Genomic DNA, 72,089 nt, shown 5'->3' with positions numbered 1-72,089 from the left:
GGCTGAAAGGGCGAGTATGTTTGGTGTGATGGGATTCGAACCCGCGGCCCTCGGATTACGCGTCAAGTGCCTTAACTACCTGGCCATGCCGGGCCAGAAAGAATGACAAAAGGAATCCGAACTTTCAATTATACAATATATAATTGAAATCGAACTTTAGGACAGCAGTAAGTCTTTGGATTTAGATCGATAAATTATGGGGTTCGATTCACCTCGGTGAACACAGCAGATAGCCTGATGTGGCTTTGATGTAGAAAAACATGCACATGCACACAAATACGCAAAAATCTCTAATCTAAATATACAAATAAATGCAGCAGAAATGAATTCTTTGCGAAATACGTAAATTTATAAGTTAAGAAAATAATTTTGTGTAAATGAAATATTATTGAAAAAATAATTGGTACTTTGTTGAACGCTACGTAAATTATTTGATTTTTTGCTTTTATATGACTAATTATAGTTATTGGTCACTACAACAAATTATTTTTATGTTGTTTAGTTTATAAACGAATTCGTTTGACAGATATGTTTAAAGGGTTTTTGTTACTGTATGGAGAATACTTTAATCCTATCAGAAGCATCTGTGCAAAGAAATCGAATACCTGATATTAGACTTGTGTAAAATTCTTGTAGGAGATTGTGTAATAACTATATATCAGTTCATAGTTAAAAATGAAGTACGTAGGCTGCTCCTGTATTTAGTGGGTATTTTTGTATGTCAGTTGCCAGCGTAGCCAACCGGGATCAACAATAAGATCATTGACAATTCAACTCCAAGGTATCTACTGAAATAAAATCGACTGACTTACAACACGTATTGGAATGTGATCAATCCAAGTTTGGTACGCTAGCTCATATTGCAGCTTAATAAAGAAATGACATAAAGGATCAAAGATATTCTTCTATTCGTCTCTATAAACCACTGTTCAACATCAATAAGTTTTCACTCCATACGTGTGTTTGATTTTGGAAAATACGTTTATTTTTTATGCAGTCTCAAACTGTCATTCAAAGAAAGAAATGTAAATCATTTGTAAATCGTCTGTTATTTATTAAGCTTTATAGCGCCTCATTTTTTATAGCAATAATCCAAATAATGGTAACTTTCATGCTTTGTGATTTCAATGGCAATACATAATCGGGTTTGAAATAAACCAAATAGTAGATAATGAAGTAATTATTGACTTGTTTAATGGCACGGAGGTAATTTGAACACTGCAAGAAAATTCACTTTTATAAATATTACAATATGAAATTAAGAAATAATTGTAAAAGTGATGAGTTGCAAATTAGTATCCTTGTGACAGTATAGTTAACAAATTAGTATCCTTGTGACAGTATAGTTAACAAATTAGTATCCTTGTGACAGTATAGTTAACAAATTAGTATTCTTGTGACAGTATAGTTAACAAATTAGTATCCTTGTGACAGTATAGTTAACAAATATACTAAATGCTGAGCATTGAGTGTAATTTAAAGATTTAATTACCTGTTCGTATCTTGAACTTACATACATCAAGAACCTAATTCTGAATAATAGTATAGAGTAATATTGCACGCTGCTTACACTTACCTGTAGTAATTTCTGTAACTAATAAGAAAATAAGCTTATATTAAAAATTCTTTAAAGCAAATAAAAAACTAAAAAAATGATTTTTATGATATGCGTTGCATTCTTTGGGATATAAAATCTTTTTCATCTTATAAAGTGAATAAATGTATCAGCTAATTTGTATTATTTTCACTGAATGTTCCAAAGCATCCCTAAGCATCTTACAGATGGATGATCTCTTTTCATGTGTTTTACTAGATGGATTATCTCTTTTTGTACGTTTCATTACAGGATAATCTACTTTCTTTACGTCTTACTAGATAGATGACTGCTTTTAGAAATATCTCACTGGAAGAATAACGAGTAAGGGGAATGAAAAGCTTGTTCATAAATCATATGTCGCTAGTCACGTGGTACTTTATAATTTACTCATATTTTACAACAGTGAGATGAAAGATTTTCACTGTCAGTAAATAAGTTATTTATTTAAGAAAATGGATAATTTGCTGAGTTTCCACTTCTATTTGATTTTTTTGTCTTCTTTTGAAAACATGATAAGAAATAGGATACTTTTTCCTAGTGCATTGTCTGAAATATATACTGATTATATCTGTTGTAAGAATATTTATATACACATATGTAAATGCATACGTGCATAAGTGTGAATATGTATATCGAGGGGTTTTATGACACTTCAAGAAACAACAACTTTCACAAAATAATTCTCCACACAAAACATTCTTAGTAGAAGCATTCTATAGATGACAATTCAATAAGCAATATCTCTTTTGATACTAACTTCTTAGAATTGTTTTGTATGGAAAAAAACATCTCATAAAATACTTTTTTCTCGAACATTCACTTTTAGAAACTTTGACAAACATATCTCATAAAATACTTTTTTCTTGAACACTCACTTTTAGACACTTTGACAAACATATCTCATAAAATACTTTTTTTCAACAATAGCTCGTAAGAAAACAACGTTCTAAATGATAACTATTCAGAAAAAACAACCTGATCAGAAATTGTTAGAAAGGAGATTTATAGATGATAATTTTGTTAAGTAACAACTTTTTGAACAACAGCTGCTTTTCAAGTGTTTGCCCCCTAGTGACACAGCGACATGTCTACAGACATGAATCCGGGTTTCGATATCCCTGCTGGACAGAGCTCACATACCCCATTTTGTAGCTTTCTGCTTAGTTACAAAGAAACGAGGCAAGAAATGTGTATGTGAAAAATAACTTCTTGGAAAATCTCTGTGGAAAAGAAGAAAACAAACTCCATGAAGAGGAAATTTTTGAAAACGCGATGCTTTTATTTTAAAGGAGGTTAAGGTAGGCAGCTTTTAGTTGCCCAGTTATTGTTGTAATCGGCAACATTCTTTCATTCATATGGATGTAAATTAATATGTATGTAAATTCTTTGTAAAAATATATCTTCCTACAGGTATCTTCCCATACAGCAGTTTATATCGATGTAAAAAATATTTCTTGCCTGACCAAAGAACTGGTTTTTCCTTAATCTAGTTTACAAAAATCACTTATAAATACCATCGCCTTTTCAATTTCCATTTAACATTCAAAATAATGAATAAAAAACAAACTAGCGTAGTTAGTTTGCGAATAATGAAGGTCATTTTAACTGACAAAAAGGAAAAAAACTTTCTCTAACCTGAACCAGTTTTATTGTAAGTAATTCCTGTACTTTATTCTAACGAACTCTACATACCGATTGCCTATAAATAAAATATTCTTATAATTACAAAAAACACGACGTGTTTTAAATATATTTTTGTATGCCCCTTGTGAATTACGTAAATTACGATGTTAACTAAGCTTGAAACAGATTCTGGTGCTTTGCCCATACTTATATAAAGTCAAATTTATTCAGTAAAGATGTAAATCTTCTGTCTCTTAGAAAAATAAAATATCACACCTTTGTTTGGAGATGATAACGATGGTGCTTTTAGTATGATACAGATTTACATTTTCTATTGTAGAAAACTAACAGACAGTGAGAAACACTTCTTATTTCACAAAACATTTTCATTTATTTGAAATACAAACGATTAAAAAGAACATTTTTAAATATAGTATATTGTATTATTTGATCTAAGAACTACACAATGGGCTGTATGTGTTGTGCAAGCCACACGTATCGAAACCCGGTTTCAGTTGTCTCAGAAGAAATCGATAGTAAAAGACATGCTATCTATCAGATCTTAGAAAATATAATAACTGCCAAATAAACCATCCCAGTATCTTAGTATTTCGCAAGCTAAGTATCTACATTTATAAATATAAACAGTTCCTTCAAACCCTGTTTCTCAATAATATAGTTTTGCAAAATCTTTTATTACGCTAATTAGTTCTCTTTATATTGACCAGCATCATGATAACTAGAATAAAATTATCTGGTTATTTACAACTTATCGTCCCACTAAAGAGAAATGGACGCTGTGGACCATTTATTTGTCCTATAGTCAACTATACTTATTGATGAGAATGGTAGGACTACGGGACACAAATATAAGTTTTGATAAAACAGAAGTCATCTTCACCTAAGATCTGTTTTATTTTTTAAACAGAGTCGTTGACTTTCAGAGCTGATTGTCTGCGATGGTTGTGGAGTCAGTAAATTTAAGTTAGTTTAAGATAAAGCTTGATAACTATATGAATAATAAGAGTTGGCTTTAAGATTCTTTTAATAGTTTTAGTTCAGTTTAGATGGTTGAATTCCTTAGATGAACCAGTTAGTTCCTTGTTTGTGTTGAACATTATATTGGATTATGTTAAAGTCTTCATGTAACTTTGTCGGAAATCCGATTAAACATACAAACAAATTAACTATTTATAAACAAAAATGTACTTTATTGCAAATAGCAAGAGGTTAAAGCGTTACCATCCGATAAAGAATATTTTAACTTTTATCATTTAGTTTATGCATCTGTTATGAATATATATCATACACAAGAAGTTGACGAACTAAATCATGATACGTATTTAAAGCTAGTAATCAGTTTTTATCAAATAAGTTTGGGTTATCAGATATTTTTTCTGAATCTTATTTCAGGGTTGAGCTTTCTTTTCTGTTACATAAAACGAACCAGTTTAAAAGTAATTTAGAACATACATGTTTTTCCCTTTTATACATGTTCCGTTGGCTGCTAGTAAATCAGAAGTTTTGTAATCGTAAGTTCTATAGAAATGTCTAAAGTACCTCATTACTAAATGACCCAACACTACCACTTGAAACATTTCAACTATATTAATCTCAGAGGGTTTGTTATATTACCTATAAATTATACATAAGTGATACTATAAGCAACAATCTAAATGGGTTGGAAATTAGCAATCTGCCATAATGACGTTTAAGTTGATATCTTAAAAATATTCTTTTTTATGGTTCGTCGTTTCCTAGTAATTCAAGTAAACTTGTTTCTATGTTATACTTGGAACACATAGCTAATGATGTATCTGTGTTATGCGTCAAGCGTCTTTTGTATTGATAGTTTTTGTAATATGACGAGTCATCGTTGCTTTAATATCACAAACTAAGCATTTATGGAATCCAGGTAAAAAAGGGGTCAATCTATCATAAAATTTTCTAACTAAAGTTTCATTAGTCAAATGTATTAACATATGAAATAAAATAGATGGTTCGAAAAATTTAATTATACTGAAATAGAACGAAAATCATATACAATGTTAAAATCAGAAATGATCACTAAATAAAAATGTTAAATTAAAATAAGCTGTGTATATTAAGCTGCTTCATCTCAAAGGTTTCAGTTTCCAGAAACTGAAAATAAAAATTAAAAAGCACTGAAAAACTGCGCAGAATCTGAGACCCAATGAAGTTCGTTGCTCGTAAGAATGAGCAATTTTTTTTCTTTTGCACTTTGCTAATAACACAATTGTCTAGTTTATATAGTCAACCACATTGTGATACATACACATGATCTCAAAAACTAATTTGAATGTATATAGAATTAATATAGAGTAAACAATAAATAAATTATTTACCTTGGTAAGAGGTTTTCATTCGTGTATTGTTAAGCTTTACTTTAAAGTTAATTAGTACAGATATTTCGACGCGTAATATGGAGGAAAAATTTTTACAGAGCATTTAGAAACACAACTATCAAAGAGCTAGTACTTTTAGGTAGGAGTACACTTTATTTTCATGTTTATATATGGTATTAATTAATTATTGTAAATTGTTTCTCTAGATGTTCCGCATTTTCTCCTACAATTCAGCCAAGTTGTTTGTTTGCCTTTTGACTTTCTCAATTTTTATATACGTTTGTGAAAACTTAATATTATTGATAACGAGACTTATCAGGTTAAATCATAGTTGTAAGTATTCCTTCTGTTTAATTCTAATTCCGGTTACTGTTTCACCAGATTTGTTGCATACTTGGAATAACTGTCCTGATAAAAGATGTATCCTAATTATTTAACTTCTGTAGTATATTTGAAGTTTTATACTGTTAATTTGGATTTGTGTTGTAGTAAACGCTCCCAAAGAAGCTGTAAAACAAACGTTATGTCTCTAATTTGATAAAAACAACATTTTTATTTTACAAGATAGTTTATTTCTAGTATTAAAAGATATATTCCTTCTCAATGAGTCGTTTTCCTGTATGATTTCATTGATGGGGCAAAATAATTTGTTGTACTTGTTAACAAAATTGCGCAACCAATTCTGTGTAAATCTTCATGATTATTGGATCAGATCCACCCCACACTTGTATTTCTTGACATAGAAACCATCATTGATATAACTAGCTATCCCCTCACCACTAGTGGATCAGATATAGCATTCATTTTTACTTCTTGACATAGAAACCGTCATTGAAAATAACAAGCTGTCCATTCACCACAACTGGATCAGATCCAGCTAACACTTGTATTTCTTGACATAGAAACCGTCATTGAAAATAACAAGGAGTCTACTCACCACTAATGGATCAGATCCAGCTCACACTCGTATTTCTTGATATAAAAACCATCACTGGGAATAATAAGTTGTCCATCAGTTTTCATTATAAACATACAAACGGATTCTCATCCTTACTTGCGTTTTGGTTCGTCTCATCCTTTCACCACTTTAAGTTCAAAAATCCCTTATCCACAGTTCTTGCTTTTACGTTACATCCAAGACTGAAGAAATAACTGACTTCTTTTTCTCTCGGGGCTATCATAAACGAACCTTAAAAAGGCTTCCTTAAAAGCTAGTCGTAAACATTGTAATAAAACTTTTGAGATATTATTACAAAAGATAGAATGTAAGAAACCTGTGTTAATTATTCCTAAGAAGCCTGTGTTAATTATTCCTTATCATCCAATTGTGTTCTCTCAAATCACCACCATTATCATGGACAATTTTTACATTTTTTGAACTAATATTGACAGTAATGGTATTTTCATTGAACAACCTGTTAGTTGTTTTAGACACAATCAACTCTTTAGGGATACTCTTGCTTATGCTAACCTCACTAACCATACACTTCTGGTTTCTGTCTCATATAACCGACCTCGTTCTGTAACTTGCCAAATTATTAACAATCACATTTTAATGAGATTTTCAAAAAACCGTTTTATCTGTTGTTTAGAATCCATTACACACTGCATTGTATGTGGACTTTTGTTACTCGTTGTTCATTTGTGAGACTGGCCGCAAATTTAGTCACAGATTTCGAGAACACAGACTGCACGTATTAAATCGTCATCTTGACATATAAAATCTGAAGACACTTCCAGAAGAAAAATACGACTTATCACACATCAGAGTAGTTGTTCTAAAATCTGCACCAACAGACCACTATTTATACACTATGTACGCTTTCTCTACTTGGTTTAATCGAGACATTTTTTCATGTAACATTACTTTTGATATGTACCGACAACTTTCCAGGCATGGCCAAGCGTGTTAAAGCGTGCGACTCGTAATCTGAGGGTCGCGGGTTCGCATCCCCGTCGTGACGTTATAATGTGATGGTCAATCCCACTATTCGTTGGTAAAAGTGTAGCCTGAAAGTTGGCGGTGGGTGGTGATGACTAGCTGCCTTCCCTCTAGTCTTACACTGCTAAATTAGGGACGGCTAACACAGATAGCCCTCGAGTAGCTTTGTGCGAAATTAAAAACAAACAAACCGACAACTTTCCACTATTACTCCTCAGATGTCAGCTTTATATTTCTTTACACCTTTCAATTATGTCATTTATTTACAACGCTAAAATCAGAGGTTCGATTCTCTTCAGTAAACACAGCAGATAGCTCGATTTTCTATAAGAAAACAACAAGACAATACAAGAAATAATTTGCCAGTATTGTTACATCACACTTTTAATCACGTTTCGCACGTTTTTCTAATGTTAACCTTTTTTACTGATATTCTTATGTGGTCTGTATATACGACCTTAGCATAATCACATGAAGAAGAGCTTAGGCCCGATATATTGTATGAAATTACAGTTTTCCTAGATTTTACTATCATTGTACTTAGTTTTTCGTTTAAAAATATTGTCTTGCTTAGTTTGTGCAGTATTTTTATATATTATTGTATCTGAAAGTCATGAATATAATCCTCACACTACTGCTGGGAATAGTATGCCTGCTTGTACGTGTATAGACATTATGCTTTATGACGCTGTAATATCGATTTGATAACAGCTAATCACAGTGTAAACTAAAAACACGAGAATGTACTTTGGTGGAGCTTATTTACATACAGCTGAGAGGAAATAGATTCTTAGTATTTAGTTCGGTTCCCCTCGGTGGGCTGAGCAGATAGCCCTTTGTGGCTTTGCTATAAGAAAAACACCCAACACCCATCTTAGTATTTACATTTTGTGCCATTTTATCCTTTATTTTCTTAATTATTTCACATATTATACACTTTTTATAGTTTAAATAGATCAAAGTTAAACATAACAAGATTTAGTATAAAATAGGTGAATATTACCACTTCTTTAATTTTACATACATTCTGTTTGATCTTTACCATAGTAGAATGGCCTATCATCTTAAAAAGGCCGGAAGAGAATATAATATAAACAAATACAAAACGTTACAGGTTTTTGTGAATTTAAACACATCTTTCAAGTCTGTCAACATTTGTTGCTGTGAGTTTTATTGTTATTCTACAGCAGTTTCGCACAATACTATTATTTATTAATAATTCTGGGTAGAGGTTAAAATTTTAATAATATTAAATTTTTGTTGTATTTCAGTATTAATATATATATATATATATATATATATAATCAAACGTTTGTACATATATTACCTTAAAAAATTCACAAGTATAAACATTTTTTGCTGTGAGTTTTGTTGTTATTCTACAGCAGTTTCGCACAATACTATTATTCATTAATAATTCTGGGTAGAGGTTAAAATTTTAATAATATTAAATTTTTGTTGTATTTCAGTATTAATATATATATATATATATATATAATCAAACGTTTGTACATATATTACCTTAAAAAATTCACAAGTATATAAAACACGAATTCATAAATTATACTTCCAGAAGAAAACAACCTCTCGATACTTGTATCGCTGCCTCTCTTAAAATTCAATTTGATATAGCATGATATCACTGATAAGGAATACATTAAAGGAATTCTTCATAAGTCGCATCCAATTACCATAGAAAAAATATAATAAAATTATGCGTTGGAGATAACTACCAAATGAAATGTCTTTCCAGGTTCGTGGATTGAGGATAAGAAAATTCAGTTGCTAAAGGTTTTTTGTTTGTTTTAAAATCAATCCTTATGATTTAAATTAAGTATATTAAAATTTTTATTCATGGTTAATTATCAACCAAGTTCATATTTAATGAGATTAACGTAAATTCAGCTGCGTAAGCAGGTTTTAATGAACCGAAGTCACAAGAATAGATGTTACTTTTTCGCCTCATTTAAGTTTATAACTTTTACATCGAACTTGATAACAAACGCCTGGTCACTATGGTCACTACATTTTTGTATAATAAAGGCAAATAAAAATGTATTTCTACATTAAATTAAAATTATTTTGTTTGTTTATTTGAAGTTAAGCACAAAGCTACGAAATAGGCTGTGTTCTGCCCATCACACTAAAATGACACCAACATATATTTCTTAAACTATAAAAATACATAATCTACGTAGAGAATTATTTAAGACTTAAACTTTATTACCCTCACACACTACGGTTTCTAGGAAAAAATTTTTTGAATACGTTCGTATTTGTCTAGTATTTAATCCCATAAAATAATTTATTATGCCTAACGTTCTTATGTAAGTTCATTGAAGTTAATTTTATTCGGCAGGCCAATGCACTAAACATTTCAATTCCCTTTATTGTATCAATATGTTATTAGGTTGCTGTAACATGTGCAGGTGGCGAGTATCTTATTCAGAGACTGCATGATATTGTTTGTCTTAGAATGATTCATTGCAGTACCTTCAAAGGAAGAAGTGAGGATGGGGATATTATATGATTTATCTGTAATACTTTTTCGTGGCTTTATTGGTCTGAAAAGCTTATCATCAATAGAGTTTTCTTTAAATGAGTTTCCATTTGATGAGTGCTTATCCTGGTCTACAGTGCGTAAAATATACTTAAGAATAGGCTAGTTGAGAGATGGCTTTTGATCTTAGTTTAATCATTTTTTTCCACCACAGATTTTTTTTTCTAAAGGTAAAATCATTTGGTAACAAACGACTAATACTGGCAAAAATTCAAAATGTTGGAAAAGACAAAATTCGAACTTTATTTCATATATTTTACACAAATGTTTTTCATCTACAGTGAATGAATTACTTTGGTTAGATGAAAAGAGAATTTAAATAAATTGGTTACGATTATGAAAACCAGCTTGTAGCTATTTTTGTTTTTTAAACTTTTGTAAATCTAGAAAAAATTGCTCTCATTATTGTAATGATAGTCGCTTTTCCCCCCTTCCAATTGCATTGAAAGAAACTGTGAATCATTTTATCTTAATTAGAAATTCCGAAAGTACGATCAATACTAAGTTTCGCCAAACAGCAGGTTTCGAGGCACCTTTTTCATATATATATATACTTTAAGAATTTCTTTGTGAATTTCTTCTAATTACAAGCTCATGAAGAGAACGAAACATTCATTGTGTTTCTTTAATCTTTGGCTTATTAAGTAAAATTTTATTTATTTTATTCTTTTTAAGGGAACTTTGTTTCTCATCACATCTTTAATTACAACGAAATAAATTGCTTCAGCAAGTACCACGTTAATATGTAAAATTCATAAGTGTATAGAGCTTACGTTTAATTAAGGTCTACGTAAAATAAAGGTGCTATTTTACTCTCTACAGATATACGACATATAAAATTATAACCTCGTGTTAACTGTAACTTCAGTAATAGCTCTCTTCCAGCTTCTTTTTTTTATATTAATATATTTAAAGTTTCAAATGGATAAACCCTAATAAATTTAAACTATGTATATTAATGATAATCCCCGAATGTTTAGGTGAGTAACCTGTATCAACGTAAAAATGAAATCATAGTCTATATATATTTCATCACATTATGTTATAGTTTCTACTGTGCTATTCGACAACTACATTGACTTTGGAAGAACTCTGCTTTGTTATTGATGTATGTTTCTGCGTATAAGTTCTTTCAAAAGGACATTGAATTTTAGTGACGTAAATATGTATACAAAATAGTACACTACATTATAGCCTATCCGCGGTCCCACGATAAATCTAAATTTTCATAAAGCATATATTCAACGAAATATTTATATGGAACACCACTTCTGGAACTTTCATTGAATGAGAGAAGTAATATATATGTATTGTTCGTTTAGAGTTTTACATACCTTACAGTCCTCATATTTCCAAATTTAATCTTGCATATCTTATAATTCTTTATTTAAAATTATGCATTAGTTACAAACTACATATTCCTACATTTCGAGCTTTTTATATATTTTAATTCCTAAACTTTTTCCTTTGTAGTCATGTTTACTTTATAGCAATTATATTTTTGTATTTATGTTCCCCTGGAAGTTAACGACAATCTTCGGACTTACAAAGGTAAAATACAAGGTTTAATTCCTCGCGGTGAACATAATGGAGACAGTTCATCGTGTAGGTTTGCTTTAACAAAACAATAACTTAGGGTTATATTTCAAAGAAAAACTATTTTAAGATAGACTTAACGATACTTGAGTGACACAAAATGACCTACGTTGACTAGATAGTACATAAAACTTTACTTGCTTATTACCAAAGTACAATTTATTTAGTAGCAAAGATACAAAGTCAAATATTATATTGTTATAGAGATACAAGAACAACCGTATATTGGAATTTACTGTCGAAAATATTTCATTCCATTGGAATGTGTCTGAATAATTTATAGTCTTTACATGTCGTAGAATAGTAGATAAAATTTTCTCTTAAACGTGATATAATAAGTATAAAATACTTTAGTTTTACTTATGGTATTTTTAAACATTTCTCTGTCGTAAAACGTTGGTGGTTTAAGAAAGGAATTATATCTTTTACTAAGAACTGCCAGAAAAGATTTGTCAGACGAACGTTTATTTGCTATTACGAAAATGTATTAATTCAGTCACATAGTGGTTATTTATAACAATCAAATGTCTGTTGCTATTCATCTTTACGCTAGAAATAAACGATCTTGTAACACCTAGTTCTCCTTTTTATTTAATTGAACACTCAACGTTTCGCTTCACGGATTCTTTATGGTCTCTCACTAAAACACAAACTGTTTAATTCTAGTATTCTATACACTAATATGCATTACAGATATTAAATAACGAGATATTATTCTTTGTTCTGGAGAAATACGTATTGATTTTATTTATACTTAAAGAAATGTTTCATAATGTTGCGTTAAATAAAGTTAACAATACTTCATGCATTTCGCTCCACACATAATAATGTTTTAACATCTTAAACATTTCGAATACTTCTCACATTCCTTTATTTACTCTCCTGTAGACGGATATATTCATCGCTATAAGCAGTTTCTATTAGAAACCAGAGTGTTGAGTGAGCCTCCGACACAGTTATAATGTATTCCATTTTTAAAGATGAACAGACCGAAACCTTCTTTTCGTTTTTATTAGTGTGGTAAATTTGTCAAAGAACACCGAAATAAAGCATATAAACATTAAAAAATAATTTTAATTAATATCTAAATATTAATTGAAATTAGAGACACAAGTGGATAGGACGACGTTTCGGAAGTTTTCCGCCTTTGAAGACGAAAGACGGAATCCTTTTAAAACGTCGTGTCTCCACAACAGGCAGTTGCCGTCCATTTTACAAAGTTTTATCATGAATACTCTGCCTAAACAATCTATCAAAGAGTAATTAGAAGTACTTTTGACGAACCTGCAGAAAATGGCATTCATCCTGAAACCTCAAATCTTTATATACTATTCTAAAACCGATGAATGAATAAATATTTACAATTCGTCATGCACTAGATTTACACAAACTAGTCCCTTGGATTTAGCTTTAATATAAACTAAAATAACAAGTGTGTGTGTTTTTTCTTATAGCAAAGCCACATTGAGCAATCTGATGAGCCCACCGAGGGGAATCGAACCGTTGATTTTAGCGTTGTAAATCCGTAGACATACCGCTGTACTAGCGGGGGGTAAATAACAAGTCATGATTGACTTGAGCTTAAATTTTAGCATTTATGATTAAAAATCTATACGTTTTTTTTACTTTATAGGACCGTCTTTCAACGTTAAATATGAATTGTTATACTTGATCTTTAATTTGGATAAAGTCCATAATATTGACTAAGAAAGGCTTATATTTATATTTTTGACAAAAAATATGTCATTCATGCATAAATAATACTGTTCTGAAGAGCAAGCTCAGGAATGTGTTTCCAAAAAGCTCATCAATGACTTAGTAGTAAGTTTAACGGCTAATAGCGCTAAACATTGGATCCTAATAACTGTGGTGGGCAATATAGAGATAGTCCATTGTATAGCTATGTACATGTACAACAAACAACCAGGCCAGTTTTAAAAAAATTCATTCCCCCTTTAATTTTAATAATTATTGCCCGAACCTTCAGTTAGCAAACGTGAGTATACGTATTTATGTTTGCTTATTATTGGAGAACCGTTTGATCGATTGTTACCAATCCTGTAATAAGTCCTTAGTACCCCTAAGGAGTGGCATAGTCCTCAAACGGACATGAACACTCGCCCCATAGCACCTCTCTAGTTTCAACCAAGTTTGTTTCGTTTGTTTCTCGAATTTCGCGCACTACTACACGAAAACTATCTGTGCTAGCCGTCCCTAATTTAGCAGTGTAAGTCTAGAGTGAAGTCTCATCACCACCCACTGCCAACTCATGGACTACTCTTTTACCAACGAATAGTGGGATTGATCGACACATTTATCCCCCCCCCCATGGCTGAAAGAGTGAGCATGTTTGGTGTAAGGGGTATTTGGACCCGCGACCCTCCGATTACGAGTCGAGTGCCTTAATCACTTGGCCATGCCGAGCCCAGGTGCAGATTTATTTGTAAATAACTATTCTAAATTGAAACAGCTTATAGTTATCAATATCTTAAGTTTATACAGGTATTATGTTAAGCCTTGTAATGAAAATCGAAGCAGTAAAAAAATTTAAAAAATCTATTTTTAACTCACAATATTTCTTATAATCATTTTAAAAGTATTTTTAATACTATTTATGTCAAACCTCACCTACAGAGTATGAGGCTATATTTTTTCTTACAGTTTTAATATCTGTCAAATATATACCTAATCAATAAATGCATTCTGGTTTTGTTTAATAAAATCTTCAAAATCTACTACTAATACCTTTTCTGCAATTAAAAATATTAATAACATTAGTAGACTCGGCATAGCCAAGCGTGTTAAGGCGTGCGACTTGTAATCTGAGGGTCGCGGGTTCGCATCCCCATCGCGCTCAACATGCTCGCATTTTCAGCCGTCGCGGCGTTATAATGTGACGGTCAATCCCACTATTCGCTGGTAAAAGAATAGCCGAAGAGTTGGCGGTGGGTAGTGATGACTAGTTGCCTTTCCTCTAGTCTTATACTGCTAAATTAGGGACGGCTAGCACAGATAGCTCTCGAGTAGCTTTGGGCGAAATTAAAAAAACAAACAAAAAACAATAACATTAGTAAAAGGAAACGTCCCTAAAAGTAAATTAAATACTATGACCGCTACAACAAAGAGGTTGTATTAATTACCGTTTTAAATTGAGCTAATGTTTGCTGTTAAACATACGTCACTCTCGCCAAAATTGCTGAATAAGCGAACTGGTAAAGAAAATTATAAATATTTTTCTGTGTTCATTTCGTTAAACAAAAATGTTCTAAATGTTGGAGTTGTATTTTTCCAAATAACGTGAGACAAATTTATTTTCACCATAATTACTGTTTTAAATTGGTGTGTTTTGCTCTTTCTGCACATTTATATTTCGAAAATAATTTAACTAAAAGTTCTTATATTTGTTGTAAAATCTTGCGTCTGTTATCCACATATGTCATTCTGTACTACCTCTAATAATTTTAGATATAATAATGTCCTAACTGTTTTGGATTGGTTATAAAATGCGGTGTGCTTTTTCTTGAAGCATCGTCTAGAGTGTGAAAAGATGACCTGATGGTCATTTCCTGGAAAAAAATATTATTTCACTGAATAGAGCGCTCGACTCGTAATCTGACGGACGCGGGTTCAAACCCGTCACACCAAAACATACTCGCTTTTTAGCCATGAGGGAGTTATAATGTTGCGGTGAGTCCCACTATTTGTTGATAAAAGAGTAGTCCAAAAGTTGGCGGTGGGTTGTAATGACTAGTTACCTTCCTTCTAGTCTTATACTGCTAAATTAGGGACGGCTAGCGTAGATGGTTCTTGTGCAGTTTTGTTCAGCAAGCGTGCAGTTTGGTAAATATCAAGTTGATGTCTTCTCGGAATCTTCATACTCCACACAAGAGTGACTGCAGAAATAAATAATTTGTGTAACTACACCATATGTCGAGTTTTATGGAATAATGTTCCCCCCGTGAATATTCAGCGGACCAGATGACACAATTATGAATGTGTATTTGACATTGAAAAGTGAAGCTGGTCACACACGTCCGTGGAATGCAGTATAATAGAAAACAAATAACCAAAAGAAATAAGTCGCTAACAGCGACGAGACATAACTCATGATTTAAGGTAGAATTGTAGTATGTTTTATTGTATGCTGCTCATATATTTTAAGCAAAACACCACTAACTGTATTTGGAACCTTGATCTATTAAGATACTAAAATGTTAATCCAGCCACACTTGAGATATGATATGAAAGTAGATTGATTGGACGTTCCTCACCCTACTTTGAATGATACCCTACTTTACACGTTTCGATTTATTTTCTTTCCCCTTTTATCTTTTACTAAGTATCTGGATGCATCACTTGATGAAGAGCAAATTTATTTTTTTGCAAATATTAACCACATTTATCTGCATGATCTTTATTCTCAGTGAATATAATAATCTTAGGTAATAAAATATCTAAATACACGTATATACAAAACATATCTGAACCATATCCGTTTCAAACATAGCACAAAGCTACGCGAGAGCTATCAGCACTAGCCGTCCCTAATTGAGCAGTGTGAAACAAAAGGGAAGGCAGCTAGTCATCGCTATCCAAGGCCAACTCTTGGGCTGCTCTTTTACCAACGAATAGTGAGATTGACCGTAACATTATAACGCCCCACGGCTGACAGAGCGAGCTTGTTTGGTGTGATAGGGATTCGAACCCGCGAGTCTCAGATTACGATTTGAACACCTTAACCCTCCTGGCCATGCCTGGCTGCGTAATATGGAATGAAGAATCTCTTCCAAAACAATTGTTCCGTGGCATCGCGTCTCGAACCCATAACTCTTCATATTTAGCTCGACAAGCGGTAATCGTTAGGCCACGCCTGAACAACAGTTAAGTTGGCTTAACTCCTGGTAACCTTAATTTTGTTCTCGTTGATGCAAGTCTTATGTGAAACACTCATATAAAAATCGTTCTTTAATATTTAACAATGATTTGTTATCTGCTAAATAATATATAAATCTTTAGCAAAGCTGGAAAGAAACTAGACCAACCTAGTTGAAAAATATTTGACATAACTTAATGAATCGCATAATTTGCAATATGTTAATAAAAAGCACTGTGAGAAATGATTGGGTGTTTGTTTCAGAATTTCACACAAATACACTGTTGTTCGTCGTTTATCCATTTTAATTACGTATTTATTATATATATTACGTGGAAGCATATTATTGTGTAACACAGTGTGTATTTCTACCTTTCCAATAAACTAATAATTAATCGTCGACTTTTAAAGGACTCTGTTGTTCTTGAATGCAGCAACATTTTTATTTCAATTTGTACATAAAAGTAACTTTTAACCCAGTATTACCAGATATTTTAACAATATTTTAATGCAATTTTTGCTTGTTATTATAACTTTTAGTAATTTTTGTTGGGGAGAGGTTTCTACAATGCTCTAAACTGTTAGTTTCTTATATTCGTTCAGAGCTACACAAGAGCTATCTGCACTTGTTTCTCCTTAATTTTGAACATATATTCTAGATAAAAGGAAATTGATCAATAGCATTTAGTGCAAACGTTTGAGCCTCTCTTATTTGACTGAATAGCAGGATTTGACTGTCACTTTTATAGCGCTCACATAAGGCCCCAAAGCGTGAAAAACATTTTTTGTTGGTAGTAGTATGTGAGCCGCTCGTCCTGGAATTCACAGTCCAAGTAAACTAACAATTAGGCTTAGACCAAACAAATATAATTAAGATTTAATAAATATGTTTTGTGTGAACATAAGCCTTTTATGTTACTGAAATTTTCGCGTAATCAATATTATTTGAACATACTTTATTTTTTTCGTTACAAATTATTCTACTCTGGTATTCTTCAGGTTTATCCGTAAAAGGAGTATGAGTAGTAGAAACATACCAAACCTTTTTCCCGCCAAATTTTTTTCGTGATGTTTTTCTTTAACTTCATCCTTTTCTTCTAATTTCTCACTTAAACTTAGCCGTAATTCAGTTCTTTTTTAGTGTCTTTTATTTCACATTTTAGTCATTAATAGACAAGTTTCTAAGTGGATGTATACGTTCAATGACAGTTTAGTTTAATTTTTCTTTTACCTTTCCTTACTGAAAAGTTAGTTTTTGCTATGAGGCACTCTTTTCCTGAAGACGTTATAAAACTTTCTTTTGTGCGTCTGGTTTATTTACTACTCTTATTCAGTGGAATATTGATTTTATTTTTTGATTGCTCTTTATCTCTAAGCATTAAAAACTCATCAATATTTTGTTAGTTACGTTTCAGGAGTATTCATTGGAAAATTCGCTTTCTTTTGTTGAGACTATTTTACTGTAGGTAATTAAACTTTTATTTTTATCACGTATGGTATAAAATGTCATTCTGAGTGTGGGGTATTTCGTTACAAACACCTTGTGACATGGACTTTATACTACGAGAAACATTTTGTTACGACATGCAAATTACCGTCGGATCGTTATAAAAGGTTTCGTTACAAATGTTTTATGCGATTGGTAAATTTTCTCATCAATGACTCTCTTTGAAATTTTTAGAAATAAAATGTTTCATTCTTAATAAATATTACTAGTATTTCTTTTTGGTGATCAAATATATACCGCACTTAGAATACATTAATGTCTGACTAAAAAAATTATGTTAAAATTATACATATCTTATGTTTGCAAATGTTGAAGTTGTTACTGTGTTTTTAATTCAGCTGAAAGTATGTTAAATTACTATAAATGCTTTTGTAGACCTAAATCATTTTTACTGTAATTTGTATCTTTTGTAACACTGTTCATTGCACCCGTACCCCCTGTAACACATCGTAATACAGTTTTAGACACTCTTCCACACCCAAAGCGTTATATAATTTTTGAACGATCCCCAGATGCTTGTACAGTTTATGATCTGTTATTGCCACAATTTTATGTTTAAAAAATGGTACCTGTCACAAGATCAGTATTCGTAACAAGAATTGTCATGTCACTAAATCGATGTAACCAGAATGCACCTGTCACAAGTTGTCCTTGTAACAATGTTGCGGTAACAAAGTGTCAGGACCAACGTTGCGGTAACAAAGTATCAGGATTCCATATCATTTTAATTCTGTTTTCTGTTCTTGTCAGTAGTATAATTTCGACATCATATATCAAGTTTTATTTTTGAGAGGTCTCTGACTTACATTAACCTATTTTTGTTTTTAAAGAAGATTCATTTCCTTTAGATTTTTGTTTCACGCTTATTTGAACCTTTTTACTAACAAAGTTTATTCATTAAAAATGTGGTTTAATTTTTCTTCTTCTCCTATTTATTCTGTATTTTACACTTTTAACGTTAAAAAGTAACGTTTCATTTTCTCGAGAGTTCAAAGATTTCATTTTTACCATTAATAAAACGTTTGAAAAGGAATTATAATTTCAATAAATTTTACTCCAATCGTTTGTGTGTACAAATAAATGATCTATTTTCGATAATGTTTAATTCAGATGGAAGTGGTACCCAACAAACAACCAAATACTATTAAAATTGAAGCTCTATCCAAAGCATCTTATGAAAATAGACACTAGACACCTCCAAGTGAGATGCAAATTTTTTTAAAACCAATATTTTAATTAAAACTGAACCTTTAAGGACGTTCAATAATAACCTTCTGGAGGTGCTCCTGGTCAGGTGTAACATTTGGTCTACTTTCGACTCAGAGTTATTGATTAAAGAAGTAACGAATACCTACAGAATTTAGTGAAAATATCCTTTCGTCAAAATAATAAAGTAAAAATTAAAATATTTATGATCAAACATAATGTGCTGTCTTCACTATTTCTTCGCGAGTTTAGAGTCGTAAAGGAACAAAGCACTGCGCGATCTGGACAAACGATCCTATGTAGAGTTGTATTTTGTGAATACAAAAATAATTGTACCGATGTTACTGAAAATAGTCTGCTACTACTTATTCCAGTTACAATTAAAGTTCCTAATTTTTAGTTTGCCGTTATTTCCGAAACGTGTTTGATTATAAATATGGAAAATATTAAAAGCAATATTTTGATTTTCTGACACATTTTCTTATGGTAGGTTAGATACAACAGGAACATAACGAATAAAGAAAAATAGGTTTATCTACTGTTGATTATAAACGCCTCCTAAAATCAGTGCAAACAAAAATATTGGACCTATTGTTGTCTTTGTGTTGACTAAAATATCTTCGAGTATACTTCCATTTTTAACAAATTTAACTTAATTATTGTTTTATGTAAGTATTAATTTCCTTGTTTCATCCTTACTAAAGTCGTCTAAACTATTTTGTTTCTTGTGGCCTATTGTTTATTATGGAAAAAAATTCACAACTGTGTTTTAGACATTTTCGTAAAGGTTTAGTATAAAGTTATACCTCATGAAATTATTTTTATATTATCAAGTTTATGTCACAGTATTTCTGGGATATCACACAGCGCACGAAATGCTCCTATTGTCATTCTGCTTTAACAAATGTATTCTATATTTTTGATGATAGAATGTTGAACACAAATTTGATGCAACAGTAATCAATGAAAACAGTTCGCTGGAAAACTGGAAATCGCTAGATTGCAAATAAAGTCCGTTTGAAAAGCAAAACATACAACGTACGTTTTTTGTTTTTTTTGTTCCTATGCTAGATTGTTATATTTGTAATCTTTTTGAAATTACTTAGGATAATACGTTTCTGCGAGAAGTTGAAAAAGATAGAAATTTCGAAAGTGGAGTCGAATTTCAGAGATTAGTTTAACCTAAAACAACATATAAGAGAGGAAATCTATGATAAATTGGATTTTGAAATACAGCACTGACATTTGAATTTAATTCAATTAAAAGTATACTAAAAACATTATTTATAAAATGACGCAGACTTCCATTGTAATAATGTAATGAGAGTAATTTACTGCAATTTAAAAGTGATTACAGACCATTAAAATTTCTTTTGATCTCATTAAAATTTAATCTGACACAAAGTATCGACTTCTTCCTGATAAAAATTGACAGGATAAAACAAATACACGATGATCTGAAAATGACAAAACTTTAAAGCATTACAAAGGTTTAAAAAACATTACAAAGCAAAACATTACAAGGTTTTCAGAATTATGGTAATCATAAGTTCATGCATAATTAACCATTTATTTCAAATAACGTGTGCACATCCAAAGACGCCTTAAACAATTTGATTGGATAATAAAACTTTTGTAATTTTATGGCTCTAGACCTAGAAAGAAGTAGTTGTTCAAGTGAAAAGCTGTAGGTGCACCTGAATGACTAGATATAACATCTGCATAATTCTTAATTCTACATTTTGTTTGGTTCTGAAACACATAAACAAATATTATAAGAAGCTTTACTTATTACTACCGATTGTGTGCAATATAGTGTAACATAAAAAATATAGTATATGTGCCTGGTATCCTTTATGAAAACTATCTATGTATAGTAGGATATGCTCAGCTACATTTTTATTGATTTAGTACTTTGAATAATTATTAAATAAATGCTTTTTAATTCTATAAAATTAGGCGTTTGGTAGGCAAATCACAAATAACTCATTATGTATCTTTGTGCTTTGCAACATACAAATTTAAATAAATACTTATTATGTATACAAGAAATTATTTAAAGTATTGATTAGGATGTATTTATGCCTTGAAAAGGTGAACATATAGAGTTGTGTAGTAACAACTAAAATATTTTTAATGACATTTTCTGTAACAGTTATAACAATTTGTTTTCCTCTTTACTTTGTCAACATTACAGATATTCTGTCAAAGCTATTATTGAGAACGAATAGCCCAAGTAATGCGTTCTTTTTTTTTGTTTTCTGACGATAGACACGAATAGTGGTGAATTGAGTAACAAATCACACTTAAGCTAAAAAACTACTGGTGAATGAAGTATTGCAATGAAATATTTTTGTTTTTTTTGGTGACAAGTATTTCATACAGCCGTACATTAACCAAAGAAAGTTCCCTTAAGACTTGAAATATCCTGTCTTTTGAGCTATACGAAAAGTTAAAAGAACAATATGTGTAATAGATCGACATCCCAAGATATATAGGGGAATTTGTAACTTGTCGTCTAATGCAGTGTTCTAAAATGAATCCATACATTTTCATCCATTTAAATATGACATTCAACTTGAGCTATTAACACAGCATTAAACTAATTTCATCGGACATCTATCTTTTTTTTTTCTATTATTAAGGGATAAAATCATAGAGAAAGTTTTGGAATGTGCTAAGAAAGGTGAGTTAGGTGCACAACGTCTCATATCGATCTCCCCTACATCGTGTGCAGGCCCGGCATGGCCAGGTGGGTTAAGGCGTGCGACACGTTATCTTAGGGTCGAGGGTTCAAATCCCCGTCGCACCAAACATGCTTGCCTTTTCAGCCGTGTGGGCGTTATAATGTGATGGTCAATCCCACTATTTATTGGTAAAAGAGTAGCCCAAGAGTTGGCGGTGGGTGGTGATGATTAGATGCCTTCCCACCAGTCTTATACTGCAAAATTAGGGACGGCTAACGCAGATAGCTCTCGCGTAGCTTTGCGCGAAATTCAAAAACAAACCATCGTGTGCAGTTCCCACGAGAAACTTAAACTGACTTCTTGAGAGAAACTTCATTTTAATAACTATTTAATAATATAGGTTACTGATACTTAGACAGATTAACAATGTAATTTTAAAGGATTTAAGTTTTATTTACAAAATTTATTCTGTTGACTTCGTTATATATGAAGCTTTGTGATTCACCTATTCTTAATAGTTAGAAGGTAGAAGATGTGATTTCTTTACTACCTTTAATCTTAGTTTTATATGTATATATAAAGTAATCCGTGAAGTTATACAAATGAAGGTCATCTTTTATGACAGAAATGTTTAATTTATTGTCAGAATTGGTAACAGTTAAGATATAGACATTCTTTAAATACATCACTGGCATTAAATATTAAAATTTTCTAAGAGATTTATAAAAAAAAACAACAAAAAGATTGAAGCGTAGGTAAAATATACTTGGAATTTCAGCACTGACATCTTTATGAATTCGGATATAATGGTCAACACTTAGCTTTGACTCATGAGTTTCAGATAAATATTTATGAAAATGAAATTCGATAAATATGTTCACAAGGTTTTTACAAGAAAATTAGAAATTACTACGGACAAAATCCAAGCAACATGCTACAAGAGGTTAAATAAATACTAAATTAAAAACAAAAAACAGGCTGTTACTTGTTACTAGTAAACACTAGGCTTTGCTAAAACGCTCTACATCCAATAAATAAGGCTTATCGAAATATAAGTTATTATATGTTAATCATAATCTGTATACAATACATATGTGTACTTATATTTTTAAAGCTTGTAACGTCAATGTGCTGTTGCAAATGATGTCAAGCTCATTTTAAGTATTTTCTAACTAGGGAAACTGAAAACAGAAACATATTTTCAAAGTCTGTTGTGGTCTCAAATACCGATGAAATTAAGCTGAAATAGTCAAAGAAAAATTATAAACTGAGCCTTCATTTGACCATTTAGTAGCTGCGTCAGATGTGCTTTTGTCCTTCCTTGTACGTATACATTCTAATATGACTATAATCAATATGGCAGTATACTTTAGTTGTGAAAAACTGACATATGTCAAGATAAAATTCGATTTAATTATCTTAAAACGATTAAGATAAGAATAATAATAATGAACTAATAGTTTTAAATCATTAGTTTTGCTGCTGGATAATTGTGATTGATTATGAATCTGAATGTTCATTAATAACTATGACATACGAAAAACATTGTTTTCAATTCAATACTAAAGTTAATAAGTTGAAATAATTTTAAAAACTTTAAACGTCATAAATACTTTTCAAATGTCATACGAATGCCCCACTATCCAAGATGAACAAAATTAAATATCTGATGACAGAAATAAATAGAGAAAATCACATTAATTCTAAGAATTATATAACGTTAAATTGCTTTTTATCTTGGTCCACACCCAAATTAAATATATGTTACATAACAAAAACGCCAGATTTTCTCAAATCATGAGATGTTTGTGAATTCATCTGATTATCCCATATCAACCAATTTTCCGAGATTGCTGTAATTTTCATAACCGGATCAATATATTTGTGAGTGAACTTTCCAGATTTATAGAATAATTAAAAACAAACCTTTTTTACAGTTTCTTTCTTATAATTAACAAAACATTTAAGTATAAACTTTAATATGTGTTCAGTAGTGAACAACATTTCTTGATTAAATTTAAACGTTTTTTTCGATTTGTATAAACATTTTTAATAGCACTGCATTAACGTATTTCTGCAACATGTATAATAAATATATAAAATAAATAATCAAATAAAATAACACAGTACAAATCTCTCAAGATATAATTAACAAAAATATTTCACGTATTCTCATTTAAATCATCACGTTTATGTAAAGACGTTACGTTCTTTAAACAAATTCCACCCTATAGTTCATAGTACAGACGACCGTTTTTTTTCACTCGCAAAAATACGATAAAATCGCTTTTATTTCACGTTTATAAGGTAAAGTCAAGAAACTTAAACTGCACTGAAATATTGTGCGAGACAAAAAATCGAAGCAATTATCGTAATGGGTTTTAATGTTGGCTGCGTTCGTTTAGACTGATTACGGAAAAGAAACATTCCAGATTATATTCACTGAATGATAACAAAATAATTTATTTTTTTTCAAGTTCACGGTAAGCATAACCAGCGTTTGCCGAGAGTTTTAACTTTACAAATAAACTACTTCGAGCAGAAAATTTCACATGCTAAACTTATGTCTCCATTTCTTCACCGAAACACAAAAGTAATGTTTATAGCATTGAATCAACTAATTCACAAACTGAGTAAATCATGCACTGATTACTCATTAACTGTTTGACAGGCTCAAAAATTACTTCTAGCCTTACTCTCTTTTACGTGAGACTCAACTTGTTTCCTGAACTCTCAGGGATGTTCTTGTGATTAACGTCACGCTCTTCACGTAACGTTAAACCTTATACGGGCTAAACAACTATACATGTGATTTCGATCCTCTGTACTCTTGTAAACATGATCTGAATATTAAAATATTTAAATAGCACAGAGGTTTGCAGCGGGACAAAAATTGAGTTCATTTTGTTTGTTATTTCACAATTTTGGGTAGTTTTGTAATTCTATTTAAATCGAATATGGATAAATTATGCTTAAAATTAACAAAAAAATGGTGAATGTCTTATAGGTTTAGGTTTTGTTATATTATACAGCCACTTAAACTACAGTTATTTTGTTTTTATTCAACGCAATTTGATTATAAGATTTTTACACTATCAATAATGTATTACAGTTCAGGGAGAGATACTAATGCTACGCGTTCAAGAAGAAAATTGTACTACATTAAAAAAGTTTCACTCTAAGAAACCATATTGCCTTCCATCTGCAACACTTTTAGGAGCAGCAAGTTAGGTTTAGTTTAGTAATTTCTCTTGAAATCATTTTACTCGTACAAATTTTGTGAGGATTATGTTGCGTAATTTTACGTTTCAAATTGTTTTTAAGGTACCAAATTAAATTACATCTTAAAGGTCCCTTGTTATAGCTTCATACAATAAAAACAACGTTTTCTAATGCAAATCACCTTCGCAGATGTGTGACAGAGGATCTAATTGAAAGCACTCCTATAGAACAAAATAAATTTCGCTTTACGAAGAGATGGAAAACAACTCCTCTACTTCTAAAAAAAAGACTTTGAATATATAAGACGGAAAATATTCTGAATAAATTGTTAAAGTCTCTACTGATCACTATGTTCAGCGCTAATAGAGCCTGATTTGTTATTTAAATGTCCTCTTGGTACTTTCTTTAATATATAGATCATTTTGAGCTTATGTTACAAAATGACGTATATTTCCATGTGTATAACATATCCATAAAAACACACGATTAATTGTAAATAACATAGAATATTTTAAACTTTCTAAAGATAATGGTGAATGTATGCTTGCAGCATCGTATACGAAACATAGGAATCCCTAGAAGGTAACTACAGGATATATTATTCTGGTATCAAATAATACAGACTGGTTTTTCAGAACAAGTCATAAACAGCAGACCATGTGATTTTAAGGGTTGTTAAAATATGCCAGAAAAACCAAACAAATAAACAACATATTGTAGCTCATAATCTCTAAGGAACATGTTAATGTGTCGAGGTAAGCATATACACTGGTCCATGAATACACGTCCATGTATCGGAAAGAATAAATATTCTATTCTGTAGATACCATTAGGCAAACCAATGAGTCGGGGAAAACAATAGGCTAGGAAAACCAGAAAACAAAACAGAAACGCATCAACTTACTAGGTTCATAAGTGCTTTGAGACATGGCAGTGTGTCAGAAGAAGTATATGCTACACGTTTTTAGCCTTAATTACAGTGATCAGTGTTACTTAAGAAACAACACTAGTTCTTATGATTACACAGACAAAAACAATTCGTTAGAGGTATTGTAGGCTGCAATCTCTAAGTACTGAGAGACAGGTCATTAATGTCAATAGTCATATAAGCTCTGACTATCGATACTGCGGGTAAGAGAGTTATTTATTTAGAAACAACCATTTCGATGAAGTAAAAATAAGAAACGAGAGTAATCAAAAGTACAGTATAAGGCTAAAACATCATTAGATAATTACATTTGATGTCTAATGTAACTCTACTAATCTAAAATATCATGCCAAATCAACTACCTGAAGAGTGATGTATGACAGCCACATCTGGTTTATTGATTGTTTAGTATGTGTGAGGTTGTGTAATATTTAGTTCCAAGTTTCGTAATTCTATTTCGCTTATATTTCTGTGAGGGTATTTTTGTGAATTTCCTTTATTTTCTGTGATTAATAGGAACGGAAGTGATGTACTGTCAGTTTGTCGACTTTTATATAACCTAATTCATAATACACATCTTAAAACCTACGCACGTACGAACAAATATTACAGATTCTTCTGACAGAACTGGAACAAATAAAATAGAGAGACTGTTATCTAGTGCGAATATGTGATACATGATCTGCTTTCACAATGTTGCTACAGGATTGCCATGTTAGCCCCAGGTGAGAATCCTTGTCTGAAAATAACTTCACTTCTAAACCGATTATAAAAGCTTAAAATTTACGTATGTATATATACATTCTTTAACATTTAAGAAAATCCTTTACATAAGATTATTCAGATAAATAATTCTGCAGTAAGAAGTAAGAAACGGGCATTTCGTTGGTTCATTCAGTAATACTAAATTGAGCCCTTTCAGCTAAGTAGCAACATCGCCTTCTCAAACCCTGTATAGAAAAAACACATTTAAACAAGCTAATAAATGTTACGTTAAACACTCATTATGCGAATTTTCGTACATTCGTTATTCCAGCTTTAATCACATCAGAGGCTATTGCATCACGATCAAACTTGCATATTTTGTCTTCCTTGATGATAGAAAACGACTAGCTATAAATATTTATTCTTTCGTTTTTATGGAACAGGTACATTAAGTCACAAAATTATGTGAAAATTGGTCAAATGTTTTGAGCTAACAAAGTTGTTAAAGTGTCGAGAGGTCTTGAATCATTTAATATTAATCGGCGGAGATACAAAGCTCACACATGTTTCTACGTTGAATGCCATTAGTTCATAAAATAATGTAGTTAGTGTGTATTAACGTGAAAACGAAGGGTAAAACTGTTTTGAATGATTCTATGACCTTTCATTGTTTTGTATTTGACATACAATACTACAGTTTTACAATACTTTATCTTTCAAACAAAGTTCACACACGTTTATGTACTTCAATAATGCTATTGTGATACATCGCAATGTGACAAAAATCACACTGGAGAAAATATAAGATCGCGTGTTTCGGAAGAAAAGAAATATCTGCCTTGATATAAGAAACATTGAATATTATGCTACTAATTGGTTAATTCAAAATGAAGTTAGAAATGTCAAGCACTGAAAGATTAAAGAGTAACTAGATATAACATTTCGATTTCAAAGTGACGAAAAGTAGGTTTAATTTAACAATTATTCACGCTTTGAAACAACAGGTCAATTTCCTAATTGAACTGTTAAAGAGTAATTTTGTTCGTTGACGATATACGGAAATAGCCAAAAAAGTAGCCGTCCCTAATTTTGAACTGAGAAATTTGAGGGAAGTCACTCTCTGCCAGTTCTTGGTCTACTTTTATAGAATAGTTAGATATAACTGTCATTTTCAGAAAGCATCCGCGTAAAAGATAAATAATAAATAATATAATTTTATTATGATAATTTATTCAAGATAATTATTTTGAAGACAAAAGCCTCTGAAATGCTTTCCTGAAATCGGGATTAAAAACTGTGTAAATAACAGGGTTTAACGCAGAATTTACATAACCGAGCCAGGTAATGAAAGTGACTACACGTGTAGAAATAGTACAATCGATGCAGAATGGGAGGATGACGTACATCAAGAAGAAAGGAAGCCAGCAGAGGACAAATACACCCATTACTATTCCAAGTACACGAGCTGCTCGACGTTCTTTAGACAAAGATATTTTTTGTCTTTGTTCCATGTACTGCTTCACAGTCCCTGCTTGCTGTGCCTTCTGGCTGCCATTTCGAGTTTGATGACGGTCACAACTTTTAGGGCTTTCTTCGTGGTCATCGATTTCTGTTTCCAATAACGCAGATGCATCAAGCTTCCCAGATGTAGAATTGTCAGCATTATGACATGGTTGGAGACTCTGTAGAGGAATTTCTCTCTTCTCATTGTCGTTTGTCATGGCTGCTGATGATAGTTTTGGTACTTGCTTCGCTCGTTTTCTTAATCGACGCTTGGTTGCCTGGAATATCTTCAAATAAACCACAGTCATGATAACAAGCGGAATGAAAAACGAACCGCTAGATGAATATACTACGTACCCTTTCTCTTCTGTCAGAGCACATGGAGTAGTGTCTGCAAAATCTTCAGGCCAATCATTCCAGCCAATCAGCGGTGGAATGGAAATTAAAGCACTGATTCCCCAAACCATGAAAATGGTAAGAAGAACTCTTTTCAGTGTACGTTTCTGAGCGTAATTGATCGGATCATGAATGGCCCAATAGCGATCTAGGGCAATCACACAAAGACTTAGAATAGAAGCAGTGCAACAGAGGACGTCACATGTTAACCACATCTCGCATGCCCAAAGTCCAAAAACCCAACGACCAATAATAGAATAAGTGACATTAAGTGGCATTACGAGAATGGCAACAGCAATGTCAGCGCAAGCCAGAGACACCAGAAAGATATTTTGCACGCTCCGGAGAGGTCTGTAGGTGAAAATTGAGATTATTACTAAGATATTTCCAAATACTGTGGCAACCATGATTGCTGAAAGTAATACTGCTGTCATTACAGCCTCGACAATGGGCATTGCAAGTGGGTATCCAATTGGAAAGAAAAAGTTCGTGTCATTCAGAATTGTTTCGTTCGGCCTTTCAGTTAATCCGGCTAGGTCGTTGGTGACGTTTAGTTCTATATCTAGCTGATAGGGCTCCTCAATCACGTCCCGGAAAAACTGGAATTTTGCAGGAAGTTCGTAAATGTGAGAAGAATGTCGTTTAATTTGATGTGCCCACATGACTGAGTATCTATTTTACTTTTTTCGATGAAATTTTGTAGCATGTGTTTTCAGAAGATGCCAAGTAACGTTGATTTATTTCATTTTCTTTGTTTTTTGGCCGTAGTTTTCTGAAAAGGATAAACATAAAGGTGTAATCAACAAAAGAAAACAACGTATTATAGTTTAGAAATCTTATGAAAAGTTTTAGCTGATTTTGTTAAAGTCGGAAAATGGTATCTAACTTTCATTTCAAAAGCAAAAATAAATTTCTTTTATAGCCTCAAATAATTTGATGGCAACAAAAACATTTAGAATCAATCCTGTATCAAACAATGAGAATAAAATGTGAATGCAGTTTGTTTTATCCAACTTTTACATTCTGCCAACAAAATTACTTTCAAATCATGCCCGCTTCTTACGATAGTTCAAATAAAAACATTCTAAGCTAAAACAATAACTACAATAACTTATGTATTCCAGAAAAGTTTCGTTTTTCTTATGTTTTGATTTTTAATTCAAAATGTATGATTTTTTTTAATTTTTTGACTTTATTAAAGGCTTTCCTGTTTATCTTAAACACATTTATAGTGTTGGTGATATTTCTGTTTACTTTATTATATTCTGGGCCAGGCGTGGCCCCGCATTAGTGCTCTCTGACTTTGAGTACTATATTCATGTTTGGTATTTTGTTTCCACAAAATCACACTCCACAGTTTTACGCCTTAAAAGAACTATTTGATCAGACAAGAGTAACTCAAAATTTAGTAGTTGATGTTGTTAACAAGCTGCACTCTCTCCAGTCTATCAATTCTAAATTTGATAAGCTGTACTTGGGGCGAAAAGTTTTAAATAACCAACACAATTATGTCCTGAACATATTTACGTAGATCTCTTTGGAGGCTCCTCTGCTAGTGCAGCGGTAAGTCTACGAATTTACAACGCTAAAATCAGAGGTTTGATTCCCCTCGGTAGGCTCAGATGATAGCTCGATGTGGCTTTGCTATATAAAAACACACACACTCGTTGGAGGAGCTATCATTTCATCTTAGCATACATTTTCATTAAGTTAAGTACAAGACGCGTGGATTGCTCGTTACTGTAATTTAAATAAACTAAAATTTATACCATGCGTAAAAAAATAGTAAATTAATCCGTATGGTCCTTATTACAGGATTTTATGCTAATATACACTGTCCACTGTAACTATGTCGAAACTTTCTAAACGTGTACCACTTCCAACACTTCTTCAATGAAAGCTTACTGAATAAAAATACAGGAGTATATAAGATAAGTAGACAAATAGTGGGCGTAGAAATATATGCGAAGTATGTGCATGTTTAATCCTCATAAGTATCGATAAATATTCAATGAAAATATTCTAGCAAATTTTACATACTTATTTGTAAAAGGCCAAGAATAAACATTGTGTAATTGTTAGAGGTTTTTTGTTTAAACAAAATGTTTTGAAGAGGATTACAACTGCTAAATTTTTGTTTACGATGTGAATTACTTCTAATGAGCTTTCACTTAAAATATTCTTCAGATTAAGTAATTATTGAAGGATTACAAAAATGTAGATTAACAAAAATAATAATATTTTACGTATTTCGTACAAGAGCATATCAACAAAGCCTATATAATATATGTCATAATTTAGGTGTATCAAAAACTCATTTGTATATAAATAAATAAATTACTTCACAAGCCCACCAGTGAAAGAGCTGTATGTCTGCGGACGAATAACGCTAGGAACTGGGTTTTGATACCTATGGTGAGCAGATCGCAGATAGCCCATTATGTCTTTGTGCGTGAATTCAAACAAAATAAACAAAGGAGCTAACTAAGTATATAGGCAAAAAAATCAATTCGTTATGCTGTAAAAGTGAAACCAAGCTATAAAATTAACCAAATATTTATAATATATCATGGTCTTATCCGTTAAATACCCAACAGTGGCACAGCGATATGTCTGCGGACTTACACCGCTAGAAACCGAGTTTCGACGTCCGTGGTGGACAGAGCACAGACAGCCCATTGTGTAGCTCTGTGCTCAATTCTAATCAATGTTATCCATAAAATATTTAGTTCATTTCTTTTATTGCAGAATGAAAATAAATTTTCAATTCATTAGTACAAAATATTTTGTTGAAAACAAAAGCAACAGTGCGTTTTATGGTTTTTTTTAAACGAACCAAAAATGGCGAATAACATTATGCTGAGATGAATTACTTTTCTTCACAGAAAAGTATTTATCAGTTTACTTGACGGAAGACGTAATTTAATCATAAAAGATAACACGAGAGCAAATGCAAAAGGAATATTTAATTAAACGGTTTTGATTGTCAGAGATTCCACCTTCAAAATCCTTTTTGTATACCGTTAAATCACAAACAGAGTTCTGATTAAAAGGACAATGCATATTAAAGCTGGTCTTTCTTTTCTTAAGTCGGGGCTCAAAAATGTGTAAATAACGGGGTTTGGTGCAGAACTTACATACCCGAGTCAGTTAATGAAAGTGACCGAGGGTGTAGAAATTGTGCAACTGGTACGAAATAGGAGGATGACATACTTTATAAAGAAGGGAAACCAGCAAAGAACAAAATATACTTATTAATATTCTGATAAATACACGGAATGCTTGGCGTTCTTGAGACAGAGATATTTCTTCACTCTTTTCCATGTACTGCATACATTCTCTGGTTGTTATGCATTATTAGATATAAAGCTGTTCTACTACGATTTTTTTATGTTTCTTTTATTTATAATGTAACATTTTCGCATCTAATGTTAGCATTATAATTATCTTTTACGGATTATTAAAAATAGAGTTTTTGAAATACCGAAACGTTTAATTTTAATTAAATGGTTTTCGCATTTATATTCACCTTACTATTTGTGTTCAAAAACGTATTATCGAACACATATAAAATATTCTATTTCCAAACTCCTTGTCAAATAAAGTTTTGTTTTTTATATTAAGTGCTGACTTCTGGTTGAACAAGAGACATGTGTGAACAAACTAATAACTCTATCACCAGGCCTATTAGTAAATTTTTTAGAGAATATTTCATTCCAGCCCAAGAGCACATTTTAAGAAATTCATTATTTTAAGTTTACTTCATTGAGACTTCATAGATGGCTTTAGAATGTTTTAAAGAGTCAAACCATACTAATCTTATGATAATTTTACCGAAAGATCATACATTATGTAGCTAACGTATTCTTAGTGATTATAATTTACATTACATAGGAACTTACCTTTCTGAAATCATATAACTTCACTTTTTTTTTCCAAGATACACTTGTTTCTTACTGTTACTTTCTACAAATTGTGATTCTAAAAACAATCATATTTTGCGATTCATTTATTACATTTTTTTCTAAAATAGCGTAAGAACAAATTGATATAGAATTTCAGTTTATATAATAATTTAATACACGAATTAACCACAAGGAAACATAACAAAAGGTGAATAACTTAAGAGCTTCTTATGCTTAAGTCTACTTCATAATATAGAAAAAATGTTATTTATTAAAGTTACAAAATTATCGTTTTTTATTAGAAATAACATAGTTGTTTAAAGAGCTACATTATAATTAATATTAAAATCTCAGAAAAAGTTTTAATAACCCTTACTCACTTTAAAATTCTTACCTTCTTAAAGTGTTCTGTTTACAAAAGTCACCTGACTTAAATTAAATTAAGTCTTTTTCAAAGATTCTTTTATGTTTACTTAAGCAGAGTACTCTTTGAACCATTTGACCTAGTTATTATATTACCGAAAAAAGTACAAACTTTATTTATACAGCAGTGTGTGACTTACGTTTGAAGTTTATACTTAAATTTAAGTAAGCCAAGTGGACGTGTGTTTTAACCAACAGCAATCGAAATTAAAGTTCGGTGTTGTTGAATCTTTGCCGTGAAGCTAACAATGGTATAACATTAGTGGTTCTGTAAGGGAAGAATATTGCTGTTAGTACGACTAAACATGGATTTATTAGTGTCACTCGACGTAAGGGGACATCAGGAGCCTCGAACTGTCGTAATTAAAGTCAAAAGTACTAAATAAGTAAAATGCCTCAGTTTAATAATCAAGGTACTATGATAACATATATGTGTATGTAAATAAAAATGTATTTATTTCTTGCTTGTTCGTCCTATATATTTTATTATTAAGCAACACCTTCAATTATACCTGAAAATTACTTCTTACATGATGCACCTAATTAAACATCATCTAACATTATGTTACGTTTAATTTCTTGTTTTACATTTCCTTTTTCTGTACATGATAGCTTGTAAAATGGAAACGAAATAACAACTTGTTATATTTAAATAAAGTCTTCCTTTTCAAGAGCATACCGCATAAAATGATTGTTTGTGTATTAAGTGCAAATAAGCCATGTTTAAAATACAACACTAAATTCAGATATGTCTAAAGGCAACGTTTCTTACCATGCTTACAAAGATGTGGATGTTATATCTATAATTACATTTCATTGTGCGTTCTAAATCTCTCACACCAGCTATTCTAGAATTTAGTCAGCAAACGACTTCTCTTTCTTTAGAAGTTGGTTGGTTTGCAATAAACACAAAGTTACACAATAAGCTATCTGTGCTCTGCCCACCACGGGTATCGAAATCCGATTTCTAGCGGTGTGAACCCTCAGACATATTACTGTGCCACTAAGGGGCTTCTTAAGGAGAAACGTCTAGTTTCAAAAGGAAGAATTAAAGTTCAAAATCGCCCCTATTAGATGCATGTTGATATTTACCAAATTTTTGTTCAAAGTAACATATATGGGTAAGTAACTTTGTTACTAATATTTTAAACTTTCTAATAGTTGGAAAAATCTAGGTTTTTTGTTTTATATTACTGAATTTGCTACTACGACTAAATTTAATACTCAGTATATATTCTATAGGAAAGTTTATTTTGATTCAGTATTAAAGTTCAGGATGGAAGGAAGAAACGACAACTTAGTTCTTATAGTCTCCTTTACAAAATTATAACACACGATTGTTTCTCAACAACGTTAAGGAAGCGTATTTTCTCCATTGGTCGGTGAGCTTTATCACATCACGTCGATATAATGCAGGTGTTTGTTGACGAATCCACTTGTTTTGAGCTGATTTAAAGACAACGTTTCCTTTTCACTACATATCGGTACTATTTGCGCTGGCAAATTCTCTGAATCAGATTTGTCTTGTCAGTTCTTTCTTATGATGTCTCCAACTCTTGAACTTGTTTAATCGTTTACTACAGTTCATGGTCCGTCTAATTCTGATTTATCTCTGTCACCTTTCTGATTAGCTTTTAATTTTGTGACTCACTCATAGAATGGTGTTCGTGAAAAATAATTATATTTGTAGAAACGTTGAGAATCAATAGCATCATTCGGGTTACCATTAACTAAATCTGTTTGATACCATCTTTCACGGAATTTCGATAACGCAGGACATATTTTGATTTAATACACCATTTATAAGCAATTACCTGTCGAACCAAGGATAACTCATGTCCAGTGTTTAAGAAAAAGAATTGGTATATAGATTGTGATCAGTCTAGTACATAAAAAAATAAAATATATAATTTACTATGGTATGTAATAACACAAAAAGAAGAATGAAATATCTAATTAATAAAATAAGTTCTGTTGGTACGTTGTTTTAAATTAAGCACAAAGCTACACAATATGCTATCTATGCGCAATCCACCAAGAGTATTGAAACCAAGTTTCTAGCAGTGTGAGTTCGCAAACATACCGCTATGCCACTGGAAGGCTGATACATTGTAATGAATTTTGGTCTGTTGTAACTGGTCAGTTTTCAACACATAACAATTGAAATTTAATGTAGAATCTTAAAAGTTTTTCTCTACAATTTTACATTTTTTCATTGATTAAAATGTTTTAAGTGCCATATGGCGAGTACGAAAATACTGACATTCAAACTTTATGATACAGTCACGGAGGCCCTTATTATACACTCAAAACATTTCTTAAAGATTACATGATTGAACTACGTTTTCTAAGTTATGATTTTCTGTAGAATCTTAAATTCAGGTTATTTAAAAGAAATTTTACTTGTAAATTCATGTTCTCAAAATAAACCTTGTGTACTTCTGTTTGGCCTTGCATGGTCAAGAGGTCAAGAATCTTGGTTCGCAGTTTCAAGCCCTGTAACCGACCAAAAAACGTGAAAACAAACAACAGCAATGTACTTCTTATAATTGTTTGGATAATATCTCTTATGAACTTCTATCTATCTCCAAAATACTATTATAAGTGCATGAAACCAGTAAACTTTCGTTGCTGAGTTCATGTTCCAACTGAAGATAATCCAGAATAAAACAATGATATCTATTTACAAAACACACAGTTAGTATTGTATCTCTGTTTTTGTGCAATTACATTTTGATAAAATATGCAGGATATTAAGGTCAGAAAAGGAAGAAAATATTGTCACAGCTCTGTTCGGTAACTGTACAGCATACAATTTTAAACAATAAATTGATCATGTCTATATTTTTAAACTGAATGCTCTGTTCTTATGTTTGGTATTTAAAACATAAGTTAAACTTGTTACTTCTTCATATCTTACAAGAAAAGGAATAAAAGAAAGGATAAGTTGGATAACTATATAAAATAGTGCACAAAGTGCCACATAAACCCATGTATAAAATAAACAGAAATAATAAAAAAAGAATTAATTATCAACTCGTAATGTAAGAGAAGAGGGTACATATCTGAAATACATCGAAAGTATATACATATTAATTAATTAGGGTGGTCAGCTAACACAAGGAAGACAAAAACACTATAAAACGTAAAGTACAAAAGAAATTTGAGGAACAAGCAAACGCAGAAAATGTCTCATTAAGAAAATAAAACATATTTACTGTTTTAACTGCAGAAGAAAATATAATGAGGTAAAATCGAAGTTCGATGACACAAAATAAACGAGAAAAGTTATTGAAAAATCACTTTAATTGTTAAAACTTCGAATTGCTTAGTTAAATTGTTTAAGTGAGAATATAGAGTTCAAATAAATACTTGGAGATGAAACCTAAAGCATACATCATAAATTATATATTGTTAACATTTATCAAATTATCTATGAAGTTTTCCATTCATTTTGCATGACTTGAGAGATATTAAAAGAAAAAAGAAATAAGACAGATAGATGGCAGCCATCTCTTATAGTTGTTTATTGTGTTGTCTTGTGATATGTGCTTTGATCTTCTACATAAGAATTTCAAATGCTACTGACGTCTTAGTAAATAAAGAGGACTCATAGAAAACACTACTAAACAGTATACATCACTGGCTGAGACTCTCTTTGAAAAAGTTAATTCTTAATTTTCTGAGATAAAAAGACATTAAACATATTTACTATCACACTAAATTTGATTTGGTTATAATTATTTTATATCTGGATTGCAATGATATATTGATTTATTTTATATAAAACACGTTTTTACTTTGAGTCATGATCCAGTTCACTCATGCTCTAGTCTAAGTAACAGCTTTATTCCATCTACACCGAGAAAAGAGTTTCTGAGTTAAACACAGACACGGCACAAAGCAACAGGCATGAATATCACATAATCTGGTTGAAAGATTTGAGACAAGTCATGTACCGACGGCTTTACTTGGAAGTATATTGTATTCATTTCACTTACCGTAATTCAAAGCTGAAATTTATTCTAGAAGAAGCGACATTCTATGACCTATTTCATTGTACGTGTACGGAACATTTTTATAAATATATTTTTCAATATAAGAGCTCTAACCAAAGTTAATACTAACATTCTAAATATTATCAACTATTTTAAGGATGAAAAACATTTTACGAAGATTTAAGCTGATAAGAAGAAAAAAAACCAAACGGTTTAAGTTATGATATAAAGATAAACAAACACGTAGTAAACAAGAAGTTTCCATATACATATGTCATAAAATGACATAATTAATCTGTACATTTTCTGTAATGTTTATGGCGTCCAAGAAATATAGCATGTTTTTAATAAGTAAGAGTAAATAATGTGAATTTTAAACATGAAGGCAGCGTTTCAATGAGCTTTTACCTGAAAATTTCCCACATATTAATCTTTACAAGAAAACTAAACAAAATCAAATAACAAATACGAAGTGTAAAACACTCCAGAATTTTTAAAATTTCATTCTTTTATAATATATTTAACTTATGTAGTGCTAAATACAGTAGATCCTGTAATATTATTGTATAATAGATTTAACTTATGTAGTGATAAATACAGTAGATCGTCTAAAATTATTGTGTAATAGATTTAACTTATGTAGTGATAAATACAGTAGATCGTCTAAAATTATTGTATAATAGATTTAACTTACGTAGTGATAAATACAGTAGATCCTCTAAAATTATGGTATAATAGATTTAACTTATGTAGTGATAAATACAGCAGATCCTGTAAAATTATTATCTGATATAAAATACGATACGTTTAAACACACAGAAGGACGCCACTGCATGCTCTACTTCCCAACAAACTAGGCAGTAATAAGTGAACATCAGAAACGTCATCTAAGGAATCCACGAAATTGTACCTACTACACTGTGTAATATGTTACCGTGACATAAGCGTCTATAATATTGCGGGAAATATCGCCTTTATTTCATGGCAAATCCATATCTTATTAGTTGAGAGATTCCAGATGCCAACATTCTCATAATAACCGACACGGTTCTGACTCTGAAGCGCCAACGAGATTCATTACCATAGCTTAAACGTGGTGTCTGAATGCCAAATTGTTTGTAAGGCACCAAGTTAAAGTGCTGCTCTACTTGTTATATGAATGCTTTATAAAGAACGCCATGTTGTAAGAACACAGTGAATTTTTTTCTCAGAAATCACGATTCGATGATTCACATGAAACATGTTTATGTATTAGAAATAACGTCTATCGTACATAAGCATATAATAAAAAATTAAAGCCTTTTGCAGAGGCGTGGCGAGATGGTTCAGGCAATCGAGTTGTAATCTGAGGGTTGCTATTCAAACCCTCTCAAGTGACACCAAACATTCTCACCCTTTCAGCTGTGTAAGCGTCAAACAATTAAAAACTTTCTGCAGGTAGACAGTCTTTCGGCAAAAGAATAATATTAAAAAAGGATGTTTAGTTGAGTGAGTGTGTTTTAATTAAATAATAATGTTGAAAATACAATAGCTTACGAAACCATTTTAATTGCTTCGTACTTTATACCTTTAGTGGAATTTAGAGTATTACGTTAGTTTGTTTTTTTAATTTTACGCAGAACTACTAGAAAGTGTCTGTACTAGTTGTCTCTAATTCAGCAAGAACAGGTAAGAGAGAAGGCAACTAGTCAACACCACCCACCGCAAATTCTAGGGCTACTATTTTACCAACAGAAAAGTGGGATTGAATATCACATTATACACTGCGCACGGTTGAAAGGGCGAGCATTTTCGTCTACGAGACTAGAATTCGCTATCCAGTAATTGCGAGTTGAGTACTCTAATCACATGACCAAAGTAATAGATTTTCAAATTAAGTTTTCTAACCTCTTTACACACACTATCTGCAGGTTTTCGTATTTTGTACTCAAGACGAACGAAGTAGATCTCGACTAACCCAGCATTCCTTTTCTTCAACTATAACATTGTTTAATTAGTTTTTTTATTGAATAATTAGAATCGTATTTCAGGAATAACAAAATATACGCGCTCTTAGAAAGTGAAATCTCGAAGGTAATGTTTTTTGTTGTTTTTAATATGTAAAATAAAAGACCCTTTAGTATCTGATTAAAAGGTATTGAGTCTTTAGCGCAAATATCGAAAAGGCTAAGTATAGCCAAAAATATTCTTCCTATCATCCTAATGTCAGTAACACTGGTTTTGTTAGTGTGATCTATATTTCTTGTAAGATAACTATAACTATACACATGTACACCAAGTGTCAAGATATAAGCGTTCCTACCCGGATAAAAGGACTTTCTCCCTAATGTAACTGAAAGCTGCTCTGGGAAGTCAGGATCTAACGACCAATACGTTAGTAGGGTCGATAACTTTTCGGTACTCGCTCGCTCAAACCTCCGGAGATTAACTGTCACGGACTCGCCGTCTTTACTTCAAACTCGAAAGCACAAACCGTTGCTTTATTTCCGACAAGCTTCAACGATCCCTAAACCTATACATGACAGGTAGAGAAAGGTTCATAAGAAATATTGTAGATAATGGAAACAAGAATAATTTTTAATGTATAAAACTTTTATCCGGTTCTTATACTTGTAAAGAAATTATGTGTTATTGTTGTTTTTCTTTTAATTTAAGAAGAAAACAAAACAAAATTTGCATGAAAAAAAAAGAAAGTATTCTGAAAATTGGATATCGCGCGGGGGACACATCCACTTCAATCTAAAGACTTATCGAACCGTAAGTTCAAAGATTGTTAATTTGTTCGCAAAAATGTTAATTTTTTTTGCCTAAAACAATTTGATGTAGGAGTGCGTGAAATTAAAAGGCTGGTTTTAATTTAGCATTGAAAAGTGGAATGAAGTAGAACCTACATGATTAACTACTAAACTGAATTTGTTCGTCTATCCACCATACTCTGTTGTCTTTCTTTTTTCATCTAAGAAATGTTTTATCATTAAGCGTTTTTATATATATTCATAAACACTTTTTAATGTGTCTAGAAATAAATAAATCATGGCTCCAAATCACTCTTTAATTGGCCTTATTTCAAAACTGAAAATTCCTACTTAATTACTGTTTTTGTAACTCAACATATCATACATAATTAGAATACCATTATACACCATTCTACTTGGAAAGAATCCATGGGACAAAAGCCAGAATCTATCGTTTAAAAATACAATAATTCTAATCCTATTGTCTAATGCAATTGATTATGTTACTTTTGCACAAACGAGTAAGTAACTTTTGTAACTAACGTATGAGAAAAGTAAGTTTCAAATGTATGTTTACACAAATACCTATCTTAAATCAATCATAGAACAGTAAGTAAGTTAATCACATCAGCATTTCATAAAATAGACAACAAAGAACAACAATCGTAAACTTAGAATGACTAATCTTAAACTTAGACTATTTCTTAATTACACTTTTACTTGTTCATTACTACACAGGCACCTCAACTTGTAAATCATTGTGTCGGTCGTTGTGATAATTAACGATACGTAACAAAAACATTGTGCAAAACGTTGATCTCGTGAGTAATGTCGTTTGGAAGCAACTGTCTTCAATCTGCCTTCGGAAGTTGAATCTTTATAACGTAGTTATGTCAACCATTATTTTATGACTTAAATATCTGAATAATGTAGCTCTGCGTAGCACTGGCTTAGTAAGATAAACCTTTAAAATGTAACAGTTTTGTGAAAAACTATTTTCATGAGCCGAATCTTTAGACACGCGTGTTTTGTTACTAGGATGAAATGCTTGCTACTTTGTCTTTTTTATTTCACTTGCAGGAGATAGAAGTCTAAATTTTTATGTAAAGTAGTAGATTCTTTGTTTAACTATATTTGCGCTCTGATTTTTTCGGTGTATTAAACAAGCAGGTGAACTATTCATTTTCGTTTTATTAATTAATTCATGAATGAATTTAATTGCTACACATTAACGGTACACTTACCAGCTATTTTAATTCGAACTATAGTATAATCACTGGTTACCACAGCGGATAATTGTTACATCTTGGTTAGTCATTAACAATACGTAAAAAATTGTTTACGAACGTATTCTTTACGTCACTTAATTACACTCATTACTGAAAACGATTGGAACCGTACAAAATTCTCTGAGTTCCATAGAAAATACATCATAAAGACATACGTGAAGGACTTATTGATTTTGTTATTTTGGAAATTATACGAATTTGAAATTTCTAACTCATGTCTTAATGCCCTTATATTTATAAAACAGGAAATTAGATAAACCTTTCGGCCAAGCGTGTTAAGGCGTTCCACTCCTAATCCGAGGGTCGCGGGTGCGAATCCCCATCACACCAAACATGCTCGCCCTTTCAGCCGTGGGGATGTTATAATGTGATGGTCAATCCCATTATTCATTGGTAAAAGAGTAGTCTAAGAGTTGGCGGTGAATGATGATGACTAGCTACCTTCCCTCTTGTCTTACACTGCAAAATTAGGGACGGCTAGCGCAGATAGCCCTCGAATAGCTTTGTGCGAAATTCAAAACAAACAAGAAAAACCTTTCATTGTTGTATTACTTTTATTCGCACTTATATTAAGTTAATGTAAAGAAGGAAACGTTAAAATCGAACAAACTTACAACTAATGTACTAACCATTCTAGTTCAATACAAATTTACGTACATTGCTGGTTATTGTTGACTTTGTTAAAAAATCTTTCCTTATATTTTCACTCGTATCTGTGTGAAATATCTTATTTGGTATACTCAAATACCACTTCATGATTTAATTTGTTAAGAAGTGTAATTTTGTTGTTACATAAATATTTTATTTTTAATATTCTGCGAGTTAAGGGACTTTTACATTCTCTGTTGTATTGGTTGCCATATTTTTAAACACTTTAGTTTTTGAGTAAAAAATGAAACAAAATATGCGGGTCCTCGAACTCGAGTACCTCTCGGTCGTTCAGCTGTTTTCGTGACGTTTTACAACTATGACGTAATAGTTGCCAAACACGTTTTGTTGCGCGCCAACCATTTTGCTCTTTTCAGTGCTGGTGTTTTATGTAAATCTATCGGTGCTTTTTTCGGATTACATACTTTGTGAGACTATTTTTTTCTTGATATTGCTACTTTATGTTTGTTTTATGATAACATGGTTTACTTTGTTGCTTATGGTTGTAAAACGTTTCTTTTTGTTTCCGTGCAAGGAGAAGGAACCGGCAAGGTGACGACAGTGGGTGCGGATGGTCAATAGGAAGAACTGGACTCCTTCGAACCATGTAAAGCTTTGTCAAGATCACTTTGAACGCTCATGTTTTTTGTCGGATGCCACTGTTTTGGATTCCGTGTGTTTCAAGCCAGGCAGGTTGAGATTGAAAAAAACCATCGGCAGCAGAGAGGATCGTCTCCACCATCTTTCCTCGTGCAGAGCTGAGGACTTATCTCAGCATGCAGCGTACAGGTTTTACCCCTCTGAAGCCCTCCCTTGCCATCACGAAAAGAACAAATTTAAAGGTATGTGTGCAGTATAAAGCGATAAACAACAACTAGAATAATATAACAATTTAAAAAGTACAAGATTTTAAAGAATGTAACCAGACATACACATTTTACATTCATGAGCGTGTTTTGTACTTGTGGCACCTGAAAATCAGTGAAACTTTGATTTCCTAGTCTAGACAGTGGACAAATACATCCCAAATAGAGTATATTCCAAGTTTAAAAGCTGGTAGATCATTCTGTAAATGTTTTTGTATCATTTTTAAATATGGAAAAGTTTGAAGAATTCCATTTTTCAAATTTAACATTTCAAGATAAATTAACTATTCAGATTGCTACATCTAGTTTGATTTTATAGACAGAATTATGACGTATAATTGAAATTCATTTTGTTACGAGTCATAAATACCCCGTACGATGATTGTGAAAGGGCCGAGTATTAGTTACCTTAGTCGGCAAAGTATATAAAAAAAACCCAGTCTGTGATATCAATAATTTATAAACACCAGACAGGTTTCGAGATGCTTAAAATTGCACGTGAAATAATACTGACCATATTTGTTGTCATGACTTAGGCTTACCATTCTTCCACTGGAGGTATGACCGACTCGCAACCAGCCTGGGCGCTTTCAGTAACACTAACAGTTCCGCTACTTTCGCTCCTCATCACTAGAACTTGTCAGATCTGTATCAAAAGTAACTGTTCTAGGTTCGTTCAGAGTAGGTTCGAATTGATATGGTGCTACTCGACACTGTTCAGAACACAAAATCAAAACAGACTTCACCTCTCTTTCTCCTTATGCATTGGCCATGTTTATTTACATTTAATGCGCTGGCGTTGGCGGTTTGTTTGGCAACTATTACGTCACAGTACTTTTCCTAGAAGGAAAGGTAAAAAAAAACAAAAAACGTTGGGATTGCCGCTCGGAAAGAGCTCTTTCTGCACCAAGTTCTATGTTCCATTTATTAGTACATATTTTTTTTATAAAAAATGTGAACCTGCAAAATTAATCAGTATGAATAGTTCTTTTGACTGCAAAGTTTTCTTTTTTCTGTAAAATTCACCTTTAACAACGAGTCGCAACAGTTATGGAGTGTAAAGAGCTACAACTTAGCTACAAGTAATGGATAAAATATGACTTGTGACAGGCGGGTAAACATTTTGAGAGTGATTATATAGCGTTTACTGTGATGATTATTATATTTCGAGGTCTTGATGTAGGTTTTATTGTACACATTGAACACTTGAAGTATGAATAAAGTATCTAAAGGATAAGATGCCTATAGAAGTTGAAAGATCAATGAAAATGTATTAGGAGTAATGGCAGCAGACCAAAATACTGTTCGAACAGGATAATACCCTGTGCCACAACATGCACATGATTTATGTTTGTTGTCAAAATAACAATTTATTGAAATGTTCATCTCAAAGACCTTATATCAACGACATAAAACATACTTTGAACGTTTTGAAGAAATCTGTTTTGAAGCTATTTAGTCGTCATCAACTAAAAAGTTTTGAAACATCTTGAAAACAAATCATAGCAGATAACCTGTTGTAAAACGTTTCATACTTTCTCCTTAAAATAAAAACAGTTATTGAGAGCAGTGATGAAAATAAACAAAATAAGTATTTTGATAACAAGGAGTGTTCCCTACGACTACACATTCGGATTCGTTTAGCAATAGTATACAGAGAATTAGGTCGGGAAACGACACAAAATTTGTTTGACAAATTACGATACAAATAATAACTTTATTTACAAACAAGTAATTCATGATGTATAAAATTGTTAAACTATTCTAAAATTATTTTGTGTGTTTATGTTTTCATTGCAATTTGTAGCCCTTAGACTTAAACAGTTTCACAGCTGTGTAGATACTAATTAAAAATATAAACCCCTGAGTGAATTATCGACAGCATCAATACGTACAGTGAGCTTTTACATTTATCTGGTCTCTACCGAAACTAAGATTCAATACTTCTGAGTCATTTTGTTTGCTTATTTTCAGAAGTTCTTGCAAAGCTACTTATAAGATATCTGGGCTAGCCATCCCTAAGTTTGACCTGATAGACTAGAGGAAATATATATAGTCAATAGCACCCATCCTTATAAAGCTCTTGATCTCTCTTGCTAGTCCAATAGTGTGATTTGACCATTTCTCTTACAACGCGCCTATAGCTCCAAATTACGAAGCTAATACAATGCTAAAGATGGCTCCTTTAATACACCGCTCGACACTATAACCTTTAGGTCACCTCTGAGTTTATCTTGAACAATCTTGTCACTTCTATTGAGCGATAATGTTTTTCTTACTGGTTCACTGAACTAACTTGTTATCATTCTTGTCTAGATTTATTTACTTTCACATTTATTTGAAATAAGGGAAACAGTTTACAATGTACAAAGTGTACATTATTTTTTTATGGTGCTAGCATATGGATGAATAAATAGTTATATCTCTATGTCAGATAAATGAAAAACTTCGGCTTTATATTTCACCATTAAATTACGAGGAGTTTCTTGTGTAGTTGAACTAGTTCAGTTAACAGTAATAAACTATTACTTCTGTTTGTTTGGTGTAATTATATGATTTAAACGAACATATTTAATCTTCAGGTATAAACTGACACATCACACATATATTGTTTTATTTTAGATTTATTTTGTCCGATTTGAAACAATAATTGATCATTTATTTCATATGTGCTAGTTATTTTAAACACACTACCTCATATCTCTTCATGTAAATCAAAGATGTAGATATTTAGAATTCAATAAAACTGGTCTATAATGATAAGATTGTTAACTCTACGTCAATAAACTACCTTTTATCATGTTCTAAGGTATAGTTTACTTTTAGCATAAACTTGAAAGCATTAACACACAAAAGATATGACGGTTATAAAGTCTTTATTCAAGGATTTCAGTCTTTTGATAGGTTTTCACATAATTAGGGAAGATATAGTATGCTATTAGTACATTCGCCATCGATCTAAGCTTCGTTAATGATGAAGGTACGTTTAATTGATTAATCTGTTTTTTTTATAAAGTTTCCTTTGAATGTGGATTTAATAAAAAGTCTTTAAAATGACTTTCTTTCAAACATCATGAATTTATATTTTGTATGAGACTAAAAATCAGCAAGATTTAAAACTGAGTCGAGTTTGACATTCATTTGTTAAAAAGGACATTTATTTTTGAAAGTTATCTTCAAAATTGTTTTTATGGATTTTTTTCTAAGTTTCAAGTTAATAGAAAAGTTTTGAATTAAGTTTCTTAAAAAAACAGGGTTTAAAAGATGTAACGTACTACACAGATATGTAAAACATAAATAATATTGAAAAATGACAGATAAAGTATCTGATGTTTAGTTCTCATGAAAAACTAATAGAAAATATAAGTATATGCTTATTAAAACGTATACTTTTGTCTATTACTACATACTTATGTAAGCGAAATCATAAAGACACACTTAGAAACGTAGAAAGATTATCCATAGAACTTGGTAGGGAAGTAGAATGTTCGCAAAAAGCTACACATAGAGTAATCTGTGGACATGCCCACCCACTAATTATGAGTTGATAGATTAGAAAGATGGCAGCTAGTCAACAGCATTTATCGTCATTTTTGAATTTGATCGATATGCAGAGTTAAATGCATTGTAGTAAAACAGTTTCAATTACGCAAATTAGAAAGCTACGAGACAACCAAAGCTAATATAAGATTGCAGTGGAATGGCATGTATAAGGACTACATTTTGGCACGCGTAGTTAGGATGATGCCTCAGAAATCTGATAACTTTTGAAAAGTGTATATATATTAGCCTTTTCCGAAAGAGACTATCCATATACTCAGATTATAATGATGTAATCTGATCCGAGATTCACAACTTCCAAAACTGGGGTACCCTCTATACTTACTTTTATTAAAGAATCAAAAATATAAATTAATATAGAGCACCAGGACTATCTGGAAAGAAATCTGCAAAGAAAGTAATATATAAGCCTTACTGAACAAAGTGCGGCGTCTTGTTACTGGTAAGAATTCAATAATTCAAAGATCATTGAGGAAAACCGTTTACGTTTCACAAGTAATAACATGTAACATAATAAAAAATATTTCAGTCTCGAAATGTGGCCAAGATAAGGTTTACAGCCATATCTCCTGTTCAACTGTCGGTTATCTCAAACAACTGGAGAACAAATTACATATTCACTCTATTCCACAGGACGCAGCGACCATGAATTTCCTTGTATCAGGCTGTTGAGACACGTTTTACAAAAGTTTGTCCTCATACACTACCTGGCTTGTGGAAAGTTCGCCGGAAGAAGTGTGGGGTATGGACATGATGTTCTTACAATGAATCATTTTTGCAATGGACGCTACACTGTAGGGTTATAAATAGAGCATGAAAGGTCAAAGCGACATGGACTGTGACGACGTGGTGAAACTCCAGATTTGTCTGAATGTAACCTACTCATACCTCGGTAAAAATGTTGTGAAATATTATTATTGTTCATACTTATATAATTGTAATAGCAAAGTACGGCTTCTTTTATGACAATATCACAAGCCAAACATTCATCACTCAAAGTCAATTGCAATGTATAGTGGAATTATTTTCTGTGTGTGGTATAAAACTAGTAAAACGACCATTAAGAAACGTTTGTTATCATACACTAGATAGATTATGGAAGGTGTGCTCGTAGAAGGGTAGGCTGTGGACATGATGTATCATACTTACAACGGAGCCTTTCGGAATGGGAGCTTCACTGAAGGGTAACAAATACCAATATAGCTGAGATATGGATACAATTTATTTTAAATCAAGAATTTTCAGGTAGAAATATTTTAATTGTGCTATAGTTGTTATAAGCTCAGCAACTTGTCTTGTCAAGTCTGATTGCTCATTTAAGAATTTCACACAAACCTACACAAGTGCTATCTATTCACAGCCGTTTATAAATGAAAAATTTTAAACTAAAGGGAAGGCAGCTGGCCAACATCACTTATTGTGAGTTATTTGGCTTCACTCATCAGATTTTGGGATTTAACTACACTCTTTTAGTACACCCACATCCTCAAAGAATATAAGTGTTTTTAAGGCAACTGGGCTCGATCCATGACTAGATTTACAAACATGGTACGCTAACAACTAAGCTACACCCGTCTTTACTCCCTTACTATTTAAGTTTGTTAAAGTTAGGTGGTAATCATTGACTTATACTTGATAAATGACAGAGAGTGAATTTTTAGAGCAAAAAAATAATCTCCTCTATATTTTTAAATGAATTTTAATTAACATCTCTCATAATCGTAAATGGAGAAAAGCCTTATAATTTTGAAAGTTTCTTGCAATCTACGAACGCTCAGTTGTATTAAAAACATACAAAATAGGATTATTTTATTTCTATTATGAGAATAGCTTTTACATTTTGTAGAAGAAATTATAGAGACATTTCTTAATATACTACAATCTACATAAATTTTTATTGTTAAATAATAAGTTTTGTTGCAGTTTCCAGAACTGTTTAGTTTCTGCCAGGCTCAAAGCAGATTTCAATTTCCGTGTAAGGAATGTAGCTAAAATAAATTGTAAAGATAATTTTAAGTACTTTTTTAAACTTGGTAATCTCTTTTTATTTATATCAACTCGTAAACAGAACGTTTAGCTGTAGGTTCAGTAATTCAATGTTGGATCAATGGATGAGCATTTTATTGTGTTAATCTGAAAACATTATTATTTGCTTAGAGTGTATCCCTAGTCAGAAAGAAATACCTTGTAGAATTACACACAAGAAATGAACACCAAATAATAGTATTAATAGTATAAACCTCATTTATTAATCCGCAAATAAAATTGTCAGTTGTTGTTTGATTTTAATACTATTTTTTTATTTCTAAACATTCTAACGAGATTGCGTTCACTTAAAAAAAACTCGTTGAAAATAGAATTCTTGCATAACAGAATCGATCAGTATCTTAACAATAGACCTTATTAAAGTTCACCGAGTATCTGAACTACTTTTAATTTCAACGTGTTTCACTTTTTATGTTTTTAAGATGTCAATAACTTTTTTCTTAAACTGGGTTTCTTCACTTTGACTAGTCTAATTGTATTTTTGAATATCGCTTCTACACAACTCTATTTGTGATCGAAATATGTAGCTTTACTACACTACATTTCTACAACATCTGTACTAAGCCTTTGTTGGTTTTACAACCTTATTTTCCAAATGTATCTGAGAGCTTACCAATGGGTTTACACTAAGCGTGTTTAGCAACTATATTGATACTTTATTTCCAAGTAGAGTTGATTCATAAACATATCTTTTAATCTGAAGTACACGTTAGAAAGAACTTTTCATAGATGTATATATATGTTCAGGAAGAAGCTGAGAGTAATAAAACCAAGATCCTCAAATAAATTCTCAAATCACGTTCTACAGATTCGCCTAAGATACGCACCCTTGAATTTTGCATTCATCCTTGATATACTAAAGTGCCTTTATATTGTATAGTGTTGTCTCTAGTAGATATGCACGATCGATTCGTCATTTTGTATGGTTAAAGAACGTTATGGGTAGGTACGACCCTATTTTATCTCAATTGAGGGAGAAGATAAAGCAGGAATTCGACCATAGAATAGAGTTTGCGGTGTGTAATGCCCCAAACCGGCATTTTCAAAGAATTAAGTAAAAAATGCAATTACGTCTGAACAAGTTATACATAGATATGTATATAATGGATTGTATGACGAATGGTGCGATTTGGCTCTCACTTCTATAATACATCCATGATGTCAAAGTGCGTTTGTTTACTTGTTTTTGAATTTCGCGTAAAGCTAAGTGAGAGCTATCTGCGATAGCCATCCATAATTTAGTAGCGTAAGACCAGAGGGAAGACAGCTAGTCATCACTACCTACATCCAACCCTCGTGTTACTCTTTTACCAACAAATAGTAGGATTGCCCGTCACATTATAATGCTCCCACGAATAAAAGAACGAGCGTGTTTGGTGTGACGGGGATTCGAGCCTGCGCCCTTCAGATTACGAGTCTAGCGCCCTAACCACCTGGGTACCAAAGTGCTATGCATGTATTTTTATTTTATTATTTTGCATTTACGTGATGCGAACGAAAGACCTGAAGACCCATATTTTAGCACGCTGATTATTGTGCCACGCTTGATACATTTTATAGAGGAACAGACTGTGTTCTGTAAATTAAGAAAAGGAACGTTTAGTGTTATTTTGAATTTCGCGCAAAGATACTAGAGGACTGTCTGCGTTAGGTGTTAGTTGTCCATAATTTAGTATTGGTAAACTAGGGAAGCACATGTCATTAAAAATACTTATAGAATAAAAATGTTTTTCGTAATATTAAATTTACATGAAAAACATTTGGTCTTTTCATGCACTCGAATTTTTTTTTATCAAAACATAAAAATATCCATAGGTTTGAAGATCCGTGAGAAAAATGTAAATTAAAACAAGTCCTCGGTTTACTAAAATTTGAGAATCCTGCATTAGAGGGGAACAGTTAATCAATAGTTTGCCAACAAATAATGGGATTGACTGTCACATTATGGTATAACCACGGCTGAAATGAAGATCTAAAAAAAATTCGATCACGCAGAACGCAAGTCCAATCAGGTTATGCTAGGTCCACAAAATGAACCGATTTAACTTGGTGTACTTTGTTCAGGAACTTATTTTGTCTCGTAAAGTTTGTAGAGGAAAATATCGTATTCTGAAAACTTACTGAGGGGACGGATATTAGCCTTTAAAATGCTTTAGCTGAATCTAATAGTTGTATTTTCATAAATTTTGTAGAAGGCTTGGAATTGTTAAGATATCAAAGTATTAATGATGCGTCAGAATTTTAAAGAAATAAATAACGTTGCATAAAATTATCTTTCGAAGAGTGTTACTATTTTTTTCTTAATGCAAAGTTTCATAACGAGCCAGTTTCTCTCTATTTATCGCGGTGAATCAACTCTGCCTTTTAGAGTAAGTTCATAAACTTACTACTGGGAAGTTTAAAGAGTGATCATAAAATGTATTGTAAGCGTATCTTTGTTGTTAAGGTGTGTAAGTGCAGACATACTACAAGAATAACGAATAAATGATTCAATTCAGGGTTTTAGATTCCATATAAAAGACTTTAGATTGAATACTGTTGTTACACAGTAAGTAATTAATACTTCAGAGTACATAAGAGGTTGTGTTCTATTATATTAAAGCAATTTTGAATATGTAAATAAGCAAGTCACGTTACAACCACAGTCGATATAAAGTATTAGATCAAATTCTTGACTTTGTTTAACATTATTTTCGTATTGTGAAAAATTGATCACTTTTGTGAAAGGGATGTAAGAGTTATTTCCAACACAGGATAGTCATACTCTCAGATCGTATTGCTCAGAGGGTTTTAGCAGCACGTTGATGGACTTAGATTACAAATAAGTTTGAAATTTCATTTCACATGATAGAAGGGAAACTGACAGATAATCCCTTGTGCAGCTGTTTGCTAAAAGTAAAGGGTACACACACACACACACACACTCAGATTAGAAAAGCGTGTTTACAGCAAAGATTTAGAATTTTCAACATAGGAATATCCTTCATACTTAAGAATATTAAAAATCAAAGGAATATGAATCGATATGGGACATTAAAATTTTCCAAAAAGAAACCTGTAACAAGTTGTACCCTAACCTTGGTTGACAAATTGCTGCGTCCTGTGAGAGTTGAGAATTCACGAACACAAAGATCAGTGAGAGAAGTCTTCTATATGTCACATGCAACAGTATCCAACATAATAAAGAATGATCTCGAGGCGACCAAGGTATGGGCTCACAAAGGTAAGGTTTCTGTCAACCCTTCTTTACCATCAGCTAAAAAATAAAACAAGTACTCATGCTCTTCTATAGGAAAACATAATGGTAATGCCAATGCGTACATTGCCTATAGATTTCTCTGCGATTGTAATTTTGAAGGTTACGGTAGAAAGTTGTTGTACTAAAACTCTTAGATACAATATTTTGGAGACAAGTCAAAAAGGAATAGCGTGTTTTGGACCTATCAGTCATATGATGGAACTTTTGCAATGAAAACAGGGATATTGTTAATATCCATGATAGTCGGATATTGCATGAAAAGAAGATACAATTTTGACTGTATTATGTACTAAAGGACAAAACACGTTTTAACAAGAAGACCGTATCTGTATATTGAGTTAGCTCATGTGGGTCAGAAAGACCATTACTTTTCATTTTCATTTTCGAGCAATGTCATCAGTGAAAACGACAATGACTTAGCTTGATTTTAGTTTCATTGTATCACTGGCTGCACCCAATCGATGGATCAAAATTTTTGATTACTACTTTAGTGACCGTTGAAAAAGTTGCAATTCTATTTAAAATGGAATTTTTATCTTTTAAAAGTAAAAAGCTTAGATGTTAAAAATTCTTGCCATGGGGTCATTGTGGATATCAGTTTCTGCTTAACTGAGACGGAAACTTGGCGGAAAAGAAGCCAGAAGATGTATTGGCAAGTAGAAGTAATTCATAAAGCGGTAGAAGAAAACGACTACAACCAAATTATAACGACAATATTGTAAATATCAATGACGACGTTGTGCATGTTAAAAATGACGATACTGATTTTATTTATCATGAAGTTTGGTCTTCGTGATGATTACAAAGAAAGTGAATATGTCACAACAGACTACAAATGTATAAATTATATAACAGATGATTTCACAATAGATGCCTTTTTTGTGACGAGACTTTTATCAAGTTGAAAATGATGTTAAATTTAATTTTTTACTTATATTGTTGGCCCGGCATTGCCAAGTGTTTAGGAAGCTCTACTCCTGAGGGTCGAGAATTCGAGTCCCCGCTGCACCAAATACGTTTGCCATTTCTGCAGTGGGGTCGTTATAATGTTTATCAATCTCACTATTCGTTGGTGAAAAGAGTAGGCCAATAGTTGGCAGTGGGCGGTAAGTCTACGGATTTACAACGCTACAATCAGGAGTTCGAATCCCCTCGGTGGGTTCAGCAGATAGCCCGATGTGGGTTTGCTATAAGAAAACACAAACGCCTTCACTCTAGTCTTATACTGTTAAATTAGGGACGGCTAGCGCATGTACATTCGTGAAGCTTTGCGCGAAATTTAAAAACAACCAAACAAGCAGTAATAAAAAAAAATATTGTCCACTGTCCTACTCAACAATTCACACCACTTATTACTTAAGAAAGAAAATCAAACAGTAAAAGATGGCAGAGAAACCACAGACAGTACAACAGTTTAGAGTAAATTATAATTGAAATACAGTCAAAACTTATTTTGTATTTTATCTAGAGATGAGTGTTATTTTGTGTGCTTCACTACAAAATGACGAAGGTTTCCGTCTGTATAAAAGCAATATCAACATTCAATAGATTATCTGACATTTTAATTGATACAATGTCTTCTAAACTCATTCGCAATGAAATTTTTTACAGCAGCAGTGTTGGTTATTTAGCATTCCAAATATATGACTAATATTTGTTGGTCAATCTTTACGTAGCCATATTTTCATCTGTAATCAAGATTTGGGTTTAAAGAAACATATGAAATCCTTATCATCAGCAGTTTTGTTTAACGTCATTTCCGCAATCGAATTTCAAGATCGATGTTTAATAATCCTTCCTCTGTTAAATACGTTACACAATCTGTCAAAAAGGCGGGTGTTAACATAATATACTCAGTCCTCTGTATAAGTGAAGGTTTTGTTTCAATACAGCAGCATGTTGTTAAAACAGTAATATGAAGTAAGTGCGTGAACACTTGAACATGTAATAACGAATGTTTTCTTAAAGCAAAGTCACATTTGACTACCTGCTGTGTCCACCGATGTAAATAGAATTTTTTATTTTAGCATTGTAAGCCTGAAGACTTACTGCTGCCTGCCAGAGGCCAACTCATAGTACAAAGACAACGTATAAAAATCTATATTACATTCATAGAAATTACAAGTAATGTTTTACAGTTTTAAATGAGGTTTACTAACGCCATATTAGGTTTTCAAGAAGACGCATGAAGATCTGAACTAAATAAATGTAAAACAATTTGCAAGTGTTTTATCATAGTTTTGAAATTAGACTTCAGCGGTAATAAGTGAGATTTTTGTGTTCAGTTATAATAATTTGGAATGTATAAATGTGGATTCACGGAGAACAAAGTATGTGATCTCTATCCACTGACATGGCAAGATAAAAACTGTCTACCTCTTAATAAGAATTACCTCATAGGTGTGATGAACCACATTAAAATACTATCAAAATATTAATAGTGACTTTGGGAAATAAATATAAAAGTTGAGTTGTTTCTAAGCGATTTGATTTTTTGTTTCGGAATTTCGCGCAAAGCTACACGAGGGCTAATTGTCCACAATTTAGCAGCGTAAGGCGAGAGGACATTTTTTAGACTAATCTTTTACTAACGAATAGTTGGATTTACCGTCACTTTATAATGCTTCCACAGCTAAAAGGGCGAGCATGTTTGATATGATGAGTATTCGAACCCGCGAATCCTCAGAGTGCGAGTCGAGCGCCCTAACTACCTGGTCTACTTCTAAGAGAGAGCATATGTATTACAATTATTATATTATATTACAAGCTATGTAGATTTGTTTGTCTTGGAACATAAAGATTACTTCATTGTTCATTTTTAGATTGGAACTATATTATAATTAATATTTTCATTCATTCATATTTATATGCTAACAGATCGGAGCAATCTTATTCAATAGCGAAATATGTGAAAAATGATTAATGCTTTACAAGAATGTATTTTTATTCAACTTTTCGCCACATTCTTCGCTGAAAACAAGAACAAACAACAACACACACTTTACCGTACTCTTGCCTCTGCATGAAGTGTTGTTACGTTTCTTAAAGGAATATGATATTTGTTTGCCACGCAGGATATGACATGTTTGTCTCTATCTTTCTTTTTATACCAACCATTATTCTTTCTGAACTTAAGTCTCTGTTTTAATAATGAATGAGGAAGTGTGGGCATAAATCTTAGTCGTGTATAAATCGTAAATCGTATAATTCTGTATACGTGCGACCTGCAGGTTACGTGAGCTATATCATCGTGCATATTTATAGGTCGAATTGATATGCGTATTTACAACATTTCTTTCAGGTATAAAGATCTAGTACCTAAATTCAAACCTTCAAGTGTGGTATATGAATATAAATTCCCTGAACATTTTTTGTTGTTGTTTTTTCTTGTAGATTATATTTGGTCCAATTCCAGAGAATCGTTAATTCGCATACAAAAACATGAAACCTAAATCTACATCATTTTTCACTGTCAAAAATTATAAGTGTGACGAACTTATAAGTAAAGAGCAATTTAAAATCCTTGATAAGGCTAATAATGAGCTGGAACTGTGTATATAAATGAAATTATTCATTAACATACTCAAAAATAATTCGATTGTTTCATTATTAAAACTATAGGGTATTAGCCTATTTTATAATTTAATTTCATTAGTCGAACAGACAGACGAAATGATAGAGAGGTATATAAGTAAAGAAATAACAATAATTGAATAGAGAAATAGAAGTTTTTGTATTAATAAATAATGGTAAAAACTAAAACATCTAAAAGAACGAAAACTGATACAAAGAGTTAGATAAATCGCTGGCTACCGTTCAACATTTCACGATTAATGTCAAATAAAATTTGTTACTATCTACCAAGAAGAATACAATGTTGTCTTAGATCGCGCTGTGCCTTACAAAGAAACCGACACTTTTTAACGAGAGCTAGTTTTGTTAATAGGTATTTCTAAATAACTATATTGGCTAATTTGAATTCTATCAAAACATTAATGTGATCAATAATATATTTTAAGTTCAAACTCCTTCTTCCATATATCAGTGGTAAGTTTGCGGTCTTGCGCCACTAAAAATTGTGTTTCGATACCCGTGGTGAGTACAACACAAATAACTAATATGTATCTTTTGCGCTTACCAGCAAAACAACGAAAAAAAGTTTAATTTCAATAAATCATTTTGATTCAAAGTGTATATCCCATGGTGTTAAATTATCTAGACATTTACTGGACATCCTTTTATTACTTATATGGAATCTATTTGTTTTCCATAAGTCAAATTTCTTTCTACTACGGACAGCTTTGGTTCAACGTTTATATGATGAATTACAATTAAATCAGTAGGTTATTTTTTCTAAACATTACAGAATTTAGTTAAAACAATATCTAGTGCTAATTTATTCAATATATTTTAGGCCTCCGGTAGGCGTGTCTGTGTTTTTCTTATAGCTATGTCCACCGACGACAATCGAACCCCTGATTTTTGCGCTGTAAATCCGTAAACTTGCTGCTGTACTAGCGGGAGGCTCCTAGAGTGGCTCAACAGAAAGTTCACATAATGAAATTATATTCCAGTAATAGAAAGTTAAAGACAAGCTAAGCTGTCTTGCACGACAAAATCTTTGTTTTTAAATTGCTGTATATTAAGTTAAGTTTCATGTAGAAGTCGTTTAATACTTACGCTGATTCTATATGAATATCATTAATTATAATAATGAATGTCATATGTATCTAACCATTTATTAGAAGCATCAGTTAAATAATATTTCATAAAATGTTTTTCGCATTAGAGTTTAGTTCCGAATAAAGTACTGGCTTTTCTTTTATAATTGTTTTCTATTTTCATCTATTGAAGTATTGGCGTAGCGTTTGCTCGGCTGCCTTTACACCTGATGACGATTGTGAATGGTGTCAACACAGAGCTTAGAGTACGCTAAGCATACTAAAGTAGCTAACCATGGCCACATTAGCCTAGATAGATATACTGATATGTGTGTTATTAGGGATAGTACTCCGTGGTTATCCCCGTCTATAGGAACAATATCATCATATATGTAGTAGTCAATGATATAACTTTCGCTAGTGTTAGTTAAACTTATTTCAGTTCGATCGATTACAAATTTCGTAACACCCTATACGCATGTTATTAACGTTCGACTTACGCAGGGAACTATTGTGAGAATGAACTGGTCAGTTCTATCCGGATCACATTCGCACTGAACACACCTGTTATCAGCTGGATGGACGATTTCATTGTGAGCCTTATGTAGAGGGCATAATATATTTAGAAACGTTTTGGTCACGGATAAGGAAACATTTACCAGAGTTTCGTTCAGAAACTTATTGAGATTAGTTAACAAAACTATAGAGCTATGTTAGCTGTTAATATAGATATAAACATTCTAAATATTAACTCGATATCTTTCAGCAACGGTGTTTCTACTTCACATACTACCAAAAGTAATAACCTACCAGGCTCTTGCTTTAACCAGTTCTTTGCAAATTATAAGTTTGCTATTTAAAAAAAAAAAAATGAACAACTGGTTAGCTCCTGTCTTATTTTACCAATATATTACGAAGTGTTTTATTATACGACAATCAAAATCTTAAATACAGTCACTCGTATTCAAAAAATATATTTTATAAAAAGAATTTATCGGGAAATAATTGTGATTTATTAGTTATCACAACACTATAAAATAAATTAACTAAAAGAGCATTCGTTATTTAATATAACAGTATGTTGTTTATGAAAAAAAATACATGACTACTTTACTCTAGCTGTTATTTCTTATTTCCCGTTTAAAACGAAAAACTTAGTGAACAAGTATAGTTTGACAAGATTGTTAAACCGATTTAAATACATAAGTTTTGAGTGTTTTCTAGTTAAAATGGTACGTAGGTTTCTAATTTAAAATTATGTTTAAATATATCGTTATAATATCGAGCCAATACTTTTATTATCTGTAGATGGACGGAATAAAATGTAATACATATGCTGTGCTTCAGCCACCATAGTTGTGCTATCTTTGTTAAGCTATAATACATGTGTTAGTTTTAACTTTAACTTGTGTTGTAATCATTCAAACACCTGACTTAAGTCACACAGAACATAAGTCGTGTTGTAAACAGACAAATATATTTACAGTGTATACTTATCTATCGGCTGGCGGACTTAAAACCTGAGATCAGGGGTTCAGTTCTCTGCGGTGGGCAAAGTACAAATAGCCCATTATGTAACTTTACACTAAGGAAATGAAAAACTATAATGTAGTATATTATATGTCGGTACCATCGCGTCCTTTATGGTATTAAAATATTATGTTACTTTGTAAAACAACATAATTTATTATAGTAACAAATACTTGACATCAAAAAACGAACATTATAGTTCAGAACTTTACATTATATATAAGTTATAATCACTGTAAACAGTATATTTCACAACAATTCAGAGTTACAAGTGAAACTACCCCTTAAACTTTATGATACGTTTTCCCAAGAAGCTCGTAAATGGGATATAGCGGTAGACTACATTATGCTAGAAAAGTAAAATATTCAGAAATATACAGTGGGTTCTTTTTATCCAAAAGTTCTACTATCACTTTACCTTATCTTATATGATTCTAACAACTCTCTTAACCTATTATCAGTTTTTATTACAGACATTTTTAAATAAAAATATGGAAATTTACTGTAGAAGTTACATGCATACGTTTGTTTCATTCTGAGAAATCCATGATTACAATATTATGTTCAATTCAAATAATTTCGTTAAAAAACCCTGATATATTGTATTTTAGGGTTTTTTTCCGAAGACGTTAACTTGTTTTATTCCGAACATTTCAAGAAGACATTTCTCTGTTTTATCCTCTGAATTTCGTGTTCACATACGAAATTTTATTGAAAGAGTTTTATAAACGCTGTAGTTTATTTTGGAGTTTCTATTTAACTCCAGATGTACTTTTTTTTATCCATAGGCTTTCTTTAATGCGTAGCATTTCTTTGTTGTCAGCACTTCTCAAGGTGTTGAAGTCTTTAGATGCAACATTGATGTCACAGTCCAGGGAACAATAACGATGAATGGCCAACTGATTATATACTGTATATTGCCAAAGCTTTTTACTTCTGAAATTTCTACTGAAATAATGCACCGTTTAATGAGCAGGTTCTATAAAAGTATTCCAAATTTCTATTCTAAGAATTCCTATAACACATTAAATTTTTTTTAGGGTTTCCGTGTATTGTGTGATGTCTCTATCTAGTATATTTGTGACTCTCTATAAACACACAATTGTGCTTGCTTTCATTTGAAAATTCTATAAATAGACAACTTTTGCAACAATTTACTGTGCAGGTTTTAATAGTTTTATAAGTACACTAGGATAGTTTATTCTAAGAATTTTAAGATGACTCTACTATGATTTACTAAAAAAGGTTCATGAAAACAAAAACTACGACTGTTATTCTGCAACTTTAGTATGCAGCACAGCAGCTTATTATAGAAGTTATTTAAAAACAATATGCTACTTGTAATAAGGTTGTTTACCTGGATTATATGACTATTTAATTAAGTTTTTATTCCAAGGCTTCTCCATTAATTGTGAGATTGTTATCTACAGGGTGTTCGGAAAGTCACTATGCACTTATATATCTATTAACATACATGTTTCAATATAGAATACAGGAGGTAAATATGAATGACAATTATAAACAATGTTGAAAGTGACCCTCCGTTGGCATCAATACACGCCTGAACCCTTCTTATCTTGTGTCTAAACACCGCTATCAGTTGCTGGCTTGAAATAGACTAAATAAAATATGATTACAAAACTGCACAGTGTCTTTCCGAACACCCTGTATAAAGGTGTTATAACAACACTGTGTTCTTATCTTTAGAAGTTATAAAAGTATAATGGTAGTGTAATCTAGGAGTTACATTACGAAACTTCTGTATTTTTTATGTGAAAGTTATTTGTAGGAAGTATAATAATGTATTCTGAGAGTTGTATAATAAAACATTGATGTTTTTATCCTTAATAAGCTTGTAGGGCACCACTTCTGTTTTTTTCTTTTTTTACTAAGAGGTCTTCGTAGCCAGTAAAATAAGGTCATTTCACCCATGAGTATTGTGACCATGCTTTATTTCTACGCCAACTCCTGGGCCACGATCGGGGCAAAAGTGGGGCTACAACAGATTTGAACCGTAAAATATAGTTTATTTTAACATTTTTGTATACAGTTTGTCATTGTTATTTTCTTAGTGCAAAGCTTGATAATTGTTATCTATAAAGGTGTTATAACAACACTGTGTTCTTATCTTAAGACGTTTTAAAAGTATAAAAGTAGCATAATCTAGGAGTTCACCGTATGCTCACACGTGCATCGCTGGGAGTCGAATCACAGACTTCTGCGTCGTAAGTACATAAATTTGCTACTGACGAAGACACTAAGGTTTTAATTTTTTTGACTTTTTGTAGACATTTGTGAGATTATTTTTAAGAGTTTTGAAAATTAATAAGACTCTTTGATCTTGAAAACGTATCAATACACTGTTTTTATTGTAAGAGTTTTGTGATGTCACTACTGTTTGCTTGTTTTAAGAAATTTATATAAGCATTAGTTTTTATTGATATACAGAAACACCGCTATGTTCGATATATTTCAAATAAGTAGTGTTTTGATTATTAAAGCTACTTCTTGTTACAAAGGTTGTTTTCATATTAATTTTATAAAGACACCAAAGTACTTTAAGAACTCTCTGAACAACTACATTTTTTTCGTAGAAGCTTTAAGAATACATAGAACAACGTATTTATTTTATCAGATCTTTATTTTATTAGTTGTTATAAATTTATAACAAAGCCACAGCCACATCGGACTATCTGCTGAGCCAACCGAGGGGAGTCGAACCCATGATTTTAGCGTTGTAAATCCGTGGGCATACTGCTGTACGGTAAGGTAATACTATATCATTAATTATCTTTAATGTGTTTGTTTCATTATACAATTACTATATTTATAGATATTTTGTGTAAATCAGTAAATAAAACAATTTTTCTCAACAGTTTTGTTCTCCAGAATAAAAAAATGCCGCTTTAAGCTTTTCAATCGAATCAACATAATTCACACCATAAAATAATGAAGAGACAATTGACAAAATAGTATTAGTAAGACATGTTAACAGATTTCTCGAACAAAAAAACAATGTCACTTTTATATAGTTTTTCTCAATGAGAAGGAAATAAAACCAGTCAAAAAAATATTGACAATTTTCTCAAACGCTGGTTTACGAATAACCGGGGCCCGTTGTATTTATGGATCAGATACGGGCCTTGAAATCAGAGGATCCAGGGTTTACGTACTGTTACAACAGTTAGAAGCCCAGTATGCGCTATCAGATATTAGGTAAAATTCCACAATTACATTAATCTAAGAGTTGGTGGCGGAAAGAGTTGACCAGCAACCTTCTCCTGTCAGCTACAATTAGAGACAAGTAGTACTGGTAGCTCTTATGTTTTGCAGCTTTTGCGAGTATCAAAAATAAACAAACAGGAAATACAATAAATCCAAAAGAAAACGGATCATAAGTGTGTTTGTGTTTTCGTATAGCAAACCCACGTCGGGCTATCTGCTGAGCCTATCAAGGAGAATCGAACCCCTGATTTTGCGTTGTAAATCCGAAGACATACCGCTGTACAATCGGGGGGCCGGATCATAAAATGGAAAACTCATTACGCATTCTTCATGTTAAAGTTTAAAAAAAAAAATGTTTCTAAAAATACCATTTTAACGTTGTTGTCAGAATACAACATTTCAGTCTTTGGAATCTCATAAGTAGGGAAAATGTGAAGAAAAATAAATAACCGTTTAGTGAACCTAATTATTCTTTGAATAATCGTAGCTTATCTGCTCTAAGTATTCATATTTGTATGACTATTCTGGAAATCTTCATGTTACAAGTGGAAAAATACAAATAAAGTCAAAATTATTAAAAATTAGACTAAAATCCAAACAAATTCATTACATTTATTGTGTGCGATAATGAAAAGTACGTTAAACTTCAAGTCTTCAGTATATATTCAATTTATAGCTCAACAGGTTTGTGATATAATGAACCCTTCCTTTCAAATAAGGGTTTTATTTTTATCGGTGCCACCAACAAGGTAAGAAGATATTCATAAAGTACATTTATTACCTTAAAGTGTCTACAACAGGTCACTCACCCACGAGTAAAAAAATATTTAACAAACATTATTTAACTAAAATGTTTTTGAAATAAACACGAAATGTTCCTTGGCCATAAGATCAATAATGATTTAAGCACATCCTATTTGTATTACTGACTCAGTACGTGATCCACTAAAATCAGTGTATATAAACATTTCAACAACACATACTAAACTTTATCTGTTGCTAACGGGGCCTTTTGCCCAATACCTGATTAGATCAGCTGAATGATCATAAACAGATGGTTTTCAATCGAAAAACATTGTATTTACTGACTTATACTTTGCACACTATAAAAGTTATGTTCAATGTACGTTTTAAGAATATTCTCATGGATATTTGAAACAATGTTTGTAGTATTACAAAGTAGCTTTGAACAAAATATAAGGTTTACATTTAACCACTGTGTATTCACAAGCTCTCTTCAGCTCAGTCAGGTATTCTTCGACATTGTTTGTTGGACTGCGATTTTAATATTACATCCAATGACTTCTACATCTTCGAAAGTGCGGCCAACAAAGAAATGCTCCAGACAAAGGAGAGCCTGTGAATGCACAATGTACATCCTAAGTTAAATAAAGGTTGATTGATTGATTGTTTGAAGTTAAGCACAACGCTACACAATGGGCTATCTATGCTCTGTCTATCACGAGTGTCGAAACCCGGTTTTTAGCATTGTAAGTCCAGAGATATATCACTGTGCCACTGGAGGGGGCGAGTTAAATAGGAACTCCACAGTAAGCAACAATATAGTTAAATGCGTTTAGGGTATTAGACACACATTAATTTCATTCATTTCTTTAATACGACTTTTCATGCATCATCTAAAGATTTGTTGATCAGAATGAGAAACAGACATTACTTATGTTACCTAATAAACAATTAATTTCTTATTTCAGTGCTAACTTTACGTAAAAGAGAGTTTAATCGAAATGACACTAGAGTTAAATATTACATGAACCTGTACAACTGTTAATAATATCTTTACCCCTCATGTTTGCAAAGATCATTTATCCTGTGCTTATGCAAATATATGAAAAAATGACGCAGTGATATAAGCTTCAGTAAAGCCAAATCACAACGAAATTGAATGTACAATTCATTCACTCTTTTTACATTTAAATAAAAGCAGTCTTAGAGCATGATGATCGACGTTTTGTTGCCGGCGGACCCATAAGAAGACACTTCGTGACTTGACAGGTTTTTTTACTGTTGCTGATCAAAATTAAAATAGAACAATCAGAAAATATACCAATATTTTTATGTTAAAACTTTACATACGCAGACAATTTAATATCAGCTCCTCAGGCTTGTTTTCCCATATTAATAACTAAATTCTATTGTAATTTTAATGAAGTCATCGAGCGTTTAACCAAGTTGTTTCTTACGTTAAGTGTAAGTCAAACAGTTTGTGTTACAGTAACTTTAGCTTTCCTTAAGAATACAGTAAAAATAATTGACTTAATAACTATTCATACAAAAATACTTTGTGACACAACTCATGATCACTTCAGCTCTTTTATAAGATACGGTTTACCTCATCAGAGTTGTAGTGTTTTTTTTTTTTTTTGCCCACCTTTCGAAATCGTTGGAGTTATCAAATGAACGATAGCGACTTATCTTGAACTGTGTTCTTATATTATGAATAAATATTTGTAATTATATAGTTATTTTAAACTTTTGTACGTTTTTAAATAGCCAAGTAAATAAAAAATAGACCAAATCATCGTAAGCATTCAAGACAACATATAACTTACGCAGTTCTTACCTTTGGTATATCACGGTTAATTATAGAATGATTCTGTTAACAGGAAATAGAGTTGGCTTGACTGTTGAATCTGATCTGTGTGCTTCTGTACTCTGCCGTTCTTCCAAATGAGATATCAAAGAAGACGAGCGAACGAGAGAGACCAACGAGTATGTAACCTGGTTAGGAACAAAGTGTAGATGGAAATGGAAAACAGCTCTGAAGCTTCCTGTCTGGCCAAGGCGTTCTGACGAGAGCGACGGCGCACTGTGAACTTTTGTCGATTCGAGTTCCAATCACGCAAATGCTAGTGACCAAAACACTAGAAACTGCAGCTGGCTTTCTGTATAAATGTTTAAACCTTAAGGTTTTGTCACACTATTAAGTAAACAAACAGTGACGACGCGGTTTATGTCCAGAATATATGAAGGGTAAAAGAAAATAAAAAAGTGCCTTAAAATTTTAAGGAAAATAATTCAATTTAGGTGACGCAAAAACATAATTTATCAACCATTTTGTTGGTTTTACAGTTATTATTATGTAGATTATTATACTATTCAGAACGAACACTTCAAAAGATAATTCATTTCAAACTTCTTTGTCCAAATTATTAAGCCTAAGCACTATTATTATAATCCCATTAATCCTATTATTATTATTTTTTTATAAATTAGATTTACATGAACATATATATATCGTTAAAATTTTTAATATAGCAAACAACATCACTTATTCTTCAGGTAGTCTAGCGTGACTGCTAACTACTTCTTGTTACATGAATATTTGTCTCTCATGTTAGAACTAAGCTTTATAGAATCAGCTCCTTTAAATACTGAGGTGGAGATACGTTATAAAACACAGATCTTGTTGTTTGTTTTTTTGCATGTCAGAGCTAAGGTTTGTAACATGTACTTTCATTATTAATTTTTGTCACACGCAATATGAAGTTCACTCTGGTGATTTATTATGAAGTTTTTGGTCATTTTGGTTATTAATGGTAAAGTTACGTTATTTGCTGTACATCTTGGTCGTTTTTGAGAACGCTAAGCTGTATAACGTGCATCATGTTAACAAGTGGTGGAACTACACAAGGATTGTTTGTTTGTTTTTGAATTTCACGCAAAGCTACTCGAGGGGTATCTGCGCTAGCTGTCCCTAATCACCACCCACCATCAACTCTTGGGCTACTTTTTTATCAAAGAATAGCGGGATTGACCCCACGGCTGAAAAGGCGAGCATGTTTGGTGCGACGGGGATGAAAACTCGCGACCTCACATTACGAGTCGCACGCCTTAACCCACCTCGCCATGCCGGGCCCTCTACACTAGAAAAAGTGTGTTGTGCGTGTAACACTGGGCATTCCAAGTGTAAAATGGAAATAACGTAGGATTTAATATATATATATCAATGGAATTGACGAAAATCTAGCCAGTTGTATGTTTCAGAAATACAAAAATTATTACGACAATGGTTTCGCCAGTAAAGACTTCATTAGGTACAGATTTTACGAGCGAATCCATGGTCATAACGAATAACGTATTTGTGGAACGTACAATGGCCTTGTTTTCCCTTAATTCTGTAACTACCGAGTTTTACCAAGTACTATTGGTTTCAGTTATCAATTATATATGTGTATACATTCAAAATTGAATTATCGACTTATAGCGACTGCTTTCAGAGGATCTATGTGTTATATATATATACACACATATGAATTAACAATAAATAGTAAAGAACAGATTATTTATCGTATACCTTTACTTTAAGTATCTGTATTTTGTCGCATTTTTCTGCGTTTGCTGGGGAAATGAAAGTGGAGCAAACTTCAAACATGGCGTTTCTCTGCCGTAAGTTTTCCTTTGTGTTTAACTTTTACCACATTCTGGGGAGAAGCGATATCGTACTCTAAGATATAATGTTATCAAAAAAAACTTTTGAATTATATATAAAAAAAAAAGATAATCTTTTGAGTTGGAAAGGAATTTGTTCAATGGCTGGAATTTCTTTCACTGAAAATACAATTCAAGCGGTAATAACATTTGTTTTTTTTTGTTTTTAAGAGAAAAGATCCAGTAGGTATTACATAGGAACTATCCTTCGAAATCTTTGTAGTATTTCTTACTGTAAACTCAGGCAGCGAAAAAATCGCTTTTAGAATTTGTTTGCTACAGTAGAATAAATACATGAAAGCAGAATATTAAACAGCATACAAAGCAACAACGTTAATACTGCATTACTTTATGGTTTTTTATTACCTTTCGATGGCTGTATTATTATGAACATTTTGTTTGCACAGCCATACGAAACGAATAGAAACATCTGTGATATATTTATTACCGCTAAAATTACATTTGATATTGTCTTTCCAGTGACTGAAAGGTAAGTCTACAGAATAACGAAGCTAAAAAATGGATTTGGATACCCGTGGTGGACATTACATAACACTTTTCTTAACAACCACTCAACCAAAACATAATCAATATTATGATAACGAGAAACCCACTTCAAGTAAAAACTTATTCTCAAGACGACTGGTATGGATATTAAAATTTTAATTAAAATGGAATACAAAACAACGTTTCGACCTTTTTAGTTCATCTTCAGGTCAACCAAGGTCTTGGGAATACATAAATATTAAATATTAGCCGGTAGGAGAAGTATGCAAAGTATATCGCATGAGCAAAGCTATTGTTTAAGAGATTTATGTAAAAGCTCTTTCGAATTATTATTATAATAATAATTAATATTTTAAAAAGGTGTTCTAAAAAGGTAGTCGAAAAAGGTTATGTATTTCAACAACCCAACAAAAATAAACAACAAAACTGAATTTCCGTACCTTTGCACATCCCCATTATCTAATAAATACAATAAATAATCCAGTTGTATTGTCATATCAATAATAATCACAATCTTTCATATCTAAAGAGGTTCGGATTAGTGTTTGACTAAAACACCTTATTAGAACTAGTAATCTTTATAAGAATCTACTCAGTTACGAGTTTAGTTCTTAAGGCATTAATTTAGTCTCTATGGGATATTCTTTCTTCATTTCTCAGGCAAGGTTACGAGGAATGTTGCTTGGTGGAAATAATACTCTGATAATTATATACGGTCAACTTATGATTTGTGTGGGTTACTATTTAAGTGTGTGTGTTTTCTTATAGCAAAGCCACATTGGGCTATCTGCTGAGTCCGCCGAGAAGAATCGAATCTCTGATTGTAGCGTTGCAAATCCGAAGGGTTACCGCTGTACCATCGAAGGACATTTACTAGTTAAGGTAATTCACTACAACTCTATATATGAAATTGCACCCGAAACTCTTCATACATTGTGGTTATAATATAATTTCAAACAATAAGTTAGCTCATTTGGAACACAATAGGATCCACTCATACCGAAGACTTCTCTTAACATAACTAAGCCTCCACTGAAATGGTCATATTCAACGATGCTTCACTAAGCATATCTCTCACTTTTGTCTCTCACACAGAAACTGTCGAACGTACGTAGATACTGTACATAAATTCCGGCTTATCTCTAAAGAGTACGAACTTTCTATTGCGTTTCGGTTACTTTTTATTATCTCGACGAGTTTAAATGATCTGTTTAGTACTGTTTGGCTAGATATAATGTTGAAACAAGGATTTTAATATTTGGGTCGGATTTGAAATCGAATTCTTTGTCTCTTAATCTCAGTTACTATCCTGAAGTCTATAATCAGCCCATAAATAGTGGATTTTATATTGCTATAATAATATTCATTGAAGATTTGTTAGATATGCACGACTGTTTCCCGTTTATGTATAGCGCAAGTGTTAAATTTAATTTTATTTAAGTGATAGTTTATATCAGGTTTATTTGATTAACTGTTTTCGAATCAAATATTGCGTAGTTGAGTTGTCGTGAATTGGCACTTGTTGTATTATTGCGTCATGTTACAGAATATTCTAAGTTTTTCCCGTTGTTGTAATTTACTGTTATTACATCATTATATCTCGTTGTGTTTGGAACGTTCTAGGCCTCGGTTAGATAAAAAATACGAGTCCAAAATGTAGTTCGAAATAGAAGGCATAGTTTCATAGATAGATAGATTTAAATTGTGAGTTTAGCAATAAAGAGCGTATAGTGACGATTTCTAAAGTGAAATTATCACACACTGTATTGTAGTAACAGATAGAAAAGAATAAGGGGAATTTGGGAAGATTGGTTGATAGCTCCCTGTCTTAACCTGAGGCCCTCAGATCACCATTTTGATATGCTATCCACTAAGCCCAGATTAGATAATTTTTCAATGAACAGTAACAAAATATGAATATATGTGTACGGGCGTTTCTATACATACTTGAGAATATTTGAAGATACTTTAATTTTACTATGATTTTCTTTTCTGGCTTAAGGTAGCCACATTTTTACATTATTCATATCCAGTTAAAACAAACATTATCACATATTAAAGTATAGTTAGCATAATGAACGATATCTGCTGCTCAGTAAAAATATTTTAGTACCTACAAGTCCACATACACACAGATATAGACAAAACAATGCATATATATATATGTGTGTGTGTGTGTGTGTTTGTGTTTAAAATTACATCGCATTTTATGTTTAAGTACACAGCTAGTGCATTTAAGTAGATAATTAATAAAATACCGTTCTTTTTATTCTTTATGGCATCCAAGTAGCATTAAAGTAAGTTAGTAGTTCTTGTTTTAAGATTTTCATATGTGAAATTTAATTAGCGCTAGAAAATAAATATATCATTAATAAGATCAGTAATAAGTTCCGTCTTTTTCTTTTTTATGCATATCTTGAAGCATTTATGTAATTTAACGGTTGTTCGTAAGATTTTTATATATGAAATATAATTAGAACTACAAAATAAAACGTAAAACTTAGAAACATATATTGATGCTTAAGCTTACAGAATTTCAGAGATAACATTACCATGGTGTGTTTACAGCCCATTATAGGAAGATAGTTGGTTACAATAAAACAGAAAAACAGAGAAAAAGGAAGTAAAACTACTAATAAAATACGCTACGAAGACAAGAAATAAACTTATCTCCTGAAAATTTTATCTTATGCCTTTATTGTCACAGAGCTGTATTAGCAACATAATAAAATCTAAGATGATCAGGTTAATAAACAATACTATTAGAAATAAGGAACGAGAAAATTTTCATCTAAAATATATTATTAATACAGAAGCTTAAACATTAATTCCTTACGGTTTGATTTAAGAAATGTTAACCTGAAGACGATCTAAAAAGGTTGAAACGTTGTTCTGTACTTTATTTTAATTAAAGTTTTAATACCCATATCAGCCGTCTTTAGAATACGTTAACACTATCTAACAGTTCAAGTGCAGGTTTTTCTACAGAACCTTATATGTGTAATTAAATTGTATATATACAGGCAAAACTTATTATTATTAAAACAATTTCTCTAGAATAGTACCAGTTATGAATGGCATAAAATATTTGTTAAAATTTGATACATTTCAAAACCAATGTTACACTTTTTCTAAAAATATTGTAACTGGTAACTTAATTGTGATACAGAATTACACTTTACAAAATATTCTTAATAAAGGGTTGAAATATGAAAAGCTAATTTATTGTGAAAAATTGCGTTATATAGTCAATATCAAACAAAATATCTTAATATGCACATTCGTCATTGGCAATTGATTGTTTTTAAAAGTTTAATTAATTTAATTAAAATAAACAAGATAGTTTAAAGAATCATATGTCAACGTCGTCATTAAGATTGCTATAACAGCAATAGATAAATCAGAACATATTTTTATATTATTTTGTCTATCTTTTTCATAATAAATTAAATTTTATTAATTTTTTTCAGATTAAAAAATCAATAAACAAGTCTTTTATTAGGATTACTCTGTCATTGTTTGTTTGTTGTTAAGTTCAAATGTATACTATGAGTTGTCTGTGCTCTGCTCAAGACTGGTATTGCAATTCAAGTTTTAGCATTATAAGCCCTAAGACTCTTCATTGTACCAATTGAGAAAGCAAATAAAAAATTATAATTTTAACTTATCGCATCTTGAGAACGACTTATTAGTATGCTATATCAGAACAACTAATAACTAATTAAATTAAAGATAATTACCAGTTCACTCAGAACTTATGAAACAGCCGGTTTTCCAATTAATCTCTTTTTTTTTTTAAATACATAACATTAAAGTCTATGATTGTAAAATTCTTCTCTCTTGTGTGTTAAAATTATTACATGTTCTGTTCTAGATTTAGCAACTTTCTCTTGAAACATTTTACGACTCTGTGTATGAAAATTATTTTAAAACATTTTTTTTTACATTCGCTAATTTATTAATCGGACTTTCTATTTAATGGATTTCTAATAACAAAAATACAAGGCATCTTATAAGTTTCTGTATTTTGAATCCTTATGGTTTCTAACCGTTATTCCATTATTTTGATATATAGATATTTTTTTTCAACTTTGTTTACTCTCACATACAGTTGTTGTACGATTAAAGTTACTTTGCACAATAAAATGGTAATACCTGTATTACTACCATGCGCTCTGCTAATTCTAAAATAAAAGATACGTATATTTCTGATTCTTTAAGTCATTGGCTACATTTAGTCATAAGCTGTGGTTTTCTTTATAATTATATATCACATAACATAATGTTTAAGCACAACAAGGGACCTTTTGTTCCATCTCGATTCTCCCATGCTTTATACCAAACTAAAACTATTTGATTAATGGAAATCAGACTACAAAAAATATAATAATTGAATAGATTTTTAGTCATGTTACACTCTCCAAACAATAGACGTTTGTTTGGTTTTTAGTTACTTTAGAAGTAAAGAATATTCTTGAAATGAATCTCAACGCCATTGTCATCCAAGGGTGGGGTCACACGCGCATTCTATCAATTATATTTAATTAGCCATTTCACAAATTTAAGTTAAATTAGCACTTTATGGCACTTTTTCGATCCATATACAATGCTTTGAGCTCAATCATACATTTATAGTTAATTAACCAAATTACAAGTTTATGAATTTAAATTAGTATTTGATAGCACTCATTCGATCCATGCATAAACTTTTAAACTTTAACATACAATTATATTTACTGAAAGTATATTGTAAATTACTTCACTCATCCTATATCTGAATGTCATATAGAAAGTAGATAATACGTATCAATTTTAGATGGATATTTACCACATAAATATCTCAACCATCACAACTATGTATGTATAGCTGATGAGAATCTTCACCTGACTGTCGTATACGACACATGAATTTACCATATGGGTGTTTGGTGTAATATTTCTTCCAGTGGCTTAGTGGTCAATCAGCGAGGCTCTTACTGCTAATAAAAAAATGTTTCGATACGTGTGATGGTACAACACAGAAAGTCTATTGTGCAGCTTTTTTCTTAACAGTAAACAAAATATTTCTCTTTTTTTTTTCTTTCATTCTCCGGTGAGACAAAAAAGTCTATGCAATTTGAATGATAAAATCTGATACTCCATTCGCAGCAGTGGACATGACAAGTATCCCAATGGGAATTTATCGAAAAGCAACCAAACTCGATGGTAATATTTTTTTGTGTTCAAAACATATTTGAATGAATAATTTGTATAATTACGTTTATCGAAGTAATTGACACTGAACATATGTTGTATCTTATAGCTCATATTCAGTTGTACTAGCACTGCTTTACAAAAGGATTTAGATCATTTGGCTCGTTGGACGAATAAGTGGCAGATGAATTTTAATTATGATGAATACAAAGTATTGCATGTCGGTTATCATAATTTGAATTATAAGTGCATTATAAGGTTGGGAATAACCTAAAGAGTGTCATGAAAGAAAAGATATTGGTATAATGGTTGATAGTGTGCTGTTGCTAGTGGTAGGACAAATATGATTTTAGATTGTATCTTGTTTGTTTGTTTTTTGAATTTCACACAAAGCTACTCGAGGGCTATCCGTGCTAGCCGTCTCTAATTTAGCAGTGTAAGACTAGAGGGAAGGCAGCTAGTCATCACCACCCACCGCCAACTCTTGGGCTACTCTTTTACCAACGAATAGAGGGATTGACCGTAACATTATAACGCCCCTACGGCTGAAAGATCGAGCATGTTTGGTACGACGGGGATGCGAACCCGCGACCCTCAGATTACGAGTCGCACGCCTTAACACGCTTGGCCATGCCGGGCCCAAGGTTGTAGCTACAGAAATATTAAACATAAGTCTAAATAGGTTATAATTTAATTGCACAGGTCACTTAATAGGCCACATTTAGAGTACTGAGCTCAGTGTTGGGCTCCTTACCTTTCAGAAACATTGAATTCTTGGAAAGAGTTCAGAGGAGTGTTACTAAAATGGTATTTGGAACAGAGGAGTTGTCATGTGAGAAGATACTAAGACCCTTAAATTTTTTTATCTTGAGAAAATAAAGCTTTGAAAGGATTTTATTGAAGTGTTTAAAATTGTGAAAGGAATTGAAATTGATGTATCAACATTTTGTATACTTAACAGCGAGAATTATAGAGCTAGGGAACACAAATATAGATTTAGGCAAGATAGAAGCTGTCTTCGGCCAAGACAGTTTTATTTTTCATGAAGGTTGGTTGGCCTGTGAAATGGTTGCCTTCGGATTC

General features: G+C 31.8%; 1 protein-coding gene and 1 long non-coding RNA gene across 3 annotated transcripts; one reads left to right on the top strand and one right to left on the bottom strand.

Moving 5' to 3' along the window:
* Positions 1-28,003: 28,003 nt before the first annotated feature.
* LOC143253112 (putative G-protein coupled receptor No18) lies at positions 28,004-63,562 on the bottom strand. 2 transcript variants are annotated; one of them, XM_076506401.1, is made up of 3 exons: positions 63,439-63,542; positions 39,340-39,549; positions 28,004-29,483 (listed from the first exon to the last, which is right to left on the bottom strand). In XM_076506401.1, the coding sequence occupies exon 3, from the start codon at positions 29,371-29,373 to the stop codon at positions 28,054-28,056; it is 1,320 nt and encodes a 439-aa protein (XP_076362516.1). In that variant the 5' UTR covers positions 29,374-29,483; positions 39,340-39,549; positions 63,439-63,542; the 3' UTR covers positions 28,004-28,053. The 2 variants fall into 2 exon arrangements, with proteins under 2 accessions (XP_076362516.1, XP_076362526.1); XM_076506411.1 differs by lacking the exon at positions 39,340-39,549 and having other exon boundaries at positions 63,439-63,562.
* On the top strand, positions 59,742-63,618 carry LOC143253119 (uncharacterized). Its single transcript, XR_013029385.1, has 3 exons — positions 59,742-59,857; positions 60,284-60,401; positions 63,482-63,618. It is a non-coding gene; the product is annotated as an uncharacterized LOC143253119 (long non-coding RNA).
* The last annotated feature ends 8,471 nt before the right edge of the window (positions 63,619-72,089 follow it).

This window comes from Tachypleus tridentatus, chromosome 1, assembly GCF_004210375.1.
Source record: "Tachypleus tridentatus isolate NWPU-2018 chromosome 1, ASM421037v1, whole genome shotgun sequence".
Taxonomy (NCBI): domain Eukaryota; kingdom Metazoa; phylum Arthropoda; class Merostomata; order Xiphosura; family Limulidae; genus Tachypleus; species Tachypleus tridentatus.
This window is presented reverse-complemented; position numbering and strand designations above follow the sequence as displayed.

Bases quoted from the DNA above. Each gene is read 5' to 3' on its own strand.
- LOC143253112 (XM_076506411.1), bottom strand. From the start codon at position 29,373: ATGTGGGCACATCAAATTAAACGACATTCTTCTCACATTTACGAACTT.